We start from the raw sequence: 72,089 nt of genomic DNA, 5'->3' as shown, positions 1-72,089 counted from the left end.
TTCTTTCTAGTCCAAATCTACACCTTACAGATTAATCTTCTGGTTGGTTTGAAGTAACAGACTCTCCAATTATGGTGAGAATTCTGGATCGTTTCCAAGCAACCTACATTAAGCTTTAACTGCTCTGAGGGAAACAGGACGGGCTTTGAAGCTTTGATCTGTGTGTCTGTCTTTCTGTGTGTGTGTGTGTGTGTGTGTGTGTGTGTGTGTGTGTGTGTGTGTGTGTGTGTGTGTGTGTGTGTGTGTGTGTGTGTGTGTGTGTGTGTGTGTGTGTGTGTGTGTGTGTGCATGTGCATGTGCGTGCATGTATGTGCATGTGAGTGAGTGCGTGTGTGTATGCGCGCACGTTTTTGCATGTGTGTCAGAGAGAGAGAGTGAGAGAGAGAGAGAGACACAGAGAATACAGACAACGTTATTTTAACGTATCATCATTAGAAGTGCATTTTACAAGTACACATACACCAATAAATAAACAATAAAGCAACACATTTATGCTGGCTCTTTTTGTTTCAACACTTTCCGTACAAAATGCCTCATGTTAAAAATAATCTATGAACATCTATAGGGAGCAGCCTATAAGTAACATGATATGCATTATTCATGTCATTTCTCTCATAGCTATGGTGTTTCACTATCAATGACTTTGTACAGCATACTAGGGAATAAATTGGACCCACCAGGAAATAATCAGGGACGGAGGGAAGGAATTAAAGGGATAGATGTAGATAAAGAATGCATTTATCAGCAGGTAAGAGTGCTGGAGGGAGGGTAAAAGGAAGGCAAGAGTGTGGAAATTGAGGAGAGATGGATGAAGCTGAGAGGAGGCGGAGTACAAATATTTGATCTGGTCTGTGTTCATGGGTGCTTTGTAAAGTCAGAAGAGACGTACCACTACACTATGTGCGCGTGCCTGTGTCTGGAGGGAGGGCCCTGGTGGTCAAAAGGAGTGCACTAAATAGGGAATAGGCTGCCACTTGGCATGCACACTAAGTAGACGGAGGGCTGGGGGCTGTAGACTAATGAGGCTGCAAATAGGGAATGGGAGCCAGTCAATAGAGAATGAGAGCCAGTGGGTGAGAGTGTGTGTGCTCGCGCGCGTGTGTGTCATGTGTAATAAATCATCTACAATTCAATCCAATTGCACATTAAAATATGTATTTCTATTGCAAGTGTCTGGTGTTCTAAAAAAAAGGGGTAAAGTGTATGAATGTCCCTTCCTCACTGTAACATCCATCCAGGGCACTCTAACCTCGCTCCTTCCTCTGTTATGTTTGAACTTGTCACGTCCGTCATAACGAGGAGACCAAGGCGCAGCGTGAGATGGATACATTCTTCTTTATTTAAACGAAGAACACTGAACAAACTAACAAAATGACCGCGAAGCTATACACACGAGTGCTGACATGCAACTACACATAGACAATAACCCACAAAACCAAAATGGCAAATGGCAACCTAAATAGGATCCCCAATCAGAGACAACGATAAACAGCTGTCTCTGATTGGGAACCAATTCAGGCCACCATAGACCTACATTTACCTAGACAAACCAAAACCCCATAGATATACAAATAACCCTAGACATGCCAAAAACACACATACCACCCTCGTCACCCTGACCTAACCAAAATAATAAAGAAAACAAAGATAGCTAAGGGTCAGGGCATGAAAGAACTAGCGTGACCACACAGATAACAGGATCAATATCAGCAGTCTGTCAGGGAGAGAAAGGGAAAAATGGACAAAATGAAAATATACTACAAATGTCATTTTGAGGAGCCAGAGAGAGGAAGAGAGTCTTACAACTTCTTGGCACATTGTGAAAAAACAAAGTTAGTAATGCATTAGCCAGCTGCTGCTTCATACTGTGAATGTTGGAGCGGTGGGCCTTGAATAAAACATTGATTATCTTTAGCGGTGCTTTGATGGAGAGAAGAGATTATTAGAGGTGTTTTTGGAGCACCAGGAATTACTGTGGTCTGTCTGTCTCTTTCTGAGGCACCAAGAATACTGTCTGGCTGTTTCTGTCTGGCTGGTCTGCTGCATACTTGTCTGTCTCTTTTTTTTTACCCCTTTTTTCTCCCCAATTTCATGGTATCCAATTGGTAGTAGTTACAGTCTTGTCTCATCACTGCAACTCCCGCATGGACTCAGGAGCCAGCCACACCAATGTGTTGGAGGAAACACCGTACACCTGGCGACCTGGTCAGCGAGCACTGCGCCCGGCCCGCCACAGGAGTCACTAGTGCGCGATGAGACAAGGATATCCCTGCCAGCCAAACCCTCCCTAATGACGCGGAGCCAATTGTGCGTCACCCCATGGGCCTCCCGGTCACGGACGGCTGCGACAGAGCCTGGGCCCGAACCCAGAGTCTCTGGTGGCACAGCTAGCACTGCGATGCAGTGCCTTAGACCACTGCGCCACCTTGTCTGCCTCTTTCTGAAGCACCAGGAATACTGGCTGGCTGTCTTGATAGCTGGCTGGCTGGCTGTCTTTTCTGTCTGTCTGTCCACCTGCTTGCCAGGCTATGTCTCTGTTATATATCCCCTGGTTTCCTTTATGCCTGTTAATAATCTGTCATGACTCTTGACTCAACAACTGCCTTCTTCAGAGATTCTAATATTATGAAGCACATTATATTTGGAGGTAATGTGAATTGAAGTTTTCACTCTCTCTCAGCATGGCATGGGACGTCTCTCTAATTCTGTCTGTCTGGTATTGGCATGTCTGTCCCCGGCTCTCCACCTCGTCCTGGCCCTCTTCTGTCTCTCCGTCCTCCAAACATCCTGTGTTACCCCCCCCCTCCTCCTCCTCCTGTTCCTCCTCCTCTTCGTTATCTTTTCCTGGAACTGGTCCCCTTGGACAACAGGGGAGATCTCACTCCCTTTCCTCACAAAGCAGCCCACACAAATTACCAACAAGTCTCATGAATGGAGACTTTACCAAAATGGCTGCCCACATAGACCACAAGGCGGAGGCCTCATTCAACATGGTCAAGGAGAAGGAGGAGGACAAAAAGCTGATTGGAACCAAAATGGCCATCAAAGTGAGCCAACAGGTCCACAGTCGCCCCAAGCTCGAGCCACCCGTTGTACAACCTGCCACACCCACATCTGCTGGAAGACGATTGGCTGCTGAAGTTGAAGCCAAAGAATAAGGGGGAGGACAGTGAGGAGGAAGATGAGGAGGATGACAGTGACAAAAGTAGTGAAGATAGTGAGTGGTAAGTGAGAGAAAGAGGAGTGGAAAACCACTGATAACAACAAAGTATATAATTCTGTCATGACATATTACTTTTCTCATACATTTGTGATACTCATTGCTTAATTGGCCAGTTTTCCCATCCATCTTCCCCTGCTCTTTCCTGATAGGCAGAGTGACAGCGAGGAGGATGGCTATGACCGAGCTAATTGGACGTGAAGTGCGTAGACCCAACCCGCCTGGCTGAGGTACCACCTTGGGATCTCTCGCTGGGAGCTGTATGACAGGAATCACCCTAGTGTTGCTGAGGTGACTCAACAGATGGCCACACAACGCATCCTCAGCGCAGGTGAAAGGGTTGAGCAGGGGTGTGAACATGTAGCTAAGATTAGGATTAAGACTAAGGTTAGGGTTGAGCCGGGGTGTGGACATGGTGAAGCGAAGGTTAGGGTTTGAGTTATGGCTAGGGTTTAATGTTGAGCTGGGGTGTGGACAGGAAGCTAGGGTTAGGGCTGTGCTGGGTCAGGCTAGCGTTAGCGCAATGACTGGAAGTCTATGGGTATCTGCTAGGATACTAGCAAGCTAGTTAGTATTAGCTCATAAAATTACCTCTAACTTCGTTCATTTGGACACAGACTTAAAAAGGGTATCCAGGAGTTCACCTGACTCCGGGAAAGTACATAAAGGGCCTCATTACCAAAATCCTGAAGTAGCCCTTTAGTTTATACTGCTTTTTTTGCGTCACAACTAAGTCACAAATATTGTAATTCAAACATGACTGTCTGCAGTACAGTAGCCTGTGGCACCACCGTAGCTTGTTTTTAAACAAACTACTGTAGCTGTTCCAAGTCAGTTGGGTTAAATTAATGAGCCTTAAAATGGTGGTGGTACTCTTATCTTTCCACCCCAAGAGGAAGCCCTAAATCCACAAACAAGATGACTGTGTTACTAAGCAGAGTTGAGATCAACTGTATCAATCAAACATGAACTGGACATGAAGTAACATAAGCGCAACGCGCAACAATTTCAAAGATTTTACTGAGTTACAGTTCGTATAAGGAAATCCGTCGCTTTAAATAAATACATTTGGCCCTAATCTATGGATTTCACTTGACTGGGAGTACAGATATGCGTCTGTTAAAAAAAGGTAGGGGCTTGGATCAGAAAACCAGTCAGTATCTGGTATGATCACCCTTTGCCTCATGCAGCGTGACACATCTCCTTCGGATAGAGTTAATCAGTATGTTGATTGTGGCTTGTGGAATGTTGTCCCACTCCTCTTCAATGGCTGTGCGAAGTTGCTGGATATTGGGCTGGAACTGGAACACGCTGCCGTACATGTCGAACCAAAGCATCCCCAAACATGCTCAATGGTGAGAATGCAGGCCATGGAAGAACTGTGACATTTTCAACTTCCAGGAATTGTGTACATATCCTTCTGACATGGGGCAGTGCATTATCATGCTGAAACATGAGGTGATGGTGGCGGATGAATGGCACGACAATGGGCCACAGGATCTCGTCACGGTATGTCTGTGCATATGAATTGCCATCAATAAAATGCTGTTGTTTCTGTTGTCCATAGCGTATGCCTGCCCATACCATAACCCCACCACCACCATAGGGCACTCTGTTCACCATGATAACATCAGCAAACTGCTCACCCACACAACGCCATACAATGCCATCTTGTCCGGTACATTTGAAACCGGGATTAATCTGTGAAGAGCACACTTGTTCAGCGTGCCAGTGGCCATTGAGGGTCACCATTTGCCCAATTTGTTGGTTACGACGCCGAACTGAATGGCCTTATATTGTCCCCAGCACAAGGTGCAGCTGTGTAATGATCATGCTGTTTAATCAGCTTCTTGATATGCCACAGCTTTTAGATGGATGGATTATCTTGGAAAATTTGAAATGCTCACTAACAGGGATGTAAACCAATTTGTGCATAACATTTGAGCTAAATAAGCTTTTTTTTTTGTGTATGTAACGTTTCTGGGATCTTTTATTTCAGCTCATGAAACATGGGACCAACACTTTACATGTTGCATTTATTGTTTTGTTCAATGTACATTGCCGTCCCTGAATTATACAGACCACTAACCATAACCCTAACCATAGCTTCATGTCCACACCCCGGCTCAACCCTAAGCCTAGCCATAACACCAACCCTAAACCTAGCTTCGTGTCAGCAGACCCATTCAACCCTAACACTAGTTAGCATTGGCTCGCGAAACTACCTCTAACTTCCTTCAGGAGTGCTAACTTCCATGAGGAGCACTAGCGAGACGTCACACGCACACACACACACACACACACACACACACACACACACACACACTTGAGTTGGCATTACAGTGAATGAAGAGATTACCCTGGGAGGCTGTAAAACATTTTCTGATGGCCCTCAAATCCTGTCTGTTATGAGAATGTTCAGATGCCTTAGTTGGGATCCATTTGTTTATCTTTCACATGTAAACAGGGAAGTAGCATGCACTCTAAAAAATGCTCAGTTGTTTGGTTGAACTAAGTGCTGTGTTGAAGGCGTTGGGTCACTTAGTTGGGTTGTTTTCTTTAAAAACTGCTGGGGTATTGATGCTGGGTGATGAGCTATTGATGCTGAGTTATCGAGATATGACTCAGTAGGTGAGCTCAGAAGACTAGAGGTGTGACTTAGCAGGGGCATGGCTTTCAGATACATTTACTGTTACAGGTGGCCAAAAATAATTGTCTGAAACCCACGTCTCTAGTAGGCCACACCTCCTGAAAATAACCTATGGAACTGCTATGTCATTCCAACTAATGGTAAAAAACAAAGCAATTGATGGTAAAATAAACCCATGTTTGTATAATCCATATTCACACAACCCAACCCAACTGGGTCAAAATAACCCAGTGTGTGTGTGTGTGTGTGTGTGTGTGTGTGTAAGTGTGTGTGTGTGTGTGTGTGTGTGTGTGTGTGTGTGTGTGTGTGTGTGTGTGTGTGTGTGTGTGTGTGTGTCTTCTCTCGGGGTGTATAATAATTAAACACACAATCTGAAGAAACAAACAAAATCCAAAAGCAATTCTTAAACACTAACCATTCAACCATAGACTGTTAGGATAAAAATCTAAATCCACTGAAAAAGATTCTGTCTTAAACTTTAAAATACACAAAGTGATTATACCAAACCAGAATGCCAGCAAATGAATGAGAGGGAAGAAACAATCTAAGTAGAAACTTGAAAGCCAGATAATCGAACGTCATAAATAAATCTCCAGCTCCTCTGATCTTTTGTTCTGAGGTCAGTCAATATAATCCTGCACTGATCATAAAACAATCCCACTCACACACCCACGCATACACACACACACACTTTGAATACTATATGGAGATTGTGTTGAGCATAAAAGTTTACGCAATAATCAGCTTGTGTGTGGGCTGGCCCATAGCCACGTTTCATATACTCCTCCTCATCTTCCTCTTACTCGTCCTATCTAAAGTCCCCGAGATTCTAGAATCACCACCACTGATACCAGACCGTTTTTGATGTTCAGCCACATTCTGTACTTTACACAATGGTGACCCCCTGTGGAGAACTGGGGTAGCTGCATTTATTTAAAATCCACTGGAAATACTACACTATTACCAAAATAACACCATCAGTGCAGTCAATGACAAGTAATTATGGTGTATTTTCCTTTGAACATTGTGGAGACCCTGTGACTTTCCTGTGTTTTAAAATATGTGTTATGTCTGTGTGTTCTGAGGGTCTGCATGCTGGTGTGTGATTGTTATGGGGACGTTGGTGCGTTGTCTGTTATGTGTGTTTCAGCGCAGAGTGGGGGCCCCCAGCTCAAGCTGATCATGTCATTCCCCACCTATGGACAGGCCATGAGGTAAAAATCCACAAAAATCCATATGATATATGATACATGAGATGTATTTGTTTGACCTTTATTTGACCAGGTGAGTCTCATTGAGATTAAACATCTATTTTGCAAGAGAGACCAGGCCGAAAAAGCAGCACACAAAGTTTCCACATTTACAACATAAAACACAAAGCACTACAGTTTAAAAAACGTCATCACGTTTAACAGGCACATTGGTTTTAGGAGGAGTGTTTCAACTAGCGGTCAAAATGTTGACATCCCCCTAAATCATTTTCCGCCATAGTTTTCCCCCCCTAACTTTAAAACCGCTTAAGGAGACGAGCTCCTGTAGTTTCAAGTCGTTCTGTAGCTCATTCCAAGTAGAGGGGGCAGAGTCCTGGACTGTTTTTATACCTACTGTAGCTCTCTAACAGGCAATAGGCACCGTCAAGGAGATACTGTCCTGTGAGCATAGGCGATAATTGTCATTCATCTGTTGGACAATTTAGGTACACAGGTTAAATGGGTGTTATCTTAGCATGGCCTTGTAAAAAAAAAAAAAAACTTACCAATGACTTAGTCCCTGAAGAGCTGAGGACGGTGCAGTCCGCGTAGCCCCGCTGGTAGACGATGGCGCTTGCATAGCCCGGGGTTGTGGATTCAAATCCCACGCCAGACTAGTATGAAAAGGTGTGCACTCACTACTTACTGCAAGTCGCTCTGGACAAGAGTGTCTGAGAAATGACAAAAAAACAAGTTCAACATTTCAGGGATGAGTGAGGGATTTGAAGTTCGTCAACAAACCTCCGCAGTGTCCAGCATACGTAATGACGCCACAGGGGCAAACATGTACACGGTATCACCATAGTCAATCACGGGCAAGAACGTGGCGGAAACAAGTCTCTTTCTCGCTTCAGAACATGACTTATTTTGAAAATGAAACCCCAACTGGAGCTTGAGCTTTTTCACAAGACCCTCTGTGCTGGGGTTTAAATGTGAGACACTCATCTAACAAGAAACAAGTACTTGTAAGTTGATACCCTTTCTATTTGCTTGTGCCTGTATAGTGACTATACATGGAAGAGTCTTACAGGCTATGCATGGTCAATCCGACATCTGCAGTGACCACACAGCATTTACTGCGATACGGCCTCTGCAGAAGTGAAGGCATTTGTACTTCTTGCGCTTCGTTGAGCTGTTGTCAAGGCAGTTGTCAAGGAAGTGAGCTTGTGTTTATACTGGACCTCCCACCCCCACCTACCATCAACCAATCATGTTAATGCGGAGCTATATATAGCCCTCCGCATTGTTAGAAAATGTGGGCATGGAGATGCCACACGGAGCTCAATTTGGCCTCTGCATGTCTCCGGAGGCTCCACAATTGCATCATGCCCTCCATACGGTGCCTCCAACTACATTTTGGATCAAGCATAAATTGGCTTTAAGAGTTTCATCTTAGATTTCGTGAAAACCATCAACTGTCTTATCAGCATTTAAGGGCGACCTGGACAATAGTAAAGGCACATTGCAGTTCATAAAATAACATTATCATATACAATACAATATGATATACAATACGATATACTATGGTATGATATGATTTTGAATGCGATATGATACTATACAACAATACAACTTTATTGTGTCAGTCACAGTAATCTTATTTTGGAAGGGGGGACAAAATCACATTGTCCTGTGTTTGTTCTATCCTTGCAGGAGGGAGATGCAGAGACAGACTTCAACCTGTTCTACTTCTCTCCACTTTGAGAGACACAAGGCAGAGATTGCTGTAATGAACACGATGGGAGACAGAGTGCTGGTTTCAAGCGCAGGGCACAGCAGGTGTTTAATTGTAAAGGACCACAGGAGGAGGCAGGTAGCTGGGTCCAGGAGCAGGCAGAAGGTCATACACTGGGGGTCCAAAAGGTCAACAGTACAGGCAGAGAAAAGGCTAGTAACGTCATTCGGGAGATCAGGCAATAGGTTGATAACAGGAAATCCGTTAGGCTAAAGTACAGGCAGGGAATAGGCAAAAGGCGTCGTTAGTGAGGCAGTCAAAAACGATCATAGACGGGAGGATTACATTACAGGAAACCCAGCACTTCGAATAGAAGTGTGTCCCAAAAGAAACAATACCTCACAATGATGGGGTGCAAAGAACTGAACTAAATAGTGTGTGATAATGACATGCGGGTGTGTGGACAGATGATAAGGATGCAGGTGATTGGGATCTGGAGAGTGAGCTGCGTTTAGGGGATCTATGTGTTTGAGAGTGTGAGTTGGAAGCAGACGCTACAATGGCTGCCTTCCAGCTTGACAGGTGAAAACAATCAAATATAGACCTCCCATCTGAGATGAATCTGTGTGTCAAAAGAAAGAGAAGGAAATAACTATTATTAAAGGCTTACCACTGATTTCCCTCTCTCTTTCTTTATCTCTGAGTTTGTGCGTGTGTCTTCTCTCCGGGTTTCTGTCGAATCCCTCCAGTGGTAGGTAGACTCATCAACGTAACCGTGGAGATCAGAGATATCACCACAAACTCTCCAGAACCTTCTTCACCTCTCCTGGTGTGTGGCGGTTGGACATATTCAATCAATCCTTATCCCAGTCTGCTGTTCCCACATGCTTCAAGAGGGCCACCATTGTTCCTGTTCCCAAGAAAGCTAAGATAACTGAGCTAAACGACTACAGCCCCGTAGCACTCACTTCCGTCATCATGAAGTGCTTTGAGAGACTAGTCAAGGACCATATCACCGCCACCCTACCTGACGCCCTCGACCCACTCCAATTTGCTTACCGCCCCAATAGGTCCACAGACGACGCAATCGCAATCACACTGCCCTAACACATCTGGACAAGAGGAATACCTATTTGAGAATGCTGTTCATCGACTACAGCTCATCATTTAACACCATAGTACCCTCCAAACTCTGGGTCTCGACCCCGCGCTGTGCAACTGGGTACTGGACTTCCTGACGGGCTGCCCCCAGGTGGTGAGGGTAGGTAACAACATTTCTACCCCGCTGATCCTCAACACTGGGGCCCCACAAGGGTGCGTTCTGAGCCCTCTCCTGTCCTCCCTGTTCACCCACGACTGCGTGGCCATGCACGCCTCCAACTCAATCATCAAGTTTGCAGACGACACTACAGTGGTAGGCTTGATTACCAACAACGACAAGATGGCCTACAGGGAGGAGGTGAGGGCCCTCGGAGTGTGGTGTCAGGAAAATAACCTCACACTCAACGTCAACAAAACAAAGGAGATGATCGTGGACTTCAGGAAACAGCAGAGGGAGCACTCCCCTATCCACATCGACGGGACAGTAGTTGAGAGGGTAAAAGTTTTAAGTTCCTCGGCATACACATCACAGACAAACTGAATTGGTTCACCCACACAGACAGCATGGTGAAGAAGGCGCAGCAACGCCTCTTCAACCTCAGAAGGCTGAAGAAATTTGTCTAGTCACCAAAAGCACTCACAAACTTTTACTGATGCACAATCGAGAGCATCCTGTCGGGCTGAATCACCGCCTTGTACGGCAACTGCTCCGCCCACAACCGTAAGGCTCTCCAGAGGGTAGTGAGTTCTGCACAATGCTTCACCGGGGGCAAACTACCTGCCCTCCAGGACACCTACACCACCCGATGTCACAGGAAGGCCATAAAGATCATCAAGGACAACAACCACCCTAGCCACTGCCTGTTCACCCCGCTATCATCCAGAAGGCAAGGTCAGTACAGGTGCATCAAAGCAGGGACCAAGAGACTGAAAAACAGCTTCTATCTCAAGGCCATCAGACTGTTAAACAGCCACCACTAACATTGAGTGGCTGGTGCCATACATGTAAAAAATGTATCACCAGCCACTTTAAACAATGCCACTTAATAATGTTTACATACCCTACATTACTCATCTCATATGTATATACTGTACTCGATACCATCTACTGCATCTGGCCTATGCCGTTCTGTACCATCACTCATTCATATATCTTTATGTACATATTCTTCATCCCTTTACACTTGTGTGTATAAGGTAGCTGTTGTGAAATTATTCGTTTAGATTACTCGTTGGTTATTACTGCATTGTCGGAACTAGAAGCACAAGCATTTCGCTACACTCGCATTAACATCTGCTAACCATGTGTATGTGACAAATAACATTTGATTTGATTGGATTTGATTTTGAGCTTCGACTACTATTACTACTTCCGTAATTCCTGTATTCTTGAATCAGTAACAATTCAACACACTATCTTGATTTTTCTCTTGTTTATTTTTGAAAAAAAATAATAATTTTGAATCACTGAAGCAATACATACCATAAGAATGACAAAACATTTCCCCACACAACCATGGATCGAAACCACCACAGACACAAACATTATAACATTTGTTTATGATACTTTTACTTCCCATAGTCAAGATTCAGCATGGGTCTACAATATTGCTACATTATTCAAGTATTGGAACCCAGCAAAAATACCATTCTGAGTGTATCTGCCTGCCTTTTACTAAGATGCTCTGTTTAAGAATAAAGCAACAAAGTTGATAAAGTTACTCCCTCGCTTCATCTATTGCATAGTTACAGTTCCATGGGTATAACAGTGGCATCAAACATTAACAAGCCGCGTCGTATAACTACCTCAGAACAGAGGTTAGCCGCTGCTTCCATCCACCACCAACCACAGTCTAATCTTCTTTTCTAGCTGGCTTTATTTTTAATGGGTGGTCCTATTTCAATGTTTATAGTGGCTGATGAGCACCGAGACGTTTTATCTCTCCATTCTCTTCATAGTTTGAAAATGATTTGCTCGGAGATAGTCAACATGATTCATAATAACTTTTTGGCTGGCTAGAAGATGTGGTAAACAATGAAGTTAACGGACATCAGTCCAATCACTGGAGAAAAGACTTTCTTTGGCCAATGACCTTGAGCCTTCTTAGACGGGCACTGCCAATTTAACTCTATGGCATCACCCAAGGGGCAGAAGCTGCCTGGTCATCAGTGAGCACTCCCAGTAGATGCTGCGGTGTTGTGAGTGACATCACTCTGAGCCAATCACTCGCCACCAGAGAAGATCAACAACGCCTACGCTCTGGACACCCACCTCATTCTTCTCTCTGCAGATTCTCAAAACACAATACAAAGACACGTCTACAAAAATCCCCTGCTACTATTTACAAGAACGATCTGTCAAAGTCAAATGGCTGGGAGAGGTTTACAGACAGATCTTTGAGATGAGGAAGGGAGTTTTGGTTGTGCAAGGTTGTGCTTAGAGACAGTAAATGTATTGTTGAGTATGAGAGTGATTAAGAGGTACCATTTCTCTTTAATCTCCCATACACAATCATTCCTACTGTGTAAGAACTGCCCTCCTAAGACAGTCTTATGCAGGTGGCCGTACACCGCTGACTGGACAAGACCATTCCCCACAAGCACTCTACTTCCACAGCCCACCATGCCAAACACCATTGCCAGTGTACCGAAGCCTAATAGAGGACAATAAAGTATGGATATTTTCGACCAATCCTCAAAATGTGTCTGCTTTAAGGATTCACAGAAGATATTGTGGCAAGATCAATGGTGTGGGGATTCCACATCACCAAGTTCAATAACAAAACAGGCACCAGTAGCACAACTAGAACGCAAAGGGGAAGTTCCTTAGAGATTTTGGTACACGGGGAAAGAAGGGGGAATTCAATCACCTCACAGTCCACAAGCCATTCTCTTTGTCCATTCCGTTTTCCAGGGGTAATCCTCACACTCGGGTCCTCAGCCAATCCGGTCTGGTACACAGGGGGGGTAGTCCGCCAGTCCAGGTCGCAATGGGCAATCACACAGATTTAGCTCTTTTATCTCTCACTCTTCATACCTCTCGTCTCACTCTTCATACCTCCCTTGTCTCTCACTCTTCATACCTCCCTTGTCTCTCACTCTTCATACCTCCCTTGTCTCTCACTCTTCATACCTCCCTTGTCTCTCACTCTTCATACCTCCCTTGTCTCTCACTCTTCATACCTCCCTTGTCTCTCACTCTTCATACCTCCCTTGTCTCTCACTCTTCATACCTCCCTTGTCTCTCCCTCTCCATACCTCTCTTCTCACTCACTCTTCATACCTCTCTTCTCACTCACTCACTCACTCACTCACTCACTCACTCACTCCCTCTTCATACCTCTCTTGTCTCTCACCTCCTCTGCCCCTTTGTGCAGGCTGCTTCCCCCTTAATCCCCAAGCACTCCCTGGCTTAACGACCACAGCCTTTCCTCGTTGGGGCAGGAAGTCCATATAACGCTTGGGGTTGGAGCCAGCTACCTGCAAGATCTCTCCTCAATTAATGTAAACTCACTCAGTTTTGTACATCGCTGGTCCGTGCAATTGACCTTATTTTTGTGCGCCCAAAAAACATAATACTTCCAGATCAACTGTAATATCAATACCAATGTAAAGCACAATTTCTCCCCTTTCCAACAAAATCAATGACGAGACCTTCATGCTGCCCATCTCTGCATAATTCAAGAAGGCAATGAGCTCCGTAGGGTCTTTTTAAGAATGGCGGGTGGGGAAGCGAAACCTATTGCGTGATAGTGAGAAGGAGAGATGTCGTGTGGGGAGACTGCTTTTGTCACTCGATCTGTCCAACTTATCGCCTCTAAAATGTAAAAAAAAAAACACTATTAAGAGCTTATATAATGTGTCATTACATACCTATTTGAAGGTTTGTGTCGAATTTTAATTGTTTTTTTTTGGGAGGTGCTAAAGTGATCTTTAGAAGTAAACGGCGGCTTTTGAGAGTCATGATAGCGTGCAGTGATGACGCAAAAAAATGACTAGGTATCTCCCCCTTACCCCCATCACTGTCCCTTTCTTGTTTTTACACTGTGAGATAAGTGGTGGATACCTGGTGGAGAGAGGCTGTAAGACAGAATTAGTTGCTTTCTGAGTGCAGTACGTTATGCCTTGACACGTCACGATGTAACGTACAGCGCCAGAGGGGTCAGTTTTTAAAAAACTTTTCTCCAATACTATAGAGCCATTACCATGTCAATCAAAGCTTGAATAGAAACGTAGTTCACACCCCAGATTTTGCGGTCAACACAGTCACTACAGTCCCATTCGTTTTCTTTTCTTTGAATGTCGCAGTTGCGCACATTTGTATGGAATGGGGTTAGCCTACATTACCACTCCCCTCACCCCTCCCTGCCGTCTGCCACAATATTGATATAAGCTGTACAGGGCTCTGTAGCATCAAACAGATGTTAGACATTCAGATATATCCAAATCATGTTTATTTGTCCAAATCTAAAATACAAGGGCGAGTACAATATATGATGCTAACTAAAAAGGAGAACTGGGTATTCAACAAGAATGGTATATGGTAAAAGTAACATACAGTTCAATGTGTCTCGGGTGTAGTAAAAGGCAGAGAACTTGGTAGCTACGCATTGTTACTAGAGATAATGGGAGTTGCAGAATAGGTACTATTTGGTATAGCACAGAGCACGTTCGACCAACCGTAGCGCTGCCGTCTTCGTCCTCAATTGGTGGAAACAGGAGTCTCAAAATGTCTCTGTCCAGTTGCAGGGGATGCGTTTGAAAATGCTCCGTTATTAAAATAAAAACATTTTTGCTCCATGAAGTAATTCAACAGTGTACGCCAACATCTTATCTGTTTCTAGTCTTCTCTCACCCCAAAGTGCCGCATGTCATTATGACACACACACACGCAGGTACACGCACACGCACACACACACACACACACACACACACACACACACACACACACACACACACACACACACACACACACACACACACACACAGCCTATATTCAATGGAGAGAGTTCAAAGTTTCATGACTGGCTTACACACTTGCTATTCATAACAGTCACATGTCATTTATTATCAGGTAAAGTATAAAGCATGACACACAACAACCAGTCAGATCCCATCTTACACAAACATCCTTCCCTCCTCTGTGAAGATGTCCAGCTCTCAAACAACCACCACTAACGGGGCGGTGGTCATCACCCATGTCTACCCCTATGGGAACGGGATGGGGATCGCGGGGGTCGCGGGGGTTGCTTCTACCCCTCACTGTCTGGGACAGACGGTCTCCTCCGTGCTGGAAAGTTTCCGAGCAGGGCATCCAAAAGCGCTTGGGGTAAGAATTTTCAAATTAAAATGACAATTTTGGTTGAACGTAATGGAAGAACAGAAAAAATCTATTTCCTGCTTTGCGCTTTGTTTTTCTCTCACAGACCGTACAGATCATGATTGGTTTGATGATGCTGTTAACAGGAATTGTGATGGCTATGGCACCGTGGTTGGATAACATTGGAGTAGTCAGTGGAATATTTGTCTGGGGATCGATCATTGTGAGTGAGCTGCTTGAGCTGCTCTTTCTAACAATCCTCCCTTACATTTCCTGTCTGCCTGGATACAAAACAAAACGTCCTCGTAGTTCAATCGTGTCACTTTAAAAATACATGTATTTCATTTGAAGTAATGCTTTATAAATAATGACTTGTCTTAACTAACAATTTTGTCTTAACCAATGACCTTTATCAACATATATGAATTTGGCCTCGGCCTATGCCATGTATTCCCTCATGCATTTAATTTTGTATTGACTTCTATGTGGGAGTAATTAAACTTGAATTTGAACTTTGGTCATACTGTAGAAATATGTGTGTCCCAAATGGCACACTATTCCCTATATAATGCACTATGTAGGAAATAGGGATACAGTATTCATATGGTACACAATGTAGGGAATAGGGAGCCATTTAGGATGCCGCCTTGAATAATCTCTTTCTTGTTCCTTCTCAGTATGTAGTTGCAGGCTCTCTCACTGTTGCCGCTGACAACAAACTGGACAAATGTCTGGTCAGTATCAATATTTTTTCCCCGATAAAGTTTAGGCTTTTGATTTATAAAGTTCCACTCCATTTGCAGACATAGAATCTACTGTAAGATAGACCCTCATGTTTTCGTTCATCTGTTTGTTTTCCTCACAAAACACAAGCAGTGCCACTGGCATTAACTGTGGATTGGCCGCTTAAAGAATCGTAATAACAATGATAAGGAATAACAACATACTGAATTCGGTATTGCGTTTAATTCTTCAGAAATTTCCTTCCACAACCAGCCATTTCCCTGTCCTCTTTCTGCTCTGTCCCTTAGGTGAATGGCTCCCTGGGAATGAATGTTGTCGCCTCGGTTACTGCTCTGACTGGCATCATCCTCCATTCTTTAGACAGTGCTGGGATCATGTTGTACTACTGTAACAGTACATACCAATTATGTCAACAGTACTGGGTATATACCAAATGCTTATTCATTGTTTTACTTTCATTGGTCAGGAGATATTTGTACATTTATATTGTACTGTTGAATATTTTTTATTAGGCTAATTTAAATTATGCCTACATGTGACATTAGCAAAATGAAAGCAATAGTAAGGTAGATAACTGCAGTAAAGTTTACAGGTCATTTTAGTCCACATTGAAACGTTCACAAAGTGCTCATAATTGCTCCAAAATGGCGGTGTAGCCTAGTTCACTGCTGTTTCCTGTTCTTCTCTGTCTATAGATCAGGTCCCAGGGAATATCAGGTGTTTTGGCTGTTTTCTCCTTGCTGGAGTTCATTGTGTCCATCTGTGTCTCGTCATTCGCCTGCAGAGCTGTCTGCCTGTGCTGCCGTTCCACCCCTGAGGTGAGTCTATAGACTTGGATTTCTGTCCATTTTTTTTTTTTTTTACAAAATGTTGTAAATCTCAAGGTTATTTACATTACCCAAGTTCTCTGATATTATGAGTTAAGTACGTATTTCACAAGTGGAATTTCATTCCAAAAGTCTCACTTTGGGGTCACTAGCCATTCCAGCCTGTGGGGCTACCGTGCATAAGAGCGCCGTCGAAAGTGTGACGTAGAGCGTCAGGCAGTGTTGCGAAAGGCTCATGTAGAAACTGAGAGCCAGACTTCTTAATCCACTGCCAATAGGACAGCTATGAGACAGGTATGTCTTGTTCCTGCTCTGTGTAGAGTATGCTGTGCTGTAATGGCTATACCTGAAGCTCCGAGAGGGTGTTCCCTAGTTCTCCGAAACGAGCTAAGTAAACTACACCATGTGGAGTGATGGCCGCCCAAAGCCAGAAAGGGCTAAGGGGCATTCGCTGTGAACCCTATAAACCTTATCCTGTATAAAAGGGAGTTAGGATTTAGAATCCCTTTACTAGAACATGTGGGAAGACAGCACCTGTTAGGGCTAGACGTTCCGGTAGCGGAACCCCTCGACAACATCCGGTGAAATGGCAGAGCGCCAAATTCAAATGAAATTACTATAAATATTAGACTTTCATGAAATCACAAGTGCAATACATCAAATTAAAGCTTAACTTGCTGTTAATCCAACACTTTGGTCATGTGGAGAAAATCAAGAACCAGTCGAGTAGAGCTCTTCAATGAGGAAGCGAACATGGACAGTGAGTGGGAGAGTATCACTTTTATACAGGGTAAAGTTTTGAGACTTTCGGAACAAAATCTCACAGAATAAGTCATTGAAACAGATCTACATATACATGTAAGTCTTACTATACTGTAAAACATAAATATTAAACTAAGTCAAGTATGTTCTGGCAACTGTAAGAGCACTGAGCGTCCATGGCATCTCAAATAGCAGGAGGAGAACAATCAAGCTGAATGAAACTGTTACTATCATGTTTACATGAATACACTGTGTTTTTGTTTAAGCAAAGACCTGAAATGGACATGTCTGTCTTTTAGCAAGTGTCCTCCATTGGGTATCAAATACCGGTACCTCATGGCAGAATGACTCCAAGCAACGCACCTTACCCTCCTCAGAACAACTACGAGGTATGACATCTTGGCCGGTTGAATTTCAGGGTTGCCATGTGAAATAGGTGGCTCGACATGAATATATATATTTTTTAAATATAAAAATAAGATCTCACCTGTGTCCTAGTAACTGAGTTTCTTGAGTCATTTAAAACATCCACTGTGTGTCCCAAGTGGCACAATATTCCTGATATAGTGCACTCCTTTTGACCAGGGCCTATGTAGTGAATCGGGTGTCATTTGGGATGCCACGAAAGAGATTCTGCAATGATTAAATATTATGTACTACAATTTTGACTCAACCTGTAGGCTAAACCCAGTAATCAGTTTAAATTGTAGATACTGTAGCATGTATAATGTAGCTTTATTGTACACAGCAAAATCAATGGTATACATTTAACTTTGAAAGTCTGAAAGTACACTATTTTCAGTCAACATATGAGTCCCACTGAACCATGCATATTCCCTCTCGAGCTGATACCACTAAGGGCCCTCAAGGAACTACACTGGACTTCGTGCAAACTGGAAATCACATATCCTGAGGCCATATTTATTGTAGCTGGGGACTTTAACAAAGCAAATATGAGGGAAACGCTACAGAAATTATAACAGCACATTTGAAATAACATGTTTGAAAGTGTTAGAATTTTAACTCTGTTGCAGCGTTCCCCATTTAACTCTGAACGTGTCAAATATACACTATTTTCAGAAAACATGAGTCCCACCGTAGTAGTGTTAAAATACACTGTTGCAGTGTTCCCCATTTAACTCTTAAAGTGTTCAAAGGAAATTGATTGTGGTGTTTGCATAGCTCTACCATAGAGTAAGTAATATGCAACACGTACAGTGTAAAACATAACACTTGATTTAGAGTAAACTGGACTCAATTTCCTTATTGCTGAAGCTGTTACACTTTCTCAGATCAAGAAATTAACACCTGTAATGTTACAGTCAATTATTTTGGGGTGTTGTTTTAGCCCTATATGGTGTTATGCTTAATTTTGATATTTTCCAGGAGGCCCTTTCCTTTGAGTAAAATGTATTTGTTAGTGACAGTGACATTCCTGCAGCATAGAAGGTCCCCAAGAACACACACACACGCACGCACACACACACACACACACACACACACACACACACACACACACACACACACACACACACACACACACACACACACACACACACACACACTGCATTCGGAAAGTATTCCAACTCCTTCCCTTTTTCCACATTGCTCCGTTAAAGCCTTATCATAAAATGGATTGCATACATTTATTTCCTCATCGATCTACACACATCATAACAAAGCAAAAACAGGTTTTTAGAATTGTTTTCAAATTTATTTGAAAAAAGTATTCAGATGCATCCTGTATCCATTGATAAGTCCTTGAGAGGTTTCTACAACTTGATTGGAGTCCACCTGTGGTAAATTGATAAATTGGTAAATGATTTGGAAAGGCACACACCTGTCCCACAGTTGACAGTGTTTGTCAGAGCAGAAACCAAGCCATGAGGTGGAAGGAATTGTCAGTAGAGCTCCAAGACAGGATTATGTCAAGGCACAGATCTGGAGAAGGGTACCAAAAAATTCCTGCAGCATTGAAGGTCCCCATGAACTCAGTGTCCTTCATCATTCTTAAATGGAAGAAGTTTGGAATCACCAAGACTCTTCCTAGAGCTGACTGCCTGGCCAAACTGAGTAATCGGGGGAGAAGGGCCTTGGTTGGGTAGGTGACCAAAAACCTGATGGTCACTCTGACAGAGCTCCAGAGTTCCTCTGTGGAGATGGGAGAACTTTCCAGAAGGACAACCATCTCTGCAGCACGCCATCAACCAGGCCTTTATGGCTAGACGGAAGCCACTCCTCAGTAAAAGGCACATGACAGCCCGCTTGGAGTTTGCCAAAAGGCACCTAAAGGACTCCGACCATGAGAAACAAGATTCTCTGGTCTGATGAAACCAATATTGAACTATTTGTCCTGAATGCCAAGCATCACATCTGGAAGAAACCTGGCATCATCCCTACGGTGAAGCGTGGTGGTGGCAGCATCATGCTGTAGGGATGTTTTTCAACTTCAGGGACTAGGAGAATAGTGAAGTACTTGAACCCAATCGAATATCTTTGGAGAGACCTGAAAATAGCTGTGCAGCGACACTACCAATTCAACCTGACAGAGCTTGAGAGGATCTGCAGAAAAGAATGGGAGTTGATTGTTTTGCATGATGTCTACTTTGATGGTTATTAGCATTTCCGAATATGACTAATTAGAGCCGAATATATTTATAAAAGTCACTTTGGCTTTGAGAGATTTACACAGTTATCAAAATGTCACGCCATGGTAAGTCTACACGACAAACAGACCTTATTTGAAGTGTTTCTAAAATCCCCTATGTGAAAAATGAATGGTGTAAAAACGATTGGAACCATTTCCCTGTTTGACCTCTAGGTTTTATGACTCATACTGTGGTAATCTATTGACAGGCACGACTCAGGCCTGTACTCTACACCAGTGTGACATAACCAACCAGAGCTGCAATAGGGCTATACCAAATAAACCATTGCCATATATGGATCTGTGCCATTCACTTTGAACTGGACTGTAGCTGCATCTGTTTTGACATCAAAGCGAGAGCTACATGTAGCCACGTGTGCACATTTGTTCATATCCTTTGCTAGTTAGTGAATTATTAGCCCAGTTATAGATACTTTGTACTGTAGTCAGCAATGGGGAAGTGAATGCTTCCTAGACGAGAACAAAACATGTGCATTTCAAGCCATCTTTGAAAAGTGAGTCTTAAAGGGGCAGTGTTGTATTTAGAGACAGTCTTGAATAAGTTAAGGAGACAATAGGCAGGGAGAATAATATTTGGTCTGATTCTCTGTAATAATGGTTTGGGGGAAAAAAATAATTGTATTTTGTTAAAGTGGTTTCTTGTATCAAACAACAACAAAATGTTAATGTTCTCCTTGTCTGAAGGACAAATGGATAAACAGGTTCATGTCAAGCTCTGCATGTTTTTTTCAAAAGTCTTATGGAATGTAGACAGACCTACACTGAACACCACACATTGGCTGCTACTATAGGCTGAATGATAGAACAGCTATTTCCATGGTAAAATGTTACGGGATGCATTTTCTCCAATGTTTTTTTTATGTTAGGCCACTCTGGTAGGCCTACGTTATGATCAAGTAGCCACACTAGCCTACTCGACCACTGTTAGAACTGTAACTTAAAGCAGGTACAGCCTCAGTGCTCACAGTAAACATGCGCCAGAAGTTGCACAGACGTTCTATGCAGCAGACCTGAAATTTGTCATTGCCGATTTGAGGGAGCATTACTGGACATTGTACTTGCAAATATAGTTCAGATGTTGTACTGGTAGTTTCATCTGACTGGTAGCTTAGCAGGTACTTTCAGGGACATGAGGGCATGAGGTCGAATTCTGGTAAAGGCACACTTTTTATTTTATTTGATGTGAAAACACACTTTCTGCAACTTTTTGTTTAAAAAATGTGTTTATTTAGTATACATTAGTATACGCTTCTGTCTTAAGCATCCTAAATACCATATATTCCGTTTTTGTTAAATGGTCAACTTGAAGGCAAAAAAATGGAAGCATGATGCGAATCTGGTTTCCAACTGATTTGTAAGCTACTAAACCATTTACTGCTGCGCCACAGAGTTTTGCTGAAAATAGTGGGGGGGAAAACATCTGTTAATCAACCGCTGCTATTTATTGATGAGCAGCAGATGTCACTAATGTGCATTGTGAACCGATAACGAATCTCTGAGTAAATAACCGTTTTTCTGCACAGTTTGGTGAAAACTCCGAAGCCTTCAGAAATCCTTGATTTCCCATCACTATTAATTATTGGCATAGTAAGTGGCCTAGATTTACCCTAACGCAGTGGTGTTAGGAAACTCCTGGTTTAAAGGCCACATCAGGCCTGCAAGTCGCATTATACTGATTATGTGTAATTCCTATTGGAATCCAGCCAGAGTTAGGAAATCCAACAGTTATATTTTTTATTCACCCTCAACCTACATTCAGAATGACTGTCAGGATTAGGAAACCTGATTTTAAAAAAAACACTACCTAAATAAATTAAACCAGAACAACCATTTCAGTAATGGTCCAATAAATCTAACTAACTGATTGGATTAGTTCAGAAAAATGTATGTTATTTATCTTTGTGTAGCATACGATTAATCAATCAATCAATCAATCAATGTACATGCAAAAACACATATGAAAATGAATCCTAAAAAAAACATCCTGCAACACTGGGGGTTATTTTACACCACCGAGTGTTAATATCACTCTTACAGAGTGATTGTCAACACTACAAATGTTACACTGAATAATCAACACTGGCCAACACTGGCCAATTTGCTGTGTAGTATGTCTATAATCTCAAATGGCATCCTATTCCCTATACTGCACTATATTTTTGACCAGTGCAGTATAGGGGATAGGGTGCAGGCTCTGGTCAAAAGTAGTGCACTATATAGAGGAGGGGGTGCAATTTGGGAAATAACCATACTCAAGGTCATGTGATGTCCCTGTGTTGTTTTCATTACAGACTGGGAACTACCCAAATGGTCCTGTGGGAGACGGTATGGGTACAGGGTTTCAACAGAATCCCCTGCCTCCTCAATACACTGCTGTCATCCCTTGAGAATTGGGCCTCCGTGAATTCATTGTTATTTGTTTTGTTGAAATCATGTTCTTATGTAGACCTATGTTTCTGATGCAAGCCAGGCGATGGTTAGCAGCACCACATCACTGATCTGACAGTTAAATACTGTTAGTGTATTGTAATGTTATATATGATCTTTTGGCTACTATATGGTTAATATTTTAATGTTTTTTCTATGTCTCATAATTTTCTACAGAAAAATAGTAGCCTTCATTTATCAACAAAAATCAACCACAGTGTATTATCTGTCAATGTTTGTAAATGACATGGACCTATAATGATGACATTTATTGCAAATACATATCACTGAATAAATGGGGAAAAAATGACAAAGAATCGAGTTTGGAGTCACTTTTGTCTTCTATAGGGTACAATGTAAGTAATGACAAAGTAATAAAGTAAATAAATTGATATTTTCGGAAGAGTGGTTGAAGGGTCTGAGTGTTGGATGTTTGCATTGGGCATTACATCCTTTCTGTTGTCACGCCCTGGTCTTAGTATTTTGTGTTTAATTTATTATTTTGGTCAGGCCAGGGTGTGACATGGGTTAATTATGTGGTGTGTTTTTGTCTTGGGGTTTTTGTAGGTATTGGGATTGTGGTATAGTGGGGTTATCTAGAAAAGTCTATGGTTGCCTGAAGTGGTTCTCAATCAGAGGCAGGTGTTTATCGTTGTCTCTGATTGGGAACCATATTTAGGCAGCCATATTCTTTGAGTGTTTTGTGGGTGATTGTTCCTGTCTCAGTGTTAGTTTGCACCAGATAAGGCTGTTTAGGTTTTCACGGTTCTTGTTTTGTATTGTTCGTGGTTTCATCTGTATTAAAGATGTATAAAAATAACCATGCTGCATTTTGGTCCTCCTCTCATTCACCGGAAGAAAACCTTAACATCTGTATTGAATTTGTGCAATATTAAGCCTGGAGCCGACGCTAGTGCAATAGGCCTTTTGGATAAATCTATTTAAATTCAATCACTTTTTGACAGCACTTTTTGATTTGAACGAAAGTTTCCATACATTTTAAGAAGTGCTCAGAAAGTGACTTTTTGGACCTGAAAGCCAAAACAGTCAAGAGATAAAGGTGCTCAAAGTTTATCCATTTTGCATTCCCCACCATACCATGAGAAATGCATGTCTTCATCACTGGAAAAGTTAAATGTTTGAGATTTATATAATTTAAAATCTTGTTAATGGGGTTATCAAAAAAAAAAATCCCAATTATGTAAAAAATAAAATAAAATGTTATCTAAAATGGCATAAACTCAATTTTTTCACATACTGTTTGTTGTGGCTTAGACCCTATTTTACATCAACTACGATTTTGGGGTTGTGCACGCCATCAGTTGAGACACATCAGACTCTTGAATATCAAATCAAATGTATTTATATAGCCCTTCGTACATCAGCTGATATCTCAAAGTGCTGTACAGAAACCCAGCCTGAAACCCCAAACAGCAAGCAATGCAGGTGTAGAAGCACGGTGGCTAGGAAAAACTCCCTAGAAAACCTAGGAAGAAACCTAGAGAGGAACCAGGCTATGTGGGGTGGCCAGTCCTCTTCTGGCTGTGCCGGGTGGAGATTATAACAGAACATGGCCAAGATGTTCAAATGTTCATAAATGACCAGCATGGTCGAATAATAATAAGGCAGAACAGTTGAAACTGGAGCAGCAGCACGGTCAGGTGGACTGGGGACAGCAAGGAGTCATCATGTCAGGTAGTCCTGGGGCATGGTCCTAAGGCTCAGGTCCTCCAAGAGAGAGAAGGAGAGAATTAGAGAACGCACACTTAAATTCACACAGGACACCGAATAGGACAGGAGAAGTACTCCAGATATAACAAACTGACCCTAGCCCCCCGACACAAACTACTGCAGCATAAATACTGGAGGCTGAGACAGGAGGGGTCAGGAGACACTGTGGCCCCATCCGAGGACACCCCCGGACAGGGCCAAACAGGAAGGATATAACCCCACCCACTTTGCCAAAGCACAGCCCCCACACCACTAGAGGGATATCTTCAACCACCAACTTACCATCCTGAGACAAGGCTGAGTATAGCCCACAAAGATCTCCGCCATGGCACAACCCAAGGGGGGGGCGCCAACCCAGACAGGATGACCACATCAGTGAATCAACCCACTCAGGTGACGCACCCCTTCCAGGGACGGCATGAGAGAGCCCCAGTAAGCCAGTGACTCAGCCCCTGTAATAGGGTTAGAGGCAGAGAATCCCAGTGGAAAGAGGGGAACCGGCCAGGCAGAGACAGCAAGGGCGGTTCGTTGCTCCAGAGCCTTTCCGTTCACCTTCCCACTCCTGGGCCAGACTACACTCAATCATATGACCCACTGAAGAGATGAGTCTTCAGTAAAGACTTAAAGGTTGAGACCGAGTTTGCGTCTCTGACATGGGTAGGCAGACCGTTCCATAAAAAAGGAGCTCTATAGGAGAAAGCCCTGCCTCCAGCTGTTTGCTTAGAAATTCTAGGGACAATTAGGAGGCCTGCGTCTTGTGACCGTAGCGTACGTGTAGGTATGTACGGCAGGACCAAATCAGAGAGATAGGTAGGAGCAAGCCCATGTAATGCTTTGTAGGTTAGCAGTAAAACCTTGAAATCAGCCCTTGCTTTGACAGTAAGCCAGTGTAGGGAGGCTAGTACTGGAGTAATATGATCACATTTTTTGGTTCTAGTCAGGATTCTAGCAGCCGTATTTAGCACTAACTGAAGTTTATTTAGTGCTTTATCCGGGTAGCCGGAAAGTAGAGCATTGCAGTAGTCTAACCTAGAACTGACAAAAGCATGGATTAATTTTTCTGCATCATTTTTGGACAGAAAGTTTCTGATTTTTGCAATGTTACGTAGATGAAAAAAAGCTGTCCTTGAAATGGTCTTGATATGTTCTTCAAAAGAGAGATCAGGGTCCAGAGTAATGCCGAGATCCTTCACAGTTTTATTTGAGACGACTGTACAACCATTAAGATTAATTGTCAGATTCAACAGAAGATCTCTTTGTTTCTTGGGACCTAGAACAAGCATCTCTGTTTTGTCCGAGTTTAAAAGTAGAACGTTTGCAGCCATCCACTTCCTTATGTCTGAAACACAGGCTTCCAGCGAGGGCAATTTTGGGGCTTCACCATGTTTCATTGAAATGTACAGCTGTGTGTCATCCGCATAGCAGTGAAAGTTAACATTATGTTTTCGGATAACATCCCCAAGAGGTAAAATATATGGTGAAAACAATAGTGGTCCTAAAACGGAACCTTGAGGAACACAGAAATTTACAGTTGATTTGTCAGAGGACAAACCATTCACAGAGACAAACTGATAACTTTCCGACAGATAAGATCTAAACCAGGCTAGAACTTGTCCGTGTAGACCAATTTGGGTTTCCAATCTCTCCAAAAGGATGTGGTGATCGATGGTATCAAAAGCAGCACTAAGGTCTAGGAGCACGAGGACAGATGCAGAGCCTCGGTCCGATGCCATTAAAATGTAATTTACCACCTTCACAAGTGCCGTCTCAGTGCTATGATGGGGTCTAAAACCAGACTGAAGCATTTCGTATACATTGTTTGTCTTCAGGAAGGCAGTGAGTTGCTGCGTAACAGCCTTTTCTAACATTTTTGAGAGGAATGGAAGATTCGATATAGGCCGATAGTTTTTTATATTTTCTGGGTCAAGGTTTGGCTTTTTCAAGAGAGGCTTTATTACTGCCACTTTTAGTGAGTTTGGTACACATCCGGTGGATAGAGAGCCGTTTATTATGTTCAACATAGGAGGGCCAAGCACAGGAAGCAGCTCTTTCAGTAGTTTAGTTGGAATAGGGTCCAGTATGCAGCTTGAAGGTTTAGAGGCCATGATTATTTTCATCGTGTCAAGAGATATAGTACTAAAACACTTGAGCGTCTCTCTTGATCCTAGGTCCTGGCAGAGTTGTGCAGACTCAGGACAACTGAGCTTTGAAGGAATACGCAGATTTAAAGAGGAGTCCGTAATTTGCTTTCTAATAATCATAATCGTTTCCTCAAAGAAGTTCATGAATTTATCACTGCTAAAGTGAAAGTCATCCTCTCTTCGGGAATGCTGCTTTTTAGTTAGCTTTGCGACAGTATCAAAAAGGAATTTCGGATTGTTCTTATTTTCCCCAATTAAGTTAGAAAAATAGGATGATCGAGCAGCAGTAAGGGCTCTTCGGTACTGCACGGTACTGTCTTTCCAAGCTAGTCGGAAGACTTCCAGTTTGGTGTGGCGCCATTTCCGTTCCAATTTTCTGGAAGCTTGCTTCAGAGCTCGGGTATTTTCTGTGTACCAGGGAGCTAGTTTCTTATGAGAAATGTTTTTAGTTTTTAGGGGTGCAACTGCATCTAGGGTATTGCGCAAGGTTAAATTGAGTTCCTCAGTTAAGTGGTTAACTGATTTTTGTCCTCTGGCGTCCTTTGGTAGACAGAGGGAATCTGGAAGGACATCAAGGAATCTTTGTGTTGTCTGTGAATTTATAGCACAACTTTTGATGTTCCTTGGTTGGGGTCTGAGCAGATTATTTGTTGCAATTGCAAACGTAATAAAATGGTGGTCCGATAGTCCAGGATTATGAGGAAAAACATTAAGATCCACAACATTTATTCCATGGGACAAAACTAGGTCCAGAGTATGACTGTGACAGTGAGTGGGTCCAGAGACATGTTGGACAAAACCCACTGAGTCGATGATGGCTCCGAAAGCCTTTTGGAGTGGGTCAGTGGACTTTTCCATGTGAATATTAAAGTCACCAAAGATTAGAATATTATCTGCTATGACTACAAGGTCCGATAGGAATTCAGGGAACACAGTGAGGAACGCTGTATATGGCCCAGGAGGCCTGTAAACAGTAGCTATAAAAAGTGATTGAGTAGGCTGCATAGATTTCATGACTAGAAGCTCAAAAGACGAAAACATATTTTTTTTTGTAAATTGAAATTTGCTATCGTAAATGTTAGCAACACCTCCGCCTTTGCGGGATGCACGGGGGATATGGTCACTAGTGTAGCCAGGAGGTGAGGCCTCATTTAACACAGTAAATTCATCAGGTTTAAGCCATGTTTCAGTCAGGCCAATCACATCAAGATTGTGATCAGTGATTAGTTAATTGACTATAATTGCCTTTGAAGTAAGGGATCTAACATTAAGTAGCCCTATTTTGAGATGTGAGGTATCATGATCTCTTTTCAATAATGACAGGAATGGAGGTGGTCTTTATCCTAGTGAGATTGCTAAGGCGAACACCGCCATGTTTAGTTTTGCCCAACCTAGGTCGAGGCACAGACACGGTCTCAATGGTGATAGCTGAGCTGACTACACTGACTGTGCTAGTGGCAGACTCCACTATGCTGGCAGGCTGGCTAACAGCCTGCTGCCTGGCCTGCACCCTATTTCATTGTGGAGCTAGAGGAGTTATAGCCCTGTCTATGTTGGTAGATAAGATGAGAGCACCCCTCCAGCTAGGATGGAGTCCGTCACTCCTCAGCAGGTCAGGCTTGGTCCTGTTTGTGGGTGAGTCCCAGAAAGAGGGCCAATTATCTACAAATTCTATCTTTTGGGAGGGGCAGAAAACAGTTTTCAACCAGCGATTGAGTTGTGAGACTCTGCTGTAGAGCTCATCACTCCCCCTAACTGGGAGGGGGCCAGAGACAATTACTCGATGCCGACACATCTTTCTAGCTGATTTACACGCAGAAGCTATGTTGCGCTTGGTGATCTCTGACTGTTTCATCCTAACATTGTTGGTGCCGACGTGGATAACAATATCTCTATACTCTCTACACTCGCCAGTTTTAGCTTTAGCCAGCACCATCTTCAGATTAGCCTTAACGTCGGTAGCCCTGCCCCCTGGTAAACAGTGTATGATCGCTGGATGATTCGTTTTAAGTCTAATACTGCGGGTAATGGAGTCACCAATGACTAGAGTTTTCAATTTGTCAGAGCTAATGGTGGGAAGCTTGGGCGTCTCAGACCCCGTAACGGGAGGAGTAGAGACCAGAGAAGACTCGGTCTCTGACTCCTACTTGCTGCTTAATGGGGAAAACCGGTTGAAAGTTTCTGTCGGCTGAATGAGTGACACCGTTTGAGCGTTCCTACAGCATTTCCTTCCAGAAACCGTGAGAAAGTTGTCCGCTGCGGGGACTGTGCCAGGGGATTTATACTCCTATCTGTACTTACTGGTGGCACAGATGCTGTTTCATCCTTTCCTACACTGAAATTACCCTTGCCTAACGATTGCGTCTGAAGCTGGGCTTGTAGCACAGCTATCCTCGCCGTAAGGCTATCATTCTCCTGTATATTATGAGTACAGCGACTGCAATTAGGGTGTACAGGGTGGGTGTCATGTTTTGGCTGATAATTGTATACTAAAATGGGAATAAAGTACACTGTACAAATATCTATATACATATATATATATTGTTGAAGTCGGAAGTTTACATACACCCGAGCCAAATACATTTAAACTGTTTTTCACAATTCCTGACATTTAATCGCAGTAAAAATTCCCTGTCTTAGGTCAGTTAGGATCACCACTTTATTTTAAGATAGTGAAATACCAGAATACTAGTAGAGAGAATGATTTATTTCAGCTTTTATTTCTTTCATCACATTCCCAGTGGGTCAGAAGTTTACATACACTCAAATAGTATTTGGTAGCATTGCCTTCAAATTGTTTAACTTGGGTCACACGTTTCAGGTAGCCTCCCACAATAAATTGGGTGAATTTGACCCATTCCTCCTGACAGAGCTGGTGTAACTGAGTCAGGTTTGTAGGCCTCCTTGCTCGCACACAAATGTTCTATAGGATTGAGATCAGGGCTTTGTGATGGCCACTCCAATACTTTGACTTTGTTGTCCTTAAGCCATTTTGCAACAACTTTGAAAGTACGCTTGGGGTCATTGTCCATTTGGAAGACCCATTTGCGACCAAGCTTTAACTTCCTGACTGATGTCTTGAGATGTTGCTTCAATATATCTACGTAATTCTTCTCCCTCGTGATGCCATCTATTTTTTGAAGTGCACCAGTCCCTCCTGCAGCAAAGCACCCCAACAACATGATGCTGCCACCCCCGTGCTTCACGGTTGGGATGGTGTTCTTCGGCTTGCAAGCCTCCCACTTTTTCCTCCAAACATAACGATGGTCATTATGGCCAAATAGTTATATTTTTGTTTCATCAGACCAGAGGATATTTCTCCAAAAAGTACTATCTTAGTGAAATATGTTTTTTTATAGGCCCCACTCCACACAAATGCCTGAAATTAGTGGCTATCTGGTGTTGAATTCAAACAATAGCCCAAACCAATGAAGCGACATACAGATTGTACAATATTAGGAGGAAATATATATATATATTTCCTCCTAATATTGTTATATATATATATATATATATATATATATATAACTGAGCAAGAGGACAAGTACGTTAGAGTGTCTAGTTTGAGAAACATATGCTTTGCAAGTCCTGGCAGCGACATTAAATAGTTGCCGCAAAAGACCAGTCTCAACGTCAACAGTGAAGAGGCGACTCCTGGATGCTTTTGAACGGTAGTGTACTTGAGCTTATGCCCTTAAAAGGGAACCTCAGCAATTTATTTAATTAAATTACCAGAAAGATGAGTTCCAGACCTTTCTAAAACTATGCAAAATTACCCGTTATTGTTTATGGCCATCTCATGAAAAATAATAAAGTTTTGCTATGTCTATTTAGGCGGAAATCGAAATGTTGCCCTATCATTCAAACCCATTTAAAATACTGAAACTATACTGAAACTATACTGAAAAGGTCATGATTTCTGTTCAGTTGTAGTTTTTTTCTCCACATTTTGGCCAAAAATCAAATGGGGATTTCAAGCTTTTTTTTCTAATGGAGTTTAAGCTTCTGAAACTGGCGGGTCACACTAACTTACAGGTCGACTAAGCGTGATGATTTTGCAGCACCGCAGACTTAGATGAGCGCGATGCAACAAGTTGTTCCTCACACAGTCACACAGAGTATCCGAGCATGTGCACAAGTGCGCTTCACGCTGCTACAACGTGGTAGCAACCGAATCACGAGTGGCGAAGTTTAGTCTCGCCTTCAACGCTACTGGTTGTTGCGGAAATGTACCCGATACAACTCAGTGGAGGCTGCTGAGGGGAGGACGGCTCATAATAATTTCCCGGAACGGAGCAAATGGAATGGCATCAAAAACAGAGACCATTCCACCCATTCCGCTCCAGCCATTACCACAAGCCCTTCCTCACCAATTAAGGTGCCACCAACTGTGCTACAACTGTTTACTTTGGGCATCTACGTCATCCTGCTGAATCTAACTTTAAACCTAACCTATGACCTGACCCAGCCTTATGCTGCGTCAGAGTTATCGGAAGCTCCTAGAAATTCCACTTGAATGACCCTCCAAGTCGGAATTACAAATGGGAAAAGCTGATAAAATGATAAAAATTTTGGTTTTCCTAAGTTGAGATGTTTCTCCATTGACCTTTTACCCACTTTCAACCAAAATATTACAACAAATCCGTTTTTGAAATTGACCAAACTTATGAATATGGATAATGGTCACGGTCGTTGTATGGAGGAGACCAAGACGCAGCATGGTACATGCTTCTTTAATGAAAGAAAGAACACTGAACAAATTATACAAAACGTAATATTGCTAGTGCAGACAGGCAACTAAACATAGAATAAGAACCCACAAACTACCCAAGGAATATGGCTACCTAAATATGGTCCCCAATCAGAGACAACGATAAACAGCTGCCTCTGATTGAGAACCAATCCAGGCAACCATAGACATATAAACACCTAGACTACCAAGACCCCTAGACATACAAAAAACCCTAGACAATACCTAAACAAACCAACCTCGTCACAACCTGACTAACCAAAATAATAAAGAAAACAAAGATAACTAAGGTCAGGTTCCGGACTGTGGCCCGGCGCTGGAGGTTCTGGACTGTGGCCCGTTGCTGGAGGTTCCGGACTGTGGCCCGTAGCTGGAGGTTCCGGACTGTGGCCCATCGTTGGAGGTTCCGGACTGTGGCCCATCGTTGGAGGTTCCGGACTGTGGCCCATCGTTGGAGGTTCCGGACTGTGGCCCGTCATTGGAGGTTCCGGTCTGTGAACTGTCGCCGGAAGCTCTGGTCTGTGAACTGTCGCCGGAAGCTCTGGACTGGGTACTGTCGCCGGACGCTCTGGACTGCCGAGGCGCACTGTAGGCCTGGTGCGTGGTGCCGACACTGGTAGTACCGGGCTGGGGACACGCACCTCAGGGCGAGTGCGAGGAGCAGGAACAGGGCGTACTGGATCCTGGAGGCGTAGTGGAGGCCTGGTGGCGTGGTGCCGGCACTGCTGGTACCGGGCTAGGGACACATACCTCAGGGGGAGTGCGAGGAGCAGGAACAGGGCGTACTGGACTGCCGAGGCTCACTGTAGGCCTGGTGCGTGGTGCCGGCACTGGTGGTACCGGGCTGGGGACACGCACCTCAGGGCGAGTGCGAGGAGCAGGAACAGGGCATACTGGACCCTGGAGGCGTACTGGAGGCCTGGTGCATGGTGCCGGCACTGGTGGTACCGGGCTGGTGACATGCACCTCAGGGCGAGTGCGGGGAGGAGGAACTGGACATACTGGAATCTGGAAGCGCACTGAAGGCCTGGTGCGTGGTGCCGGCACTGCTGGTACCGGGCTAGGGACACATACCTCAGGGGGAGTGCGAGGAGCAGGAACAGGGCGTACTGGACTGCCGAGGCTCACTGTAGGCCTGGTGCGTGGTGCCGGCACTGGTGGTACCGGGCTGGGGACACGCACCTCAGGGCGAGTGCGAGGAGCAGGAACAGGGCATACTGGACCCTGGAGGCGTACTGGAGGCCTGGTGCATGGTGCCGGCACTGGTGGTACCGGGCTGGTGACATGCACCTCAGGGCGAGTGCGGGGAGGAGGAACTGGACATACTGGAATCTGGAAGCGCACTGAAGGCCTGGTGCGTGGTGCCGGCACTGGTGGTACCGGGCTGGGGACACGCACCTCAGGGCGAGTGCGAGGAGAAGGAACAGGACGTACTGGACTGTGGAGGCGCACTGGAGGTCTGGAGTGTAGAGCTGACACAACCCGTCCTGGCTGGATGTTTATTCTCGCCCCCTGCAAATGCAGGGCTCTGGCACAGGACGCACTGGACTGTGCAGACTCACCGGAGACACAGTACGCAGAGCCGTCAGAGGATATCCTGGGAGGTATACTGGAGACCAGGAGCGCTGAGCCAGCACCCTCTTTCCTGGCTGGATGCCATTCTAGCCCGGCCAACGCAAGGAGCTGGAATAGAGCACACCTGGCTAGAATAGCGCACTGGAGACATCGTGCGCTCCACTGCATAACATGGTACCTGACCAGTAACGCGCTCCCCACAGTAAGCACGAGGAGTTGGCTCAGGTCGCCGACCTGACTCATGCAATCTCCTCGTGCCCCCCCCCAAAACATCTTGGGGCTGCCTCTCGGGCTTCAGTGCTAGCCGTGTACCCTCATATCGTCGCCGTTCCTCCCGTGCTATCTAGCTCCATCAAACTCTGCTCCTCCTTTTCACGCTGCTTGGTCCTTTTATGGTGGGTTCTTCTGTCACGGTCGTTGTATGGAGGAGACCAAGGTGTAGCGTGGTAAGCGTACATACTTCTTTAATGAACTGAACAAACTATACAAAACAACAAAACAAACCGTGAATCTAATATGGCTAGTGCAGATAGGCAACTAAACATAGAATAAGAACCCACAAACTACCCAATGTGGCTACCTAAATATGGTCTCCAATCAGAGACAACGATAAACAGCCGCCTCTGATTGAGAACCAATCCAGGCAACAATAGACATATAAACACCTAGACATACAAAAACCCTAGACATACAAAAAAAAACAAAAAATACAAAACCCCCTAGACAATACAAAAACCCAGACCTAACCAAAATAATAAAGAAAACAAAGATAACTAAGGTCAGGGCATGACAATAATATAGCTAGTCTGACCATACTGTCAATGTTAAGCAAGTTAGCTAACTTTAATATAAATATGAATTGTTCAGACTTCAAAAGCACTTGAACACAATCATGTCGGATGACCCCATCCCAAATCAGGAAGGTCCAGAAAATTGTTAAAGACTCCAGCCACCCAAAATGTAGGTGTTTCAACCTAGCTCAGTGCTTTCTGTGTTGGTGAGGCAGCCAGCAGGAATATACGGAGCGTAGGTGTTGGTAATGTTCTCTAGTTGTGCCGTGATTAGCTCAGTGTTCTGTCACTCATGGGGGCACAACGTCACTGCCAAGTCTAAGGGTAGAGATTGAAAATTCAAGCCCCATGGATTCTGCCATGGAGTTACATTAGAAGTGCCCATCCAAGAAGGCTCAAGGGCCTTGGCCACAGATAAAAGGATGTCAAATCACGTTGTATCTACAGTAGCATTGATTGGACTGATTATGTCAACATCATACTTTCAAAATCTTAGCTAGCAGTCATCATCATGAATCAAGTCGACAATCTACTGGCAAATATTTTTAACCCTGTCATATGAAGAGAAATAATACCGATAAATTATAGCTTAATAGCTTAAACGTATTGGTGCTCATCAGCAATTGGATATAAACATTGCACAACAAGTTGGAAATCGCAAATTGAACAAAGAGTAGTTTGGAAGCAATCTGTGGCTATCTGCAAGCATTGCAAAGCAATCTCTAGCCTGTTATTCAGTGGAGTGGCTCTGTGGAACCAAATCTGGGATTAAGGGTTTCTTTTCCAAGTTTAAAATAATAAACATTCAACATTGGCCATGCTGTCAATGAAGCATGATTTGTGCCGCGCTCAAAAGAACAGTTAACTCGGAACTGCAAAAACTTGACTTCAGTGAGTTCAAGACAACTGGGAACCAGGGGAAAAAACGAGCTCCGGCTGGTAAAATACGTTTTGAACGGTCATCCAACTCAGAATTTGAACTGATTCCAGAGGCCGACCCAAAACAACGCCGCCTGTCACGAGTCCGACCGAGGGTGTTTCCCTTTCCCGGGCAGGTGGCGCTCGGCGGTCGTCGTCACCGGCCTATTAGCTGCCACTGATTGTTTTTCCTTCCCCTCCTTGTATGTTGAGTGGTAGCACCTGTGGATGTTTAATTAGTTTGTCTTTATTAGACAGCCGGCCCGCCTGGTTGTTGTGCGGGATTATTTCTATGTAACCTTCGGCTCTGTGGTATAGGCACGTGTTAGTGTCCGGTCGGGATTGTTTCCCATTGTACATTTTGATTCCCTGTGTTTTGGGAACGTAACTTTTTTGTGAGCACCCTGTGGTGCGTTGGTGCGATTAAAAGACGCGCAGCATTGAACTCTCTGTCTCCTGCATTTGACTCCACACCCACGACACCCGGAGCATTACAGAATCCCGCACCTATCAAATTGAATGGAGTCAGCAGGAGCAGCAGCCAACCCTCTCCCATCGATGGAGGAACGGGTTCTCCACCACACCACCGTCCTTCATCGGATCGGATCCGCGATGGATCAAGTGATGGAGAGAATGGACAGATGGGAGAAGAGTGGGCTCCTCTCTCCACCTTCGGCACCCACGGTTCCGGACTCCCCATCTCCCGACTCCAGCACCCTCCGTCTGACGCTACCGAGGGCTTATGATGGAGCGGCGGCGGGTTGCCAGGGGTTTCTGCTCCAGCTGGAGCTATACCTGGCCACCATCAGACCCACTCCCTCAGGAGCAGAGAGGGTGAGTGTCCTCATCTCCTGCCTCACGGGTCGTGCCCTGGAATGGGCGAACGCGGTCTGGAATGGTCCAGACTCAGCGCGGGAGCACTACCCAGAGTTTTCCCGCCGCTTTCCCGCGGGAGAACGACTATTTCACCTCAGGCAGGAGAGGAGGAGCGCCCAGGATTACGCGCTGGAGTTCCGGACCTTGGCAGCCGGATCTGGGTGGAACGACAGGGCCCTCATGGACCACTACAGGTGTAGTCTCCGAGAGGACGTCCGCCGGGAGTTAGCGTGTCGGGACACCACTCTGTCACTGGATCAGCTGATTGACATGTCCATTCGACTGGATAATCTGCTGGCTGCCCGCGGGCGTTCAGAGAGGTGTGCGTTCCACCACCCAGCCCCTCCGCTCCCATTCCGATGGAGTTGGGAGGGGCTGCGCCGAGGGGTACCGGAGGAGGAGGCCTTCCCTGCACAAACTGTGGTCGGAGAGGACACACGTCTGATCGGTGCTGGGGGGGTCCGTCTGGGAGTAGAGATGGCAGGCGGAACGCTTCTCGGTCACCCCAGGTGAGTCAGCATCAAACTCACCCAGAACCCCCTGTTGGCCACATGTTTGTCTTAACTTTTTTCCTTCGCTTTTTTCCCTCTTCCCAGCATAGGGCGCTAGTCGATTCAGGCACAGCTGGGAACTTTATGGATCGCGGACTCGCCCTTAAGTTAGGGGTTCCGCTGGTGCCGATAGATTCTCCTTTCCCAGTGCACTCCCTAGATAGCCGGCCATTAGGGTCAGGGATGGTCAGGGAGACCACGGTCCCACTGGACATGGTGACGCAGGGGAATCATAGGGAGCGTATCAGTTTCTTTATTATTGATTCGCCTGCGTTTCCAGTGGTGCTGGGGACTCCCTGGCTGGCCCGGCACAATCCTAAAATTTCGTGGAGACAGGGGGTTCTCCAGGGGTGGTCAGAGGAGTGTTCTGGAAGGTGTTTGGGAGTTTCCATCGGTGCCACGTCGGTGGAGAGTCCAAACCAGGGTTCCGCGGTGTGCATTCCCCCCGAGTATGCCGATTTGGCAATCGCTTTCAGTAAAGTGAAAGCGACTAAATTACCACCTTATCGACCGGGAAGGGATTGTACGATAGATCTCCAGGTAGACGCTGCGCTTCCCAAGAGTCACGTGTACCCGCTGTCCCAGGAGGAGACGTTGGCAATGGAGACATATGTCACGGAGGCGCTGGGACAGGGGTACATTCGGTCCTCCATTTCACCCGTCTCCTCAAGTTTCTTTTTTGTGAGGAAAAAGGAGGGAGGCTTGCGTCCGTGTATCGATTATGGAGGTCTAAACGCCATCACAGTGGGGTATAGTTACCCTCTACCTCTCATCGCTACGGCGGTGGAATCGTTCCACGGAGCGCAGTTCTTCACAAAACTGGATCTCAGGAGCGCGTATAGTTTGGTGCGTATTCGGAAGGGAGACGAGTGGAAAACCGCATTTAGTACTACATCAGGCCACTATGAGTACCTCGTCATGCCGTATGGGTTAAAGAATGCTCCAGCCGTTTTCCAATCCTTTGTAGACGAGATTCTCAGGAACCTGTGCGGGCAGGGAGTGGTGGTTTATATCGATGACATTCTGATCTACTCGGCCACTCACACCGCGCATGTGTCTCTGGTGCGCAAGGTGCTTGGTAGACTGCTGGAGCATGACCTATACGTCAAGGCTGAGAAATGCGTGTTCTCTAAACGAGCCGTCTCTTTTCTGGGATATCGCATTTCCACCTCGGGGGTAGTGATGGAGGGTGACCGCATTAGGGCCGTGCGTAATTGGCCGACTCCGACCACGGTAAAGGTGGTGCAGCGGTTTCTGGGTTTTGCCAACTACTACCGGAGGTTTATCCGGGGTTTTGGCCAGGTAGCGGCTCCCATCACCTCACTGCTGAAGGGGGGCCCGGTGCGTTTGCAGTGGTCAGCAGAGGCGGACGGAGCATTCAACAAGTTGAAGGCGCTGTTTACTGATGCGCCCGTGTTAGCATAGCATTCATAGTGGAGGTGGACGCGTCCGAGGCTGGGGTGGGTGCCGTGCTATCACAGCGCTCGGGTACGCCACCAAAACTCCGCCCCTGCGCTTTCTTCTCAAGGAAGCTCAGCCCAGCGGAGCGTAACTATGATGTGGGGGACCGGGAGTTGCTAGCGGTGGTTAGAGCTCTGAAGGTGTGGAGACACTGGCTTGAGGGGGCTAAACACCCCTTTCTCATCTGGACCGACCACCAGAATCTGGAGTATATTCGGGCAGCTAGGAGACTTAACCCACGTCAGGCAAGGTGGGCCATGTTCTTCACCCGGTTCCGATTTACTTTGTCTTATAGACCGCGCTCCCAGAACGTGAAGGCTGACGCACTGTCCCGCCTTTATGACACGGAGGATGGGTCCACCGAACCTACTCCCATCCTTCCCGCCTCGAAGCTGGTAGCCCCAGTGGTATGGGAGGTGGACTCGGACATCGAGCGGGCGTTACGGGCTGAACCCGCGCCTCCTCAGTGTCCAGCGGGGCGAAGGTACGTGCCGCTTGGTGTTCGGGACAAACTGATTCGGTGGGCTCACGTCCTACCCTCCTCGGGTCACCCTGGGGTGACGAGGACAGTGGGGAGCCTTCAGGGGAGGTATTGGTGGCCTACGTTGGCTAAGGACGTTAAGGGTTATGTCTCCTCCTGTTCAGTGTGCGCTCAGAGTAAGGCTCCTAGGCACCTTCCTAGAGGGAAGCTACAACCCCTCCCTGTTCCACAGCGGCCATGGTCACATCTGTCCATAGATTTCCTAACCGATCTCCCGCCGTCTCAGGGGAACACCACGGTTCTGGTGATTGTGGATCGGTTCTCTAAGTCCTGCCGTCTCCTCCCGTTGCCCGGTATCCCTACAGCCCTACAGACTGCGGAGGCGTTATTCACCCATGTCTTCCGGCACTACGGGGTGCCGGAGGACATCGTTTCTGATCGGGGCCCCCAATTCACGTCCCGGGTATGGAGAGCGTTCATGGAACGTTTGGGGGTCTCTGTCAGCCTGACCTCTGGTTACCACCCCGAGAGTAATGGGCAGGTGGAGAGAGTGAACCAGGAGGTGGGTAGGTTTCTGCGGTCGTATTGCCAGGATCGGCCAGGGGAGTGGGCACAATACATTCCCTGGGCTGAAATGGCTCAGAACTCACTACGCCACTCCTCTACTAACGTGTCCCCTTTTCAGTGTGTGTTGGGGTACCAGCCGGTCCTGGCACCATGGTATCCGAGCCAGACCGAGGCTCCTGCGGTGGAGGAATGGGTACAGCGCTCCAAGGAGACCTGGAGGGCCGTCCAGGAATCTCTACGACAAGCGAGTGGACGGCAGAAGAGGAGTGCTGACCGCCACCGCAGTGAGGCCCCCTTGTTTGTACCGTGGGACAGGGTCTGGCTCTCGACCCGAAACCTACCTCTCCGCTTGCCCTGCCGGAAGCTGGGTCCGCAGTGTGTAGGGCCCTTTAAAGTCCTGAGGAGGATAAACGAGGTGTGTTATCGATTACAACTCCCTTCCTATTATCGTATTAACCCCTCGTTTCATGTGTCTCTCCTCAGGCCGGTGGTAGCTGGTCCCCTGCAGGACAGTGAGGTACCGGAGGTCCCTCCCCCCCCGCTGGACATCGAGGGGTCCCCGGCGTACACGATCCGGGCCATTCTGGACTCAAGACGCCGGGTGAGGGGCCTGCAGTACCTCGTGGACTGGGAGGGGTACGGTCCGGAGGAGAGGTGCTGGGTACCGGTGGGGGACATCTTGGATCCCTCCATGTTGAGGGATTTCCATCGCCTCCATCCGGATCGCCCTGCACCTCGTCCTCCGGGGCGACCTCGAGGCCGGTGTCGGCGCGCTGCGGGAGCCGCGCGTCAGGGGGGGGTACTGTCACGAGTCCGACCGAGGGTGTTTCCCTTTCCCGGGCAGGTGGCGCTCAGCGGTCGTCGTCACCGGCCTATTAGCTGCCACTGATTGTTTTTCCTTCCCCTCCTTGTATGTTGAGTGGTAGCACCTGTGGATGTTTAATTAGTTTGTCTTTATTAGACAGCCGGCCCACCTGGTTGTTGTGCGGGATTATTTCTATGTAACCTTCGGCTCTGTGGTATAGGCACGTGTTAGTGTCCGGTCGGGATTGTTTCCCATTGTACATTTTGATTCCCTGTGTTTTGGGAACGTAACTTTTTTGTGAGCACCCTGTGGTGCGTTGGTGCGATTAAAAGACGCGAAGCATTGAACTCTCTGTCTCCTGCATTTGACTCCACACCCACGACACCCGGAGCATTACACCGCCGGAGGAGAGGGAGCTGGAGCAGTCCTCTAGTCAGACTTAGAGTGCCTTGCGAAAGTATTCGGCCCCCTTGAACTTTGCGACCTTTTGCCACATTTCAGGCTTCAAACATAAAGACATAAAACTGTATTTTTTGGTGAAGAATCAACAACAAGTGGGACACAATCATGAAGTGGAACGACATTTATTGGATATTTCAAACTTTTTTAACAAATCAAAAACTGAAAAATTGGGCGTGCAAAATTATTCATCCCCCTTAAGTTAATACTTTGTAGCGCCACCTTTTGCTGCGATTACAGCTGTAAGTCGCTTGGGGTATGTCTCTATCAGTTTTGCACATCGAGAGACTGAAATTTTTTCCCATTCCTCCTTGCAAAACAGCTCGAGCTCAGTGAGGTTGGATGGAGAGCATTTGTGAACAGCAGTTTTCAGTTCCTTCCACAGATTCTCGATTGGATTCAGGTCTGGACTTTGACTTGGCCATTCTAACACCTGGATATGTTTATTTTTGAACCATTCCATTGTAGATTTTGCTTTATGTTTTGGATCATTGTCTTGTTGGAAGACAAATCTCCGTCCCAGTCTCAGGTCTTTTGCAGACTCCATCAGGTTTTCTTCCAGAATGGTCCTGTATTTGGCTCCATCCATCTTCCAATCAATTTTAACCATATTCCCTGTCCCTGCTGAATAAAAGCAGGCCCAAACCATGATGCTGCCACCACCATGTTTGACAGTGGGGATGGTGTGTTGCTTTTATGCCAAACATAACGTTTTGCATTGTTGCCAAAAAGTTCAATTTTGGTTTCATCTGACCAGAGCACCTTCTTCCACGTTTGGTGTGTCTCCCAGGTGGCTTGTGGCAAACTTTAACCGACACTTTTATGGATATCTTTAAGAAATGGCTTTCTTCTTGCCACTCTTCCATAAAGGCCAGATTTGTGCAATATACGACTGATTGTTGTCCTATGGACAGAGTCTCCCACCTCAGCTGTAGATCTCTGCAGTTCATCCAGAGTGATCATGGGCCTCTTGGCTGCATCTCTGATCAGTCTTCTCCTTGTATGAGCTGAAAGTTTAGAGGGACGGCCAGGTCTTGGTAGATTTGCAGTGGTCTGATACTCCTTCCATTTCAATATTATCGCTTGCACAGTGCTCCTTGGGATGTTTAAAGCTTGGGAAATCTTTTTGTATCCAAATCCGGCTTTAAACTTCTTCACAACAGTATCTCGGACCTGCCTGGTGTGTTCCTTGTTCTTCATGATGCTCTCTGCGCTTTTAACGGACCTCTGAGACTATCACAGTGCAGGTGCACTTATACGGAGACTTGATTACACACAGGTGGATTGTATTTATCATCATTAGTCATTTAGGTCAACATTGGATCATTCAGAGATCTGCACTGAAAGTAAAGGGGCTGAATAATTTTGCACGCCCAATTTTTCAGTTTTTGATTTGTTAAAAAAGTTTAAAATATCCAATAAATGTCGTTCCACTTCATGATTGTGTCCCACTTGTTGTTGATTCTTCACAAAAAAATACAGTTTTATATCTTTATGTTTGAAGCCTGAAATGTGGCAAAAGGTCGCAAAGTTCAAGGGGCCCGAATACTTTCGCAAGGCACTGTAGGTGGTGCACACACCATCCACCGCTTCCGAGTATATTACTCGGTAATATCCAGCCTTGAGATAACAAAGTTGACAAGATCAGGGCAAGAGTTGCTTTCCAGAGAGACATCAGGGATTGTAACATACTCTGTTTCACGGAAACGTGGCTCTATCGGGATATCTTGTTGGAGTCGGTACAGCCATCTGGATTCTCAGTGCATCGCGCCGACAGGAATAAACATCTCTCCGGGAAGAAGAAGGGCGGGGGTGTATGTTTCATGATTAACGAATCATGGTGTAATTGTAACAACATACAGGAACTCAAGTCCTTTTGTTCACCTGACCTAGAATTCCTCACAATCAAATGCCGACCGTATAATCTCCCAAAATAATTATCTTTGGTTATTGTTACAGCTGTGTATGTCCCCCCTCAAGCCGAAACCACGACGACCCTCAAGGAACTTCACTGAACTTTATGCAAACTGGAAACCATATATCCTGAGGCTGCATTTATTGTAGCTGGGGATTTTAGCAAAGCAAATTCTAACAGTATATTGACTGTAGCACTCTGGACCCCTGGACCACTGATAATCTAACTTCCGGGATGCATACAAGGCCTTCCCCCGCCCTCCTTTCGGCAAATCTGACCACTACTCCATTTTGCTCCGCCCTTCCTATAGGCATGAACTCAAACAGGAAGCACCCGTGCTAAGGACTATTCAATGCTGATCTGACCAATCGGAATCCACACTTCAAGATTGTTTCGATCACGAGGACTGGGATTTTCTCCGGGTAGATTCCTAGAATAATATTGACGTGTTCACTGAGACGGTTACTGATTTCATCAAGTAATGTATAGGAGATGTTGTACCCACTATGACTATTTAAACCTACCCTAACCAGAAAACGTTGATAGATGGCAGCATTTGCACAAAACTGAAAGCACGAAGCAACACACTTAACCATGGCAAGGTGACAGGGAATATGGCAGAATACAAACAGGGTAGTTGTTCCCTCCGCAAGGCAACCAAATGGCTCAGACATGAGACATATGTGGCAGTGTTTACAGTCGGACTACAAAAGGAAAACCAACCACGTCGCGGACACTGACGTCTTGCTACCAGTCAAGCTAAACATGTTCTTTGCCCGCTTTGAAGAGCCTTCGCAAACCAGCTGGCTGGTGTGTTTACAGACATATTCAATCTCTCCCTATCCCAGTCTGCTGTCCCCACATGCTTCAAGATGGCCACCATTGTTCCTGTACCCAAGAATGCAATGGTAACTGAACTAAATGACTTTCACCCCGTAGCACACACTTCTTTGAGAGACTAGTCAAGGATCATATCACCTCCACCTTACCTGTCACCCTAGACCCACTTAAATTTGCTTACTGCCTCAATAGCTCCACAGACAATGTAATCGCCATCACACTGCACACTGCCCTATCCCATCTGGACAAGAGGAATACCTATGTAAGAATGTTGTTAATTGACTATAGCTCAGCATTCAACACCATAGTTCCCTCCAAGCTCATAATTACGCTTGAGGCCCTGGGTCTCAACTCCTCCCTGTGCAATTGGGTCATGGACTTCCCGATGGGCCGCCCCCAGGTTGTCAGTCGTCCCCAATACCAGGGCCCCACAAGGGTGCGTGCTCAGCCCACTCCTGTACTCCCTGTTCACCCATAACTGCGTGGTCATCATCAAGTTTCCAGACCAACAACGACGAGACAGCCTGCAGGGAGGAGGTGAGGGCTCTCGGAGTGTGGTGTAAGGAAAATAACCTCCACAAAATAACAGCAGAGGGAAACTCAGGAGGATGAAGAAATTTGGCTTGTCAATTAAAACCCTCACAAACAGCCCTCCAGGACACCTACAGCACCCGATGTCACAAGAAGGCCAAAAAGATTGTCTATAGCAGTTGATACTCGTGACTGTATTTTCCTTCCTTTTTAGACCAGATACAGTGCATTTGGAAAGTATTCAGACTCCTTCACTTTTGACACATTCTGCTCCTGTTTCCATTGATCATCCTTGAGATGTTTCTACAACATTTAAAACACAAAACTATAAAAACCTTGGAAGAAAGAGAAGAGGAAGAGACAGGAGGAGAGGAAGATAGGGGAGAAGAGGATGAGAGGGGAGAATCGGAAGAAAGACGAAGAGAGGGAGAGAGGAAGATGAGAGAGAGAGAGAGGGGGGAGAAGAGGAAGAGAGGGGTGCAGGAATAGACATGAATAGCTTATGTTTACATGATATCTCAGCATTTATATACACTCCACTTTACTAAGCTCTTTTTTGTTTGTCATGCTTATCTATTGTCCATTCGCCAACAATTCAACATTCACTAATAAACAGTTGTTACGGTTATTTCACCTACTTCTTCTATAATTCAGGATGTCTCCCCACAGAGGGGCAAAGTATTTGGTTAAATTACTTTATTATACTACACCTTGAAGATTGTTACTTATAAAGCACAGAACAAAATAAATGTGTACACTTCCATGCTATGTCGCATGAAAAAGAAACTCATGCATCTTTCATGGAAGTGTATGAGTTTCTTTTATAGCCCGTGTTCTATAGGCAAGGAGCTTCAAGCCCATGATGGGAAGTTATGACAATAAAGAAGGAACTAAAGGTCGCTCAGCAATGAGGAAGTAATTAAAATAAACAGATGATGCAGCAACCACAGACACACACAGCCTACCACCTACCCATTTTTAATGGCGAGTGTTCAAAGTCTAATTAGTGGCTGATGCACACACCTATTATGCATTACATTCCCAGGTAAATTATTATCTGGAAGTCCCAGGTAGAGTTCAAACTTTGCAGGAGGCTCAACAATACACAGCTAACCAGCCATATCACCTCTTACTGTACTACAAACATCCTTCTGTCCTCTGTGAAGATGTCCAGCTCTCAAACAACCACCACTAATGGGGCGGTGGTCATCACCCATGTCTACCCCTATGGGAACGGGATGGGGGTCGCGGGGGTCGCATCTGCTCCTCACTGTCTGGGACAGACGGTCTCCTCAGTGCTGGGAAGTTTCCGGGCAGGGCATCCAAAAGCGCTGGGAGTAAGAATTTATGTTTTATATCATTTGAAAATTATTTTTCATTTTGGTTGAATGTATTGGAAGAAGAGAAAAATGGATTTCCTGCTTTGTTTTTCTCTCACAGACCATACAGATCATGATTGGTTTGATAATGCTGTTGACAGGAATCGTGATGACTGCAGGACCACAAGTAGACAATATTGGAGTATTTAGTGGAATATTTGTCTGGGGATCTATCATTGTGAGTGAGCTGCTCTGTCTAATAATAATTTATTGCATTTCCTGTCTGTCGTGATGCAATCAAAACATCATAATAATTTAATCATGTCATATATATTTAATCTTTAATGTATAATGAATGACTTGACAAATTACTTTTATCAATGTATATCTATTTGGCTCGGCCTGTGCCGTTCATACACTCATGCATTTCAGTTTCTGTTGACTTCTATGTGGGAGGAATTAAACTTGATTTTGAACTTTGGTCATACTGTAGAAATATTTTTGTCCCACATGGTACCCTACTCCCTATATAGTGCACTACTTTTGTAGTGTACTATGTAGAGAATAGGGTGCCATTTGGTACGTAGGCTTGTATAATATCTTCCTTGTTCCACCTCAGTATGTAGTTGCAGGCTCTCTAACTGTTGCTGCTGACAACAAACTGAACAAATGTCTGGTCAGTATCAACTATTTTTGCCTCAATAAAGTAGGCTTTTGTTTTATAAAGTTCCACTTTATTTCAAAACATAGAATCTACTTCACATATAGGCCCTCATGTTTTCATTCAACCTGTTATTTTTCCTCCCACAACACAAGCAGTGGGTAGGCACTGGCGATTCAGCAACTGCAAATTGCCCCTTTAATAAAGACTTGCAATCATGATTGTCAACACACTGTATTTCATATTGCATTTCATTCTTCACAACCAATCATTCATTCCTATGTCCTCTTTCTGCTCTGTCCCTTAGGTAAAAGGCTCCCTTGGAATGAATGTTGTCGCCACGGTTACTGCTCTTACTGGCACCATTCTGCATTCTTTAGACAGTGCTGTAATGTACAACTACTACTGTGACTATCCAGGCTATCCTTCATACTACCCTCCATCCTATGTCAGCTACCCTCCATCCTATGTCTGTCAACAGTATTGGGTATATACCAAATGCTTATTCCTTTGGTCAGGAGATATTTGTAAATTGGTAAAGGGGAATTTATCATCTATAATTGTATTACTAGACTATTGTACGTACTGTTTAATGTTTTTTATTAGTTTAAATTATACCCCATTTGTAACAGATATGTGACATCTCAAACATGCAATAAATAGTGAATTAGATGCTATTGAGTTAATTTTTCTTCTTGTTAGCCCACACTAATTAATTGTACATAATTGCTCCAAAATGGCAGTGTAGCCTAGTTAACTGCTGTTTCCTGTTCCTCTCTGTCTATAGGTCAGGTCCCAGGGAATATCAGGTGTTTTGGCTGTTTTCTCCATGCTGGAGTTCATAGTGTCCATCTGTGTCTCGTCATTCGCCTGCAGAGCTGTCTGCCTGTGCTGCCGTTCCACCCCTGAGGTGAGTCTGTGGACATAGATTTCTAGTTCCGTATGCAGTGTGGTCCGAACTTATTGACACCCATGATAAAAATTTGCAAAAGTGGCTGTTTAAAATAAAATAATACAATACTGAGATAAATTGTATGCGCCCAAAAATGTGTATTAATACAATTTCTCAGAGAAAGAGTTTACGCTTAACAAGTAATATTTAAAAAAAAATTCAAACAGGAATGGGTCAATATTAATGACACCCCTGTTTTCAATAAAATCACTGTGCAAGGATAACAGCACTGACACATTTTCTAAAATGTTTTATGATTTGGTGACCCCATTGGCAGGGATTTTAGACCATTCATCCGTACAGAATCCTTCCAGATCATTGATATCCTTCGTCTGCACTTATTTTATGGGGTTCTTTTCTGCTTAATGTATTCTTATTTCAATGCCAAACCCACTACTGGTGTGTGTGGCGAAAGAGCTCTATGTTCATGTCATATGACCAAATCACAGTGTTCAATCCAAGTGCCAATGCTGTTTAGTAAACTTAAATAGCTCATTGAACACACACACCAGTCGTGAGTTTGGCATCGAAATGAGAACGCAAGAGCAGAAAATAACACCATACATACTGTAAAATATGGTGGTGGATCTTTGATGTTATGGGGCAAATTTTCTTCCACTGGTCCTGGGCCCCTTGTTAAGGTCAAATGCCTCATGAACTTTACCCAGTGTAAGAGCCAATTTGGGTGTATCTTATATTATGGTATTTTTTGAGCAATTACACTCCCGACCACTAGGGGAAGACAAATGGTGGTGGTAATCACACCAGGTGATCTATAAAGACACAGGTGTTTGAACAAATGGCGTGTGTGTGGATGGTGAGAGAGCTCACGGTTCTTGCTTTTGTTATGACAATTTGCCGCCAACACAGCGGCCATGAGCTCAAGCCTAGGAAGGCTTTCTGATTCATAGGAGCATCTCTCTCTTTTGCCAGCATGAACGGAAGATGCACAGTACCAGTCAAAAGTTTAGACACACCACACCGACTCATTTCAGGTTTTTTATTTTCTTTTTACTATTTTATACATTGTATGAAATAACACATTTGGAATCATGTAATAACCAAAATAAAAAAATATATTTAAGATTCTTCGAAGTAGCCACCCTTTGCCTTGATGACAGCTTTGCACACGCTTGGCATTCTCTCAGCCAGCTTCATGAGGTAGTCACCTGGAATGCATTTCAATTAACAGGTGTGCCTCGTTAAAAGTTAATTTGTGGAATTTCTTTCCTTCTTAATGTGTTTGAGCCAATCTGTTGTGTCGTGACAAGGTAGGGTTGGTATACAGAAGATAGCCCAATTTGGTAAAAGACCAAGTCCATATTATGGCAAGAACAGCTCAAATACGCAAAGAGAAACGACAGTCCATCATTACTTTAAGACATGAAGGTCAGTCAATACGGAACATTTCTAGAACTTTGAAAGTTTCTTCAAGTGCAGTCACAAAAACCATCAAGCGCTACGATGAAACTGGCTCTCATGAGGACCGCTACAGGAAAGGAAGACCCAGAGTTCTCTCTGCTGCAGAGGATAAGTTCATTAGAGTTACCAGCCTCAGAAATTGCAGCCAAAATAAATGCTTCAGAGTTCAAGTAACAGACACATCTCAACATAAACTGCTTAGAGGAGACTGTGAGAATAAGGCCTTCATGGTCAAATTGCCGCAAAGAAACCACTACTAAAGGACACAAATAATAATAAGAGACTTGCTTGGGCCAAGAAACGCGAGCAAAGGACATTAGACAGGTGGAAATGTGTCCTTTGGTCTGATGAGTCCAAATATTCGATTTTTGGTTGCAACCGCTGTGTCTTTGTGAGACCCAGAGTAGGTGAATGGTTGATCACTGTATGTGTTTTCCCACCATGAAGCATGAATGAGGTGGTGTGATGTGGGGTGCTATTCTGGTGACACTGTGTGATTTATTTAGAATTCAAGGCACACTTAACCAGCATGTCTACCACAGCATTCTGCAGCGATACGGCATCCCAACTGGTTTGTGCTTAGTGGGACTATCATTTGGATTACAACAGGAAAATGATCCAACACACCTCCAGGCTGCGTAAGGGCTATTAGTCCAAGAAGGAGAGTGATGGAGTGCTCCATCAGATGACCTGGCCCCCACAGTCACCCGACCTCACCCCAATTGAGATGGTTTGGGAGTTGTTGGACCGCAGAGTGAAGGAAAAGCAGCCTACAAGTGCTCAGCACTTGTGGGAACTCCTTCAAGACTGTTTGAAAAGCATTCCAGGTGAAGCTGGTTGAGAGTATGCCAAGAGTGTGCAATACTGTCATCGAAGTGAATGGTGGCTACTTTGAAGAAACTAAAATCTAAAACACATTTTGATTTGTTTAACACTTTTTTGGTTACCACATGATTCCATATGTGTTATTTCATAGTTTTGATGTCTTCACTATTATTCTACAATGTAGAAAATAGTCAAAATAAAGAAATACCCTTGATTAAGTAGGTGTGTCCAAACCTTTGACTGGTACTGTACTTGTTTCTTTATAAAAAACATTAAGTAAGATACAGTTCCATAACCATACTGAATGTCAACTGATGCAATTCTGCATGCTCTAACTTTCCAAAGTCTTCGGGCTTGATGCACCTCTTCACCTTGAGCTATGCCACTTTTGCCATCCATAATTATCATTGCTGTGAGGGAGATTGGGGTATGTCGTTTTCCCAGCTGTTGTAGCAACAGTTTTGGAGATAGAATAAATGTAATAGAAAGCACAAGGGGTAGTATATTGAGCTGGTCACCGAGAGGTTCGTGGCTGATGGGAAAGGTGTTGGAAACCTACCCTGACAAGAAGGGTCTGGTCCGGTCTGTGAGACTTAAAACCAGAACAGGAGAACTGGACAGACCTGTTACCAAGATCTTGCTACTCCAAGAGGGTACAGAGGGACCTGTGAAGAACTTTGACCCACAGAAGAAGTGAAGGAAGATTCAGTCACATTTCACTTTATTGGGTAATTGTTGTTCGCCATTAGGGGCCGGTGTGTTGGAGCCAATTTGGGTGTAGCTTATGGTGTTATTCAGGCAATTACACTCCCGACCACTAGGGGCAGACAAATGGTGGTGGTAAACACACATCAGGTGATCTATAAAGACAGAGGTGTTTGAAAGTATGGTGTGTGTGTGGATGGTGAGAAAGCTTACAGCTTCTACCGCAATCAAATCAATGCAAGAAAAAGCAATAAATGCCAAACAAGATACACAGGATTACTACAGTCAACATTCATTCATTCAAGGTAACCAAGGTAAGTTTGAGGCGCGTAAAGAACAAGTCTATTTGCTACCATTCACTCACCTGGTGACATTGGCTCCTTAGAAATCTTAGATTTTCCCAAGCAAATTGTCATGACACCCAGTACCAGGACATTTTAGAAAAAGGCTCAGTGTCGTCATCCTCGCAAGGTGAGATATTGAAAGGTATTGGAAACAGGGGTGTCAATCATGTTAACCACTACCTTTTTGAGATAAAAAAGTATCTCTTTCCAATTGTATTAGTAAAAAATAATATAATTTCTCCATTGTTTTGAGCATACATTATAGCTCAGTATTTTTATACAGTCATTTTTACTCATCTATATCAAGTGTGTCAATAATTTCAGACACCATTGTAAGTCTTACTATATTGAAAACATTATAAAAATAAAGCAAAGTTAAGTGCACATGACAAAAAGTATGTGGACAACTTCTAGTTGAACATCCCATTCCAAAATAATGGGCATTAATATGAAGTTGGTTCCTGCTTTGCTGCTATAACAGCCTCCACTTTTCCTGGAAGGCTTTCCACTAGATGCTGGAACATTGCTGCGGGGACTTGCTTCCATTCAGCCACAAGAGCATTAGTGAGGTCGGGCACTGCTGTTGGGCGAATATGCTTGGCTCACAGTCCTAGTACCATTTCATCCCAAAGGTGTTCGATGGGGATGAGGTCAGGGCTCTGTGTAGGCCAGTCAAGTTCTTCCACACCGATCTCGACAAGCCATTTCTGTAAGAATTTTGCTTTGTGCATGGGGGCATTGTCTTGCTGAAACAGGAAAGGGCCTTGGCCAAACTGTTCCCACCAAGTCGGAAGCACAGAATCTTCTAGAATGTAATTGTATGCTCTAGCGTTAAGATTTCCCTTCACTGGAAGTATGGGGCCTAGCCTGCCCCAAACCATAGTAAACAACCCCAGACCATTATTCCTCCTCCAACAAACTTTAGTTGGCACAATGCATTCGGGCGGGTACTGACCCTTAACATTACGCATGGTGATCTTAGGCTTGTGTGAGGCTGCGTGTCCATGGAAACCATTTCATGAAGCTCCCGATGAACCCGTTCTTGTGCTGACATTTCTTCCAGAGGCAGTTTGGAACACGTGGTTAGTGTTGCAACCGATGACAGTACTTGGCTTGTATGGCCTACCACTTCGTGGCTGAGCCGTTGTTGCTCATAGACGTTTCCTCTTCACAATAGCAGCACCTACAGTTGACCGGGGAAGCTCTTGGAGAGCAGAAATTTGATGAAAAGACTTCATCCTATGAGGGTGCCACGTTGAAAGTCACTGAGCTCTTCAGTAAGGCCATTTTACTGCCAATGTTTGTCTATGGCGATTGCATGGCTGGGTGCTCGATTTTATACAACTGACAGCAACGGGTATGGCTGAAATAGCCGAATCCACTCATTTGAAGGGGTGTCCACATACACTCTATATACAAAAGTATGTTCTGGCAACTGTAAGAGCACTGAGCAGTCATGACACCTGTATATTCAATAATGAATTACTAGAAATGGACTTAAAATTGACATGTCTGTCTTTTAGCAAGTGTTCATCATTGGGAATCAAATACCGGTACCTCATGGCAGCATGACTCCAAGCAACACACCTTACCCTCCTCAGAACAACAACGAGGTATGACATCTTTTGGAGGTTGAACTGCAGGGTCGCCATTTAAAATAGGCTGCTCATTATCTAAAATTTGAATTAAAAAGATCTCACCAGTGTCGTAGTAACATAGTTTCTGGGGTAATTTTTTACATTTCCACTGCGAAAACTATAATTTCAAATTGTGTAACCACCAAAACATTGGTCAGTGTATGAAATTCTGTGGGTCCGTACTTGCGAACATCAGAAAACGTTTGAGTTGAAGTTAAAGCATCGTCCAATTAAAATCATTGACGTAGTTGTACGTGATAGAACCAATGTGTTTAAACCCTGTATGACTGAAAGGGGTTGCTGTATTGAAGACCCCGCACAGCCATCTTGGCACTCCTCCTCCAATGTAAATAAGATTTTGTAAGCTCTCGAAATGCATTTATTAATGTCTAAATTTTTGACATGTTTATTCTATTACAGACACCTTAATGCATACTTTCACATTATATTATGTGAGCTAAACTTCAAAGCTCTCAATGGCTAATACAGTCCAGGGTTTGTATACATCATTAGAACACTTTTCCATCACCTTAAAAACAGTCACAGATCCATCTGCTAATCAAAGTTACTAAAACACAACAATTTTCAACTGAGCGATTAGCCCCTGGTGATTTTTGCCATTTGTGACTTTATAATTTAAACCTAACTTAACCTTAGCTCTTGAGAACCCAAGCCCATACTGCCATAGGGATCTCGTTTGAACAATTGACCACAGCAAGGCCAACGTGTTAAACCTTCCCGATTCTCTGTCTTATCGTTAATCACTGCATGCAATAGGGTTTTGGAAAATTCTACTTTCATATCACGCCAAAATGATTTTACAAATACAAAAGACACACTTACTCTGCGCCGTTTTAACACAGATTCCCACAGAGGTGTTTTGCATTGCACTTCCTGAGCTAATGGAAACTCGTAAGGAAACAAAGAAACCTTTCAACCTGTGTTTTTTCCTTCCCTATATCTGTCTGTCCCCCAGCTCTGTTTCCCGTTTTCACATTGTTTGTATGTCGTTTTGTTACCTGTGTGCTGACGCTGTTCCTTGTCTGTTCCTCATTAAATGTTTGACACCACACCCCGTACCTGACTCCAGCATCGGACCTTACATTATTATTAAAATATTTATGTGGTACTGACTCATAACTAAATGAGAAGTCACACTTCTCACACACAACCATTTTTTTAAGTTATGATTTTTTTTCCCAGCATGCCTCTACTGCATTTTGATTTTTGGGGGAGATTTTTTTATTTTTATATATATATCTGTCTTTTTGCATGTACATTGAGTGATTGATTCATCTTGTGCTACACAAAGATAAATAACATAACACATTTTCTAATCCAATCATTTAGTTAGATTTTTGTTCCCATTACTGAAATGGTTGTTCTAGTTTATTAAATGGCTTAAATTGTCTCCTAAACCAGGCAGTAGTTATTCATTCATATTGCAGGTGGTTAGCTACTGCTATAGGTATGTCCTAGATGGCACCCTATTCCCAAAATATAGTGCTCTACTTATGACCAAACCCCCGGGCCAAGGTTGTGCACTATTAGCATGCGTTTGGGTGCACTCTGATACATATTCTACAATAAAGAGATGTTAACAAAAAAGCAACAGAACACATGATCAGTATCTATAATTTAAACTGATTACTTACTAGGTTGAGCCTGTAGAGTGCCAATAATTCATGATCATCACATCCTTGCAATGATATTATATTCGTTTTCAATGTTTATTTTGAATTTAGTGTCAGTTAGTTTTCAGAACTATATTGTTCGTTTTAATTTAGTTTACGTTGAATTAAAACATTTATATTATATTATTAATTTTGTATTTTTAGTGTTAGGGACAGAATCAAATCTAATTTGAATTGATACATGCTTTGTAAACAACAGGTGTAGACTAACAGTGAAATGCTTATTTACGGGTCCTTCCCAGCAATGCAGAGAGAAAAATAGAAAAGGTTTTGAAAAATAATAAAATGAGGAATAAATACACAATGAGTAATGATAACATGGCTATATACACGGGGTACCAGTACCCTGCACAGAGTTGATATTCAGGGGTACGAGGTAATTGAGGTACATATGTGCATATAGGTAGGGGTAAAGTAACTAGGCAACACAATAGATAATAAGCAGTAGCAGCAGCGTATGTGATAAGTCAAAAAAGTTTGTGAAAAGGGGGGTCAATGCAGATAGTTCAGGTAGCTATTTGGTTAACTATTTAGAAGTCTTATGGCTTGGGGGTTGAAGCCGTTCAGGGTCCTGTTGGTTCCAGACATGGTGCATCCGTACGGCTTGCCATGTGGTAACAGGAAGAACAGTTTATGACCTGGGTGGCTGCAGTCTAAATATGTTTAAGGCCTTCTTCTACCACCACCTGGTATAGAGATCCTTACAGGTCACTGATCTTCTCCTTATAGGCTTTTTCATCGTCAGTGATCAGGCCTACCACCGTTGTGTCAGAGTTGTGCGTGGCCACGCAGTTGTGGGTGAACAGGGAGTACAGGAGGGGACTAAGTACACACCCCTGAGGGGCCCCTGTGTTGAGAGTAAGCATGGTGGATGTGTTGTTCCCTACCCTCACCACCTGGGACGGCCCGTCTGGAATTCCAATATCAAGTTACAGAGGGAGGTGTTCAGTCCCAGGGACCTGAGATTGTATTGCACTATGGTGTTGAATAGAGATTGTATCATATGTGGATCTGTTGGGATGGTATGCAAATTGGAGTGGGTCCAGGGTGTCTGGGATGATGGTGTTGATTTGAGAAATGGTCCGCTTTTCAAAGCATTTCATGGTTACAGATATGAGTGGCAATATAAGGGGCAATAGTCATTTAGACAGATTATCTTGGTGTTCTTGGGCACAGGGACTATGGTGGTCTGCTTCAAGGTATGTAGGTATTACAGACTGAGTTGGAGAGGTTGAAAATGTAATTGAAGACACTTGCCAGCTGGTCAACACATGCTCTGACTATGCACCCTTTCAATCCGTCTGATAATCAGTCTTTGAATGTTAACCTATTTAAAAGGTCTTTACTTACAGTCGTCCGGAATAGCTGGTGCTCTCATGCATGGCTCAGTGTTTCTTGACTTGAAGCGAGCATAGAAGGCATTTAGCTAATCTTGTAGGCTTGCGTCACTGGGCAGCTTGCAGCTGGGTTTCCTTTTGTAGTCCATGATAGTTTACAAGCCCTGCAGAGCGTAATAAGATTCAATCTCAGTCCTGTATTGATGGATTGCCTGTTTGATGACTTAAGGAGGTGGTAGCAGGATTTCTTAAAAGCGTCCAGATTAGTGTCCCACTACTTGAAAGCGGTAGCTCTAGCCTTTAGCTCAGTATGGATGTTGCCTGTAATCCATGGCTTCTGGTTGGTATGTGTACGTACAGTCACTGTGGGGACAACGTTGTCAATGCACTTATTAATGAAGCCGGTAACTGATGTGATAAACTCCTCAATGTTATCGATGAATTCCGGAACATATTCCAGTCTGTGCTAGCAAAATCGGCTTGTAGCTTAGCATCCGCTTCATCGGACCACTTTTGTATAAAGCTCTTCACTGGTACTTCCTGTTTGAGTTCTTGCTTGTAAGCAGGAATAAGAAGGATAGAGTTATGGTCAGATATAGAACAGAGGTTAGGAGTGGTTTATTTGCTTGCCAACATAGTCTTGTCAGGATGCCGGCTCGTTTTGCTTCTCTTGTGCCGTCACTTCCTCTTGAGTCCCGGGGCCTAGTCTGGAGTAAGCAGAACGTCCAGAGCTGCCGACTTGTTGAAGTAGAAATGCCATCCAATTCCAGGTTAGTGATCTATGTTCTGATGTCCAGAAGCTGTTTTCGGGTCATAGGAAATGATGACGGAGACATTATGTACAGCAAAAGTTACCATCAACGTAAATTAATAAAACACACAAAATAGCAGAATTGGTCAGTAGCCCGTAAAATGTCTGCTATCCACTGCAGTGCCATCTGGTACCCAGAAAGAATGGCGTGGGAGGATGCTAATCAGATTATGCTGGTTTGCAATGTGATGTTACAGAGTTACAATATCCAACAGTTTAACATTTTAAGGTAATATATGTCCTATTATGTACTGTGTTGTTTCTACAGACTGGGAACTACACAAAGGGTCCGGAGGGAGACGGTATGGGTACAGGGTTTCAACAGAACCACCTGCCTCCTCAATACACTGCTGTCATCCCTTGAGAATTGGGCCTCCGTGAATACATTGTTCTTTTTCTTGTCGAAATTGTGTTCTCTAGGCCTATTTTTCTGATACAAGCCAGGCAACGGTTAGCACCACATTACTGATCTGAATAATTTGACAGTTTAATATTGATAGTGTATAGTAATGAAATGTTTCAGTATAATGTTTAGGTTACTATATGGTTGATTTTATAACTTCGTCTTTTTGTCATTTCTATCTTTCTTTAATTGATATAATTTAATCATAATTTATTTTGTAAAAGTATAATAGATTTATCAACTAAAATCAACCACTGCTATATGACACAATATGTTGCATCATTTTTAATAACACACAAATGCATATTTAACTTAATGTCTTGAAACAATAAATCTGACAGAATTTGTTTTTTGTTTGAAGTCACTTTTATCTTGTATACAATGTAATTAATGACATTCATATTTCGGGTAAATATTGATCTTTAACGTAATGCTAGACCTAAATAAATGTGTATTTTTGGAGAATTGGTTGAAGGGTCTGAAAACATCCTGATAATGAGGGAGTGGTGTGTGGATGTTTACATTGGACATTAGTCTATATCCTTTCTATCTTGAGTGTGTGCAACATTAAAGTTCATGAACAGTCAAAACCATGTGTTTCATGAAATGTTATCATATTTTAAGAAAGCAAAGTATAATGACCAAAGTATGAAAAATGACTGTTTCTACAGTGCAGTGAAAAAGTATTTGCCCCCTTTCTGATTTTCACTATATTTGCATTTTGTTATACCGAATGTAATCAGATCTTCAACCAATGTCAACTATTAGATAAAGAGAATCTGAGTTTACCCCAAAAAATATATACCAAAAAATATAGACAACGCTGTGTACTACTCCCTTCACAGAACAGTGCAAACTGGTTCTAACCAGAATAGAAAGAGGAGTGCGAGGCCTGGGTGCACAACTGAGCAAGAGGACAAGTACATTAGCGTGTCTAGTTTGAGAAACGGACGTCTCACAAGTCCTCAACTGGCAGCTTCATTATTAAATAGTTGCCGCAAAACACCAGCCTCAATGTCAACAGTGACGAGGCGACTCCGGGATGCTTTTGTAGGTCAACTTTTGAAGGGTAGGGTACTTGAGCTTGTACCCTTAAAAGGGAATACACCTCAGCAATTTATTTTTTTTAATTACCAGAAAGGTGAGTTCCAGACCTTTCTAAAATTATGCAACATTATCAGTTTGTTTATGGCCATCTCATGAAAAAATAATAAAGTTTTGGTATGTCTATTTAGGCAGAAATCAAAATGTTGCCCTATCGTTCAAACCATTTAAAATACTGAAACTATACTGGAACAATTATCATTGACTCCAAAACAAACGCCATGATTTATGTTCAGTTCTAGGTTTTTCTCTCCACATTTTGGGTAAAATCTAATTGGGTTTTCAAGCTTTTTTTTCAAATGGAGTTTTCAAGCTTCTGAACCTGGCAGATCACACTCATTTAAAGTTTGACTACGCGTGATGTTGCAGCACCGTAGGTTGAGATGAGATGCAAGACGTTGTTCTCACACAGTCACACAGAGTATCCGAGCATGTGCACAGGTGTGCTTCACGCTGCTTCAAAGTGGTAGCTTCCAGATCAAAAGAGTGGAGAAAAGAGTCTCGCCTTCAGCGCTACTGGTAGTTGCGGAAATGTACCCAATACAACTCAGTGGAGGCTGCTGAGGGGAGGATGACTCATAATAATTTCCCGGAACGGAGCAAATGGAATGGCATCAAACACATGGAGACCATTCCACCCATTCCACTCCAGCCATTACCACGAACCCTTCCTCACCAATTAAGGTGACACCAACCTCCTGTGCCATAACTGTTTACTTTGTGCATCTACGTCATCTCGCTGAATCTACCTTTAAAACCTAACCTATGACCTGACCCATCGCCTTATGCTGCGTCAGAGAAATCGGAACCTCCTAGAAATTCCACTTGAATGACCCTCCAAGTCGGAATTACAAGTGGCAAACTCTGATAAAATGATGAAATGTTGTTTTTCCCAGAGTTGAGATGTTTCTCCGCTGATCTTTTACCCACTTTCAACCAAAAGATTACAACAAATACGTTTTTGACATACTGTCAATGTTAAGCAAGCTAACTGACAATATAATGAAGAATTGTTCAGACTTCAAAAGCACTTCAATACAATCATGTCGGACGACCCTATCCAAAATCAGGAAGGCCTGGAAAATTGTTAGACTCCAGCCACCTAAACTCAATGCTTTCTGTGGTGGTGAGGCAGCCAGCGGGAAAATACGGAGCTCAGGTGTTGGTAATGTTCTCCAGTTGCGCCGTGATTAGCTCAGTGTTCTGTCACTCATGGGGACACAACGTCACTGCCAAGGCTAAGGATAGAGTTTGAAAATTCAAGCCCCTTGGGTTCTGCCATAGAGTTACACTAGAAATGCCCATCCAAGAAGGCTCAAGGTCATTGGCCACTGATAAAAGGATGTCAAACTATGTTATATCTACAGTAGCATTGATTGGGCTGATCATGTCAAAATCATACCTTCAAAATCTTAGCTAGCAGTCATCATCATGAATTAAGTCGACAATCTACTGGCAAATATTTTTAATCCTTGTCATATGAAGAGAAATTATAGCTTAAATTTATCGGTGCTCATCGGCCATTGGATATAAACATTTACACAAGTTGGAAATTGCAAATTGAACAATGAGTAGCTTGGAAGGAGTCAGTGGCTAACTGCAAGCATTGCAAAGCAATCTCTAGCCTGCTATTCAGTGGAGTGGCTGTGTGGAACCAAATCTGGGATTAAGGGTCTCTTTTCCAAGTTTAAAATAATAAACATTCAACATTGGCCATGCTGTCAATGAAGCGTGATTTGTGCCTTGCTCAAAAGAACAGTTAACTCGGAACTGCAAAAACTTGACTTCAGTGGGTTCAGGAAAACTGGGACCTCGGGGGAAAAACAGCATATTGACTGTAGCTCTCGCACTGGACCACTGCTAATCTAACTTCCGGGATGCATACAAGGCCCTCCCCCGCCCTCCTTTCGGCAAATCTGACCACAACTCCATTTTGCTTCTCCCTTCCTTATAGGCATGAACTCAAACAGGAAGCACCCGTGCTAAGGACTATTCAACTGGTCTGACCAATCGGAATCCACGCTTCAAGATTGTTTCGATCACGCTGACTAGAACATGTTCTGGGTAGCTTCCTAGAATAATATTGACGTGTACACTGAGATGGTTACTGATTTCATCAAGAAGTGTGTAGGAGATGTTGTACACACAATGACTATTAAAAACTACCCTAACAAGAAAACATGGATAGATGGCAACATTCACGCAAAACTGAAAGCACGAAGCACCACATTTAACCATGGCAAGGTGACTGGGAATATAGCAGAATACAAACAGAGTAGTTGTTCCCTCCACAAGGCAACCAAACAGGTAAATCGTCAATATCGAGACAAAGTGGAGTCTCAATTCAACGGCTCAGACATGAGACGTATGTGGCAGTGTTTAGAGTCAATCACGGACTACAAAAAGGAAAAAAAACATGTAGCGGACACCGACGTCTTGCTGCCAGACAAGCTAAACATGTTCTTTGCCCGCTTTGAAGATAACACAGCGCCACCAACACGTCCGGCAAACAAGGACTGTGGGCTCTCCTTCTCTGTGGCTGACGTAAAACATTTAAACGTGTTAAGGCTCTAGGCCCAGGTGGTATCTCTAGCTGCATCCTCAGAACACTCGGGGCGGCAGGGTAGCCTAGTGATTAGAGCATTGGACTTGTAACCGGAAGGTTGCAAGTTCAAACCCCCGAGCTGACAAGGTACAAATCTGTCATTCTGCCCCTGAACAGGCAGTTAACCCACCTAGGCCGTCATTGAAAATAAGAATTTGTTCTTAACTGACTTGTCTGGTTAAATAAAGGTAAAATAAATCAAATAAAAAAAATTGCAGACCAATTGGCTGGTGTGTTTACGGACATATTCAATCTCTCCCTATCCCAATCTGCTGTCCCCACATGCTTCAAGATGGCCACCACTCTTCCTGTACCCAAGAATGCAAAGATAAATGAACTAAATGACTATCACTCTGTTGCACTCACTGCTTTGAGAGACTAGTCAAGGATCATATCACACCTAGACCCACTTCAATTTGCTTACTGCCTCAATAGACAAGAGGAATACCTATGTGAGAATGCTGTTCATTGACTATAGCTCAGCATTCAACACCATAGTACCCTCCAAGATCATCATTATGCTTGAGGCCCTGGGTCTCAACCCCGCCCTGTGCAATTGGGTCCTAGACTTCCCGATGGGCCGCCCCCAGGTGGTCAGTCGTCCTCAACACCAGGGCCCCACAGGGTGCGTTCTCAGCCCACTCCTTCACTTAGATTTGTGTGTTTTAGGTATTTGTTGTGGAATTGTTAGATATTACTTGTTAGATATTGCTGCATTGTAGGAAATAGAAGCACAAGCATTTCGCTACACTCACAATAACATCTGCTAACCATGTGTATGTGACCAATACATTTGATTTGATTCTATTGTTGATTTGAATTGTAAATCCGTAACTCTGGCCTTTTTCTAGAGCTATGAGCTGAAGATCACTGAATCGACCTTGTTTTTGTTTTTTTTTAGTTCCCAGTTGTCATGAAAGCACCATAAATCCAGAGAATGACAGACTTTGATGACAAAATTTGCCTGCAAGAAGGACCTCCGTGCCACATTCCTTTTCAGGTGAGCACAGCACAACAAGATGAGTCCAAATTTTTTTTGTAATAAGTTGTAATATGCAGGGAAGAAATGTACAGTTGAAGTCGGAGGTTTACATACACTTAGGTTGGAGTCATACAAACTAATTTTTCAAAACCTCCACAAATTTCTTGTTAACAAACTTAACAAACTATAGTTTGTTAAATGGTTAGTTGTTTAGGACATCTACATTGTGCATGACACAAGTCATTTTACATACACCAAATTGACTGTGCCTTCAAACAGCTTGAAAAATTCCTGAAAATGATGTCATAGCTTTAGAAGCTTCTGATAGGCTAATGTAAATCCTTTTAGTCAATTAGAGGTGTACCTGTGGATGTATTTCAAGGCCTACCTTCAAACTCATTGCTTCTTTGCTTGACATCTTTAGGAAAATCAAAACAAATGAGCCAATACTTCAGAAATGACATCCACAAGTCTGGTTCATCCTTGGGAGCAATTTCCAAATGCCTGAAGGTACCACGTTCATCTGTACAAATAATAGTACGCAAGTTTAAACACCATGGGATCACGCAGCTGTCATACCACTCAGGAAGGAGAAGCGTTCTGAGATGAATGACTTTGGTGCAAAAAGTGCAACTCAATCCCAGAACAACAGTAAAGGACCTTGGGAAGATGCTGGAGGAAACAGGTACAAAAGTATCTATATCCACAGTAAAACGAGTCCTATATCGACATAAACTGAAAGTCCGCCTAGCAAGGAAGAAGACACTGCTCAAAAACCGCCATAAGAAAGCCAGACTACGGTTTGCAACTGCACATGGGTACAAAGACCATACGTTTTGGAGAAATATCCTCTGGTCTGATGAAACAAAAATGGAACTCTTTGGCCATTATGACCATCGTTATATTTGGAGGAAAAAGGGGGAAGCTTGCAAGCCGAAGAACACCATCCCAACCGTGAAGCACGGGTGTTGCAGCGTCATGTTGTGGGGGTGCTTTGCTGCAGGAGGGACTGGTGCAAATGGGTCTTCCAAATGGACAATGACCCTAAGCATACTTCCAAAGTTGTGGCAAAATGGCTTAAGGACAACAAAGTCAACGTATTGGAGTGACCATCACAAAGCCCTGACCTCAATCCCATAGAAAATGTGTGGGCAGAACTGAACAGGCGTGTGCGAGCAAGGAGGCCTACAAACCTGACTCAGTTACACCAGCTCTGTCAGGAGGAATGGGCCAAAATTCACCCAACTAATTTTTTGGAAGCTTGTGGAAGGCTACCCAAAACATTTAACCCAAGTAAAACAATTTAAAGGCAATGCTACCAAATACTAATTTAGTGTATGTAAACTTCTGACCCACTGGGAATCTGATGAAAGAAGTAAAAGCTGAAATAAATCATTTTCTCTGCTGTTATTCTGACATTTCACATTCTTAAAATAAAGTGGTGATCCTAACTGACCTAAGACAGGGAATTTTTACTGGGATTAAATGTCAGGAATTGAAATGTATTTGGCTAAGGTGTATGTAAACTTCTGACTTCAACTGTATACTGTAGCTAAGAAAGTAGTAGTAAGTGTATGTTGTGTAGTAAGCTGTTAGTAGCCCATGTGTCTCACCCAAAGATTTTGATGAAGCCGGCTGCTTGGTCAGCTAACATTAGCTAGCTAACATAGCAACCATTTAAAACAAATGAAGCACATGTTTCTTGACAAACAGGGATACTACCTAATTATAGTCTGATAAAAGTATATTTTGGTTAGCAGTTGTCAAACAGATAAAACGGTATCCATAAACTAAAAAATAAACTAATTTTAGATAACTGGCTCTAAACTAATGTTAGATAACTAGATAACTGACTATCTAGCTAGAACTTAGCTTACTGTTCTGACTAGGTGGTGCATATGTAACCTATAGCATGTTTTTGAGAAATGTCACCTATTGAATATTGTAAGAGCTTTCATTGTCTGCTTATATGCCCCCGTTATTTGTCCTACATTTCTGACCTGATGTACAGGGAGAATAATGAAAGAACGGCCCATGTTCTGAATTCTGTTGTACATTTAAAAAGTGCTGAACAAATAGTTACAGTATATCGACAACTCACTCATTAATGTCTTAAACGAAATTATGGCTTGCCTCTTATCCCCTCATCATTCCCTTACGCAATAGTTTGTATATCTCAATTGTTATGTTGCTTATACAGGTCTATCTCATTGATATCTTATTCATCGTTTTAGGCAATGTTGGAATAATTTCATTGTTTTGCTTACTTTGTGTACTATAATGAGCTGATGATGTGCTTTTCTTGATGAGGAGAAGATACTATATAATGTTGTTGGGTCTGTAACCATGTTTGCCAGAGACAGTCTCTTCCCAATCAAATATTTGTTTTCAGCACAAAGTTCTGTAATAGCCCCAAGTAATTCCAGTTGATATTGTGAGGGATGTTTTGTTTGCGCAATGCACTGTCTGTGCGTCAGTATATTATCTACAAAAGTGGATTCTCATGATTGTATATTCCTTCCTTTTTAGACCAGATACAATGCATTTGGAAAGTATTCACTTCACTTTTTACACATTTTGTTACGTTACATCCTTATTCTAAAATTGACGAAATATTTTTTTTAATGACAAAGTGAAAGCTGTTTTAAAAAAAAACATTTTTGCTAATTTAGTATTAAACAGATATACCTTATATACTTAAGTACTCAGACCCTTTTCTATGAGACTCGAAATTGAGCTCGGGTGCATCCTGTTTCCATTGATCATCCTTGAGATGTTTCTCAAACTTTTAAAACACAAAACTCTAAAAACCTTAGAAGAAAGAGGAGAGGAAGAGACATGAGGAGAGGAAGAGGATGAGAGGGGAGAACAGGAAGTGAGATGAGGAAAGGAAGCGGGGAGATGAGAGGAAGAGAGGGGTGCAGGAATAGACACGAAGAGCTTATGTTAACATGATATCACAGCATTTATGTACACTCCACTTTACAAAGCTATGTTCTGTTTGTCATGCTTATTTAATGCCTTTTCACCAATAATTTAACATTCACTAATTTACAGTTTTTCCGGTTATTTCACCTACTTCTGCTTTAATTCAGGATGTCTCCCCACAGAGGGGCAAAGTATTTGGTTAAATGAATTACTTTATTATACGACACCTTGAAAATGGTTGCCTATACAGCACATAACAAAATAAATGTATGAGTTTCTTTTATAGCCTGTGTTCGATAGACAAAAACTTCAAGCCCAAGATGGGAAGATAAGACAAGAAGGAACTAAGGGTCGCTCAGCAATGAGGAAGTTATTCAAATTAACAGATGATACAGCAACCACAGACACACAGAGCCTATCACCTACCCATTTTTAATGGGGTTAGTTTGAAGTCTAATAATTGGCTGATGCACACACCTATTTTGCAAGTCCCAGGTAGAATACAAACTTTGCATGAGGCTCAACAATACACAGCTGACCAGCCATATCACCTCTTACTGTACTACAAACATCCTTCTGTCCTCTGTGAAGATGTCCAGCTCTCAAACAACCACCACTAACGGGGCGGTGGTCATCAACCATGTCTACCCCTATGGGAACGGGATGGGGGTTGCAGTGGTCGCATCTGCTCCTCACTGTCTGGGACAGACGGTCTCCTCAGTGCTGGGAAGTTTCCGGGCAGGGCATCCAAAAGCGCTGGGAGTAAGAATTTATGTTTTATATCATTTGAAAATTATTTTTCATTTTGGTTGAATGTATTGGAAGAAGAGAAAAAAAAATCCTGCTTTGTTTTTCTCTCACAGACCATACAGATCATGATTGGTTTGATAATGCTGTTAACAGGAATCGTGATGACTGCAGGGCCACAAGTAGACAAAATTGGAGTATTTAGTGGAATATTTGTCTGGGGATCTATCATTGTGAGTGAGCTGCTCTGTCTAATAATAATTTCTTGCATTTCCTGTCTGTCGTGATGCAAAGAAAACATCCTAATAATTGAATCATGTCATATTTTGAAAAGAAATGCATTAAAAACAATACAGTATGTGCATTTTTTACATGTTTTTATTAAATCTTTAATGTATAATGAATGACTTAACAAATGACTTTTATCAATGTATATGTACATGGCTAGGCCTGTGCCGTTTATACACTCATGCATTTCAGTTTCTGTTGACTTCTATGTGGGAGGAATTAAACTTGAATTTGAATTTTGGTCACACTGTAGTAATATGTTTGTCCCACCCTACTCCCTATATAGTACAGTAATTTTGTAGTGTACTATGTAGAGAATAGGGTGCCATTTGGTACGTGGACTTGTATAATATCTTCCTTGTTCCATCTCAGTATGTAGTTGCAGGCTCTCTAACTGTTGCTGCTGACAACAAACTGAACAAATGTCTGGTCAGTATCAACTATTTTTGCCTCAATAAAGTTTAGGCTTTTGATTTATAAAGTTCCACTCTTTTTCAAAACATAGAATCTACTTCACATATCGGCCCTCGTGTTGTTTTCATTCAACCTGTTTGTTCTCCTCCCACAACACAAGCAGTGGGTAGGCACTGGCGATTCAGCAACTGCAAATTGCCCCTTTAATAAAGACTTGCAATCATGATTGTCAACACACTGTATTTCATATTGCATTTCATTCTTCACAACCAATCATTCATTCCTATGTCCTCTTTCTGCTCTGTCCCTTAGGTAAAAGGCTCCCTTGGAATGAATGTTGTCGCCACGGTTACTGCTGTTACTGGCACCATTCTGCATTCTTTAGACAGTGCTGGGATCATCTTTTACCGCTACTACTGTGACTATCCACGCTATCCTTCATACGACACTCCATCCTATATCAACTACCCTCGATCCTATGTCTGTCAACAGTATTGGGTATATACCAAATGCTTATTCCTTTGGTCAGGAGATATTTGTAAATCGGTAAAGGGGAATTTATCATCTATAATCATATTACTAGACTATTGTACGTACTGTTTCATGTTTTTTATTAGTTTAAATTATACCCCATTTGTAGCATACATGTGACATCTCAAACATGCAAGAAATAGTGAATTAGATGCTATTGAGTTAAATTATACTTCTTGTTAGCCCACACTGAAATGGGAGTCAGAGTTTAATTGTACATAATTAATCCAAAATGGCGGTGTAGTCTAGTTCACTGCTGTTTCCTGTTCCTCTCTGTCTATAGGTCAGGTCCCAGGGAATATCAGGTGTTTTGGCTGTTTTCTCCATGCTGGAGTTCATAGTGTCCATCTGTGTCTCGTCATTCGCCTGCAGAGCTGTCTGCCAGTGCTGCCGTTCCACCCCTGAGGTGAGTCTTTGGACATAGATTTCTGTCAAAATGTTGTACAACATTTAGACAGAAATCTAGTTTCATATACAATGTGGTCCGAAATGATTGACACCCTTGATAAAAATGAGCAGAAATGACTGTTTAAAATACATCGTATGCACACAAAAATGTGTACTAATACAATTGCTCAGAGAAAGTTTTTGCTTAACAAGTTATATTTATTTTTCAAACAGGTATGGGTCAAAATGAATGACACAGCTGTTTTCAATACCTCACTGTGCAAGGATAACAGCACTGACACTTTTTCTAAAATGTTTTGTGATTTGGAGACCCCTTTGGGAGGGATCTTAGACCATTCATCCGTACAGAATCCTTCCAGATCATCGATATCCTTGGTCTGCGCTTATTTTATGCGGTTGTTTCCTGCTTAATGTATTCTTATTTCAACACCAGACCCACCACTGGTGTGTGTGGCGAAAGAGCTCTATGTTCATGTCATCTGATCAAATCACAGTGTTCAATCCAAGTGCTAATGCCGTTTAGTAAACTCCAGGCATTTACATTTGTTGGATGACATGAAAATAGCTCATTGAGCACACACACCAGTGGTGAGTTTGGCATCGAAATGAGAACGCAAGAGCAGAAAATAACACCATACATACTGTAAAATATGATGGTGGATCTTTAATGTATGGGGCTAATTTTCTTCCACTGGTCCTGGGCCCCTTGTTAAGGTCAAATGCATCATGAACTTTACCCAGTGTAAGAGCCAATTTGGGTGTATCTTATATAATGGTATTATTTGGGCAATTACACTCCCGACCACTAGGGGAAGAAAAATGGTGGTGGTAATCACACCAGGTGATCTATAAAGACACAGGTGTTTGAACATATGGCGTGTGTGTGGATGGTGGGAGAGCTCACGGTTCTTGCTGTTGTTAAGATAATTTCCTGCAAACACAGAGGCCATGAGCTCAAGCCTAGGAAGGCTTTCTGATTCGTGGGAGCAACTCTCTCGTTTCCCAGCATGAACGGAAGATGCACAGTACCAGCCAAAAGTTTGGACACACCAACTCATTTCATGGTTTTTCTATATTTTTACTATTTTCTACAATGTATTTAATAACACATATGGAATCATGTAATAACCAAAAAGTGTTAAACAAATCTAAATATATTTTATATTTAAGATTCTTCAAAGTAGCCACCCTTTGCCTTGATGACAGCTTTGCACGCCCGTGGCATTCTCTCATCCAGCTTCATGAGGTAGTCACCTGGAATGCATTTTAATTAACAAGTGTGCCTTGTTTAAAGTTAATTTGTGGAATTTCTTTCCTTCTTAATGTGTTTGAGCCAATCAGTTGTGTTGTGACAAGGTAGCTAAAAGACCAAGTCCATATTATGGCAAGAACAGCTCAAAAAAGAAAAGATAAACGACTGTCCAATTATTACCTTAAGACAATGTCAGTCAATGTGGAAAATGTCAAAAACTTTGAAAGTTTCTTCAAGTGCAGTCACAATCAAGCGCTATAATGAAACTGGCTCTCATGAGGACCGCTACAGGAAAGTTACCAGCCTCAGAAATTGCAGCCCAAATAAATGCTTCACAGAGTTCAGGTAACAGACACATCTCAACATCAACTGCTCAGTGGAGACTGCGTGAATCAAGTCTTCATGGTCCTATTGCTGCAAAGAAACCACTACTAAAGGACACCAATAAGAAGAAGAGACTTGCTTGGGCCGAGAAACATGAGCAACGGACATTAGACAGGTGGAAATCTGTCCTTTGGTCTGTCCTTTGGTCTGAGTCCAAATATTAGATTTTTGGTTCCAACCGCTGTGTCTTTGTGAGACACAGAGTAGGTAAACGGATGATCTCTGCATGTGTGATTCCCACCATGAAGCATGGAGGGGGTGTGATGGTGCTATTCTGGTGACACTGTCAGTGATTTATTTAGAATTCAAGGCACACTTAACCAGTATGGCTACCATAGCATTCTGCAGCAATACGCCATCCCATCTGGTTTGCTCTTAGTAGGACTATCATTTGTTTATCAACAGGACAATGATCCAACACACCTCCAGGCTGCGTAAGGGCTATTAGACCAAGAAGGAGAGTGATGGAGTGCTGCATCAGATGACCTGGCCTCCACAGTCACCCGACCTCACCCCAATTGAGATGGTTTGGGAGGAGTTAATCTGCAGAATGAAGGAAAAGTAGCCAACAAGTGCTCAGCATATGTGGGAACCTCTTCAAGATTGTTGGAAAAGCATTCCTGGTGAAGCTGGTTGAGAGTATGCCAAGAGTGTGCAATGTTGTCATCAAAGCAAATGGTGGCTACTTTGAAGAATCTAAAATCTAAAACAACTATTGATTTGTTTAACACTTTTTTGGTTACTACATGATTCCATTTGTGTTATTTCATAGTTTTGATGTCTTCACTATTATTCTACAATGTAGAAAATTGTCAAAGCCCTCCATCCTTGCCATTGCTGTGAAAGAGATTGGGGTATGTCGTTATCCCAGCTGTTGTAGCAACAGTTTTGGAGTAAACGGATATAGAAAGCATAAGGGGTCGTATATTAAGCTGGTCACCGAGAGGGTCGTGGCTGATGCGAAAGTTGTTGGAAACCTAACGTGACAAGAAGGGTCAGGTCTGGTCTGTGAGACATAAAACAGAACAGGAGAACTGGACAGACCTGTTGCCAAGATCTGGCTACTCCAAGCGGGTACAGAGGAACCTGGGAAGAACTCTGAACCACAGAAGAAGTGAAAGAGGATTCACTCACATTTCACTTTATTGGGTAATTGCTGTTCACCATTAGGGGCCGGTGTGTTGGAGCCAATTTGGGTGTAGCTTATGGTGTTATTTGGGCAATTACACTCCCGACCACTAGGGGCAGACAAATGGTGGTGGTAAACACACATCAGGTGATCTTTGGAGACACAGGTGTTTGAACTAATGGTGTGTGTGGATGGTGAGAGAGCTTACAGTTTCTCCCGCAATAAAATCCACACAAACTAATACAAGAAAATGCAATGAATTCCAAACAAGATACAAAGGATTACTACAGTCAAAATTAATTTATTCAAGGAAACCACTATTGCTAAGTGTGAGGAGCGTAAAGAGCTATGTCTATTTGCTACCAAACACTCACCTGGTGACATTGGCTCCTTAGAAATCTTACATTTTCTGAAACAAATTGTCATGACACCAGTACCAGGACATTTTAGAAAAAGGCTCAGTGTCGTTATCCTCACAAGGTGAGATATTGACAGGTATTGGAAACAGTGGTGTCAATCATTTTTACCACTATCTTTTCGAGAGAAAAAGCATCTCTTTCACTTTGCAATTGTATTAGTATAAAATAATATAATTTCTCCATTGTTTTGAGCATACATTATAGCTCAGTATTCATAATTCATCCCAAAGGTGTTTGATGGGGTTGAGGTCAGGGCTTTGTACAGGCCAGTCAAGTTCTTCCACACCGATCTCGACAAACGATTTCTGTATTGACTTCGCTTTGTGCACGGGGGCTTGTCTTGCTGAAACAGAAAAGGCCTTGCCCAAACTGTTCCCACAGAGTCGGAAGCAAAGAATCATCTAGCATGTCATTGTATGCTGTAGTTTTATCCTAGCCTGCCCCAAACCATGAAAAACAACCCCAGACCATTATTCCTCATCCACCAAACTTTACAGTGGGCACAATGCATTCGGGAAGGTACCGACCCTTAGCATTGTGCATGGTGAACTTAGGCTTGTGTGAGGCTGCTCGGCCATAGAAACCATTTCATGAAGCTCGCGACGAACAGTTCTTGTGCTGACATTTCTTCCAGAGCCAGTTTGGAACTCGTGGTTAGTGTTGCAACCGAAGACAGCACTTGGCTGGTATGGCCTACCACTTCGTGGCTGAGCCGTTGTTGCTCATAGACGTTTCTTCTTCACAATAGCAGCACTTACAGTTGATCGGCGAAGCTCTAGCAGGGCAGAAATTTGATGAACAGACTTGTTGAAAAGATGGCATCCTATGAGGGTGCCACATTGAAAGTCACTGAACTCTTCAGTAAGCCATTTTACTGCCTATGTTTGTCTATGGCGATTGCATGGCTGGGTGCTCGATTTTATACAACTGACAGCAACGGGTATGGCTGAAATAGCCGAATCCACTCATTTGAAGGGGTGTCCACATACACTCTATGTACAAAAGTATGTTCTGGCAACTGTAAGAGCACTGAGCAGTCATGACACCTGTATATTCAATAATGAATTACTAGAAATGTACTTAAAATTGACATGTCTGTCTTTTAGCAAGTGTTCATCATTGGGAATCAAATACCGGTACCTCATGGCAGCATGACTCCAAGCAACACACCTTACCCTCCTCAGATCAACTACGAGGTATGACATCTTTTGGAGGTTGAACTGCAGGGTCGCCATATCTAATAGGCTGATCGTTATCTAAAATTTGAATTAAAAAGATCTCACCAGTGTCCTAGTAACTGAGTTTCTGGAGTAATATTTTACATTTCCAATGCGAAAACTTTAATTTCAAATTGTGTAATCACCAAAACATTGGTCAGTGTATGAAATTCTGTGGGTCCGTACTTGGGAACATTAGAAAACGTTTGAGTTGAAGTTTAAGCATCGTCCAAATAAAATTGTTGAGGTAGTTGCACGTGATAGAACCAATGTGTATAAACCCTGTATGACTGACAGCGGTTGCTTTATTGAAGCCACGGCCAAGCCGTGGCTGTGCATCTTGGCACTCCTCCAATGTAAATCAAATTGTGTAAGGTATCGAAGTGCATTTATTAATGTCTACATTCGTTTTTGACATGTTTATTCTATTACAGACACCTTAATGCATACTTTCACATTATATTGTGTGAGCTAAACTTCAAAGCTCTCAATGGCTAATTACAATCCAGGGTTTATATACATCATTAGATAGAACACTTTCCATCAAAGTTACTAAAACGCAACTATTTTCAACTGAATGATTAGCCCCTGGTGATTTTTGCCATTTGTGACTTTATAATTTTAACCTAACCTAAGCTCTTGAGAACCCAGTCCATACAGCCATAGGGTTCTCGTTTTAACAATTGACCACAGCAGGGCCAACGTGTTAAACTTTCCCGATTCTCTGTCTAACTGTTAATAATCAATGCGTGCAAATACGGTTTTGGAAAATTCTACTTTCATATCACCCCAAAATGATTTTACAAATTCAAAAGACACACTTACTCTGCGCCATTTTAACACAGATTCCCACGGAGGTGTTTTGCATTGCACGTTCTGAGCTAATGGAAACTCGTAAGGAAACAAAGAAACATTGTGTTTTTTCCTTCCCTATATCTGTCTGTCCCCCAGCTCTGTTTCCCATTTTCACATTAATATTTGTGTGTCGTTTTGTTACCTGTGTGCTGACGCTGTTCCTGTCTTGTTCCTTGTCTGATCCTCATTAAATGTTTGACACCCTGTACCTGCTTCTCGGCTCCAGCGTCGGTCCTTACATTATTATCCCAATGCCCCAGGACACTGCCCTGTGTAGGGTGCCGTCTTTCGGATGGGACGTTAAATGGGTGTCCTGACTCTCTGAGGTCATTAAAGATCCCATGGCACTTATCGTAAGAGTAGGGGTGTTAACCCCGGTGTCCTGGCTAAATTCCCAATCTGTCCCTCAAACCATCACGGTCACCTAATAATCCCCAGTTTACAATTGGCTCATTAATCCCCCTCCTCTCCCCTGTAACTATTCCCCAGGTCGTTGCTGCAAATGAGAACGTGTTCTCAGTCAACTTACCTGGTACAATAACGGATAAATAAAAAATAAATAAAATAATTAAAATATTTATGTGGTACTGACTCAAAACTAAATGAGAAGTCACACAACTATATTTTTTTTAAATTATGATTTATTTTACCAGCATGCTCTACTGCATGTAGATTGGTGGTGGAGGATTTTTTTAAATATCTGTGTTTTTGCATGTACATTGACTGATTGATTGATTCATCTTGTGCTACACAAAGATAAATAACATAACACATTTCTAATCTAATCCAATCACTTAGTTTTTTTTGCTCCCATTACTGAAATGGTTGTTCCAGTTTTTTAAATGGCTTAGGTTGTCTCTCTAACCCTGGCAGCAGTTATTCATTTAGGTTGCAGGTGATTAAAACTTTAAACTGTTGGATATTGTAACTCTGTAATGTCACATTGCAAGCCATCATAATCTGATTAGGAGGTAGGGTGGCAAATATCTGGTAAATTTCCCAGGTTTTCCTGGAATCTGGGAATTTTGGGAATGTTACTGGAAATTTGCAACATTAGTAGTGGCCTGATGTGGCCTGTAAACCATGCATTTGAAATAGGGTAAAGCTAGACCTCAAAATAAGGCCTTATGTATTTTCATGGTTTAAATATAATGATAACATTTGCCTAGCAACTCACTTGGTGAAGGCCACAGGAGTGAAAATTTAAAATTTAACGACCACATCTTTGTCACTGACAAATACAGTTATGGGTGGTCACTCCACAATTCAATTGAAAGGGCACACTGGTAAGGTTTAGTGGGGGGGCTACTCAGAATTTTCAAGTTGATATAACTCAAATCTGGATCCACTACAGACAACAAAATCAACAAGTATCTGTACTCTGGCATAAGTGCCACAGGTTTCTTTAAAATAAATAGTAATGAGAGCACATTGGGGTTTCCAGTTTGTACAGTTTGTGTGTTACACAAAAAAACCTCAGTGGAAATGTGCGGTAAAACAGAAAACAGTAAGTGTATCTTTTGTATTTCTACATTGTTTTTGGATGATAATTAAGCTGAGTGTTCACGGTATCTAAAACCGCAGCGCAATCGAGAATCAATTGTTTGTAGATAGAGCATTTTACACTTGAGAAAATCACCTCAGCTATTCAAAAGGGACATGGAATGACTCCAATGTACA

At 43.3% G+C, this 72,089-nt stretch overlaps 3 protein-coding genes and 1 pseudogene across 3 annotated transcripts in view; all 4 read left to right on the top strand.

Annotated features, from left to right (window-relative positions):
* The first annotated feature begins 1,746 nt into the window (after positions 1 to 1,746).
* Positions 1,747 to 13,312, top strand: LOC139422504 (uncharacterized; annotated as a pseudogene).
* Positions 13,313 to 15,030: 1,718 nt separating this feature from the next.
* On the top strand, positions 15,031 to 22,604 carry LOC139422133 (membrane-spanning 4-domains subfamily A member 4A-like). Its single transcript, XM_071173284.1, has 7 exons — positions 15,031 to 15,225; positions 15,323 to 15,439; positions 15,894 to 15,950; positions 16,248 to 16,382; positions 16,656 to 16,778; positions 17,849 to 17,938; positions 22,509 to 22,604. Exons 1-7 carry the CDS (start codon positions 15,046 to 15,048, stop codon positions 22,602 to 22,604), a joined length of 798 nt encoding a protein of 265 aa, XP_071029385.1. The 5' UTR covers positions 15,031 to 15,045.
* Positions 22,605 to 44,143: 21,539 nt separating this feature from the next.
* Positions 44,144 to 55,212, top strand: LOC139422132 (membrane-spanning 4-domains subfamily A member 4A-like). Its single transcript, XM_071173283.1, has 7 exons — positions 44,144 to 44,373; positions 44,477 to 44,593; positions 44,975 to 45,031; positions 45,324 to 45,503; positions 45,804 to 45,926; positions 50,788 to 50,877; positions 55,012 to 55,212. Exons 1-7 carry the CDS (start codon positions 44,203 to 44,205, stop codon positions 55,105 to 55,107), a joined length of 834 nt encoding a protein of 277 aa, XP_071029384.1. The 5' UTR covers positions 44,144 to 44,202; the 3' UTR covers positions 55,108 to 55,212.
* An 8,066-nt stretch (positions 55,213 to 63,278) lies between these two features.
* The window catches only part of LOC139422131 (membrane-spanning 4-domains subfamily A member 4A-like), an 11,832-nt gene continuing 3,021 nt past the window's right edge, over positions 63,279 to 72,089 (top strand). Inside the window, exons 1-6 of the mRNA XM_071173282.1 lie at positions 63,279 to 63,527; positions 63,629 to 63,745; positions 64,173 to 64,229; positions 64,527 to 64,712; positions 65,029 to 65,151; positions 69,444 to 69,533. Of these exons, the coding sequence (XP_071029383.1) occupies positions 63,279 to 63,527; positions 63,629 to 63,745; positions 64,173 to 64,229; positions 64,527 to 64,712; positions 65,029 to 65,151; positions 69,444 to 69,533 (822 nt within the window). The remainder of the gene's footprint in view (positions 63,528 to 63,628; positions 63,746 to 64,172; positions 64,230 to 64,526; positions 64,713 to 65,028; positions 65,152 to 69,443; positions 69,534 to 72,089) is intronic.

This window comes from Oncorhynchus clarkii, chromosome 12 (assembly GCF_045791955.1).
Source record: "Oncorhynchus clarkii lewisi isolate Uvic-CL-2024 chromosome 12, UVic_Ocla_1.0, whole genome shotgun sequence".
Classification (NCBI taxonomy): domain Eukaryota; kingdom Metazoa; phylum Chordata; class Actinopteri; order Salmoniformes; family Salmonidae; genus Oncorhynchus; species Oncorhynchus clarkii.
Note: the sequence above shows the minus strand (reverse complement) of the source record. Positions and strands in the feature narration are given on the sequence as shown.

What these genes read in the sequence shown, in the direction of transcription:
- LOC139422133 (XM_071173284.1), top strand. Translation starts at nt 15,046, where the DNA reads ATGTCCAGCTCTCAAACAACCACCACTAACGGGGCGGTGGTCATCACC. An exon ending in GGCATCCAAAAGCGCTTGGG is followed by an intron (nt 15,226 to 15,322) that starts GTAAGAATTTTC and finishes TTTCTCTCACAG; the next exon opens with ACCGTACAGATCATGATTGG. An exon ending in AATTATGTCAACAGTACTGG is followed by an intron (nt 16,383 to 16,655) that starts GTATATACCAAA and finishes CTCTGTCTATAG; the next exon opens with ATCAGGTCCCAGGGAATATC.
- LOC139422132 (XM_071173283.1), top strand. Translation starts at nt 44,203, where the DNA reads ATGTCCAGCTCTCAAACAACCACCACTAATGGGGCGGTGGTCATCACC. An exon ending in GGCATCCAAAAGCGCTGGGA is followed by an intron (nt 44,374 to 44,476) that starts GTAAGAATTTAT and finishes TTTCTCTCACAG; the next exon opens with ACCATACAGATCATGATTGG. An exon ending in TTGTCTGGGGATCTATCATT is followed by an intron (nt 44,594 to 44,974) that starts GTGAGTGAGCTG and finishes GTTCCACCTCAG; the next exon opens with TATGTAGTTGCAGGCTCTCT.